Raw genomic sequence first — 72,089 nt, 5'->3', positions numbered from 1 at the left:
CAGAGAGAAGAAAGACGTACAACATTGAGGTGAGTTAAAATGGTTCCAAGTCGGTTAGCGTAACGTTTGAGATCCAATGTGTATTAGGGTCTCATAAGAATAAAGTGGCAGGCACAGTCAGCAGCTGCAGACTGCTAGAGAGCCTCTTTGTCACACAGGGTAAGATGCAGTAGCTTGTGCCGACTAGGATTATTAAAAGAGCGCTAGCCCCCCCGACATGTTTCGCTGCTTCAGACCATTAGCCCCGAATTTATCCCCTGAGGACGCTGAAGCAGCGAAACATGTCGGGGGGGCTAGCGCTCTTTTAATAATCCTAGTCGGCACAAGCTACTGCATCTTACCCTGTATGACAAAGAGGCTCTCTATCAGTCTGCAGCTGCTGACTGCGCCTGCCACTTTATTCTTATGAGACCCTAATACACATTGGATCTCAAACGTTACGCTAACCGACTTGGAACCATTTTAACTCACCTCAATGTTGTACGTCTTTCTTCTTTCTGCTGCGCTTCATTTCTAAATTAAAATAATAAAAGTTACGTTTTAATAAATTCAACAACTCAATAGCAGCTGGGAAATTGGGATCATTAGTGCTCTTGCACACCAATGAGAATTGAAAAATGGGCTCTGAGCCCTAAGGCCCAAACTAGGCTGCGTCCTTAAGGGGTTAAGCAACTATCAAATATATCAATGTTTTACATCTCCTGTCACTCTTTGTCCTACAGTATATAATCCAGTACATATGGCGGCACGTTCCATACACTCTGTATTGTGTACATATGATACAATGTCCTGTCACCTACCACTGGATTAAACGCGATGTCACACAAATAGCGCTGTGAAGGGTCGGTTAGGTGAATTGTATACACTGTGGTAAGTTGCAGCCGCGCACATAACAATTACCAGTCACACTTATGGATTGATGTTAATGATTTATTTAAGGTTTTTGTGGATCAAAATATATAATGGTAAAGATGATGGTAATACAAGATTCAGCAAAAACTGTGGAATATGTCACAGTATATACTGTAGTATCAGTAAGGGGTGGAAAATCTGGATTCCACAGACACAAGAAGAGATGACATATTGTCCTGTTCTGAACCTGGTCTTCTGGGTGATATTGATGCCCTGGTGACCACATTGATGTCTCTTCTGTGACAGATGTTGTAGAAATGTTAAGTCTCGCCATTGGAATTCTTGTAAGATGGCGGATTCTGCCCTTGGTTGTTATTGGTGTTGATGTTCTGTTGATATCTGCTGACTTGTTCTAGGGGGGAGAAGCACACAACCCTATTAAATATTGATCATTCAGGCTGCTTGATAAATATAGAGAGGGGACACATCCAGAGGAACTTACCTTTCTATCAGCATTGATGGTGGCTCCTCCGGTGACAGGGAGCGCTATTCTCGCCAGATGTACTGCGGAATTGATGTTTATGCTGCAAGACAAATATTTGCTATTAATGTTCTATAATGTGTGTTTCTTAGCAGACACAAAATCTAGAAGACTTTTTAAGGTGATTTGAGGTAAATAAATTTCTTAATTGATCCTTGGCGTCACACTACAAACCTTGAAGATGGTTGATGCAAGCAGTGGGTCTGACCTAGAGCTGCGCTCTTCAGCATGTTACGGGAACTTTCTAATGTTCCGATGTTTTATGCCCCGGAGATTGTAACTGTTCCTTAGGAGTCCTGCAAGATGCCAAGTAATGTCTTCCATCAATAGCAATGTTCCTTGTATCCATCATTTTTGCTTAGAAGCTAATGCATCATAAAATCCAGGTTTTCCATCCATTCAGATGACAGGTTCCTTTAGGAAACTCATTGTACTATACTACATACATGCTTACAGTTGGGGAAGTTGTTCCCCAAAGCCCACAACCTTCATTCAGAAATGAAAAAGTGTCTGAATACAAGGAGTTGGAATTTTAAGATTGAAAATACTTATTTACACTTTAGTTAAATTAGTTGATAAAATAAATTACAGATACAGAGGAAAACCTAAGAGATGGAAGAACATTTTCACCGCAAACATAACAGACAACTACAAAGCTCTTACCTGTAAGGACATGAACAGATGCAGCTACTTTTTTTGTCCTTTCCTCCTAATGCCCGTTACATAGATTTTACGATCAAAGCGTCCACCAGCCAAGGGGATGCTGGAATGAGAAATATATTTATGTAAGACATATGATAATGTTAGCAGGTAACCACACTTTGCTTAGTTTCACATCCTATAATCCTCCAGTACTGTCACCAAGGTGTACAGCCACCTGCCCCAAAGTGTGAGCTCTGGCTATAAGGACCATGTAGTAATGACGGCTACTGAAAGTATCATACCAACAACATGGAGGAAAACATGACTTACTCATCTGAACCAGGCCTGATCTTTACTTCAAAGATGCCAAAAACAGGTCGGTGGTCTGAGGTCTTCAAAACAGGGCAAGAGTCGTATCTCAGGACTCGCACATCTCCCTCACATTGGCTTTTAAACAACACCCTGTCCTGTAGAGGTCATGAAAATAACAAATATCATTAATGAAATCATATTATAATATATTATTAAACTGCAAAACACAGACCTAAACGTTGGGCCTACTTTATTTATATTGCAGAATATTGAGACTTTATTGCATTTTAGGTTTGACTTGGTCACACAGATTTCATTAAATAAGTATCCTTGACGCATGCTGGGCAACGACATATTACACTGGGAAACTGTGATGACAAACTCACTACATAAAAGTAAAATTAACTGAAAGCTTTGTTCATAAGAAATTACTCTTCCAGCTATAATAATAACAATTCATTACATTGGGGGAGGGGATTCATTATATAATGGGTGCTCTGGCCCATGGATTCTATTGTCTCTCAAGCTCTGTAGACCTGGAAATAAGATATCTTACCGTATATGATGGAATTCTCTGCTTTGCTGATGTATCATAGGTGTCTGTGCCAATGTCAAACTTATATGTAGGAAGAAAATCAATAGTGTGCTCCTTGAACCCTAGAAATATGGACCCTTAAGTTGAAAGAAAAAAAAGTTGTCAGTATTAAAAAAAAAAAAAAGGAGCAATTGATAATTTTAGCACTATATAAGAATTTGGGGACCATATCAACCATCATGTCAGTGATTTGTATTAATCTGTGGAAGTGGTTGTGGTATTAAAGGGGTTTTCCAACTTCTGACAACTGATGACATACTCACAAGATAGGTCATCAGTACATGATCTGTGGTGGTCCGACACCCGGACCCTGCACTAATCAGCTGGTCTGGTGCCTTTGAGCACCGGACGTACATGCCGGATGCAGTTGGCGCCGGCCACGGAATTGCAGCCGAGCTGCAGTACTGCAACTCTGCTCCAATTCAAGTGAATAGGAGGCAGACCTGCAGTTATGCATCATGGCAGCAATGCTATGTAAGGAGCCAACTGCTTCCGGCTCCATACATAGCATTGTGTGCCATAACATCCGGTGCCCGCAGGTCACTGGAGCAGCTTAACGGTGCAGCGTCCAGGTGTCGGACCCGCACCGATGATATACTGATGACCTATCCGGTGGATAGGTCATCAGTTGTCAGAAGGTGGAGAACCACTTTAATGAAGGTTGAGGAGTGATAGACATGTATCTACTAGTAAATATACCATTGTTCTTGGCTTCATTCAGATGGTCGTGTTTGAGGAGACTGGACATATCTTTTCCTTCGATCTTCTGCAGAAGAGATTCCACATTTTTTCTGTCCTCTTTAAGTTGAAAATTGAGGTCTCCAAACCAAAACACCCGATCAAAGCGGCTGGTGACGTCCACTGTAGAATAAAAAAAAATAAAAAAATTATAGCACATGACTGCATTAGACTCAACGGAGACAAATAGAGAGATAAAAGGATCCATAGGTTCAACCACATAAGTAATACTCACAGGCATTGGAGTTGATTCTTTCCGGAATAATTTGAGGCAGACGGAGACCCTCAGTGATGGTTTTATAGTCCTGGATCCTCTTGCTGAGTGCCCCAACTGCCAACAAAAAAATACATATTAGCAGTGGCGGATGATCATATGGGCGGCCCGAATCGCATATTATTTTCAAAAAAACACATTGCAGCGCGCCACCGCCGCTAATGGAGAGGAGGGGTGGGTGTGAGGGATTATACGGCCGCACCGTCCGCCCTGCTGCCTCTCTGAGGGGGAGGCGGCGCAACTGAAACCAGCCGCCGCCACCCCCTCCTGCACTAATTGTACCTGCGTGTATCTGTATTACTGGCCACTCACAACATAGACTGAGATTGATAGATTAGAAAAAGTTTGATCAAACAGGAACAAACCTTTTATTTTTACCAAAACATTATTAGTACAGATCTCTTCATATCATCCCATATATTTCAGTTAATTATCAAATAGCAGCAATTTTATACAAAGTAAAACTGTACATGGTCATATATTAATATTGTAAATACTTACATCTCAGATGTGAATTAATAAAAAGGAAAGATGTTCCAAAGACGGTGAAGGCAACACCTAAGGCTCCTTTCGTTTTCACATGGTGGAATAGCCTGGTTGTTACATGGGTGTGCTCTACCTCTGTATAAGAAATTAAACACAAAAAGACGGGTCAGTGGTTAAGAGTACTACATGCAACAATGGAATAGAAATTATTTCCAATTAAACTATGGAAATATTACTAGAACATAATTTCATACTTTGTAACTGTGGTGTGAACTTTTAGATCTCCAATACTCAGAAGTCAAGAATCTGAGAGCCAAGCTCTTAGGCATCTAATTCTAATAACTAAATAAGATGTTCCAGCTAATGACTACATTCAAGACTTCTTATGTAGACGTAGGAATGTGAATCTTACCTGAGCAGAACCAGATTAGTTCCCGTCGAACAAAGATGGTGAGATACAGGACTCCGAGCCCGGAGGAGTGGTATAATACATAGTGTGGTCCAAGGGTCTCCTGTAATTTTATCTCCCATTCCCGTCTACAAGAAGACACAATTTCAGATTTACATATTAATAAATGACACAAGATTAAGATACTCAACTCATCTGTATCAACACTCCATATAATAACCTCTGGTGTTGAATTTTGAAAATTAAGGAGTGATAATACAATAAGTAGAGCATTGAGAGAGAATTTGTATCAGCCGCCCTGCTGTCCATCTGCAGTCATAGGCTGGTGTAAGACAACCTGAGAAGACTTACCTGTTTGGACATCCTTCCTGAACGCCAATAACATAAATGTCTTTCGTATCATCTGATGGTAACAGCAGATCCTCCACATTTTGCGGGTAATCCTGTTCAAAATATACAAACATTAATATTGTATACAAAGAGCGCCAACTCAACTGACATAGGGTAGAATATAACCTGTCTATGTGATATTCAACTACAAACTAAAGAGACATGGTTACTGGCCCATTTCATCCAACTTGAGCTCGGGCATACTGATGGGTCACAATAAATATTGTACATTACTTCTCACCTTTCCCTCCATATTCCAGGTGGCAACATATAGTCTCAACCGTCTATCTGGGAAATAGCGATCCAGTTCTCTAGCGCCGATCACAGCGCTGCTGCCAAAGTTTCTGTGAAGATATGGGGAGAATTAAAGATCTAGTGACTGTTATACCACAGCTCTGGATATCTGAGCAATGTATGAGAATTATTAGTTACATACCTTTTACGGATATTTTTGGAGCGCAGGTGGGTCAGCAGGCTGAATGCGCTCTTCTTGGTGTTCTTTGACGTAATGTCACAATATTTGCTGTGACTAAGATCGCTGGATTTTTCATCTGCCATATCTTTGATGACAGAAAACTTCTGGAGCGAGATGTTAGGCTCCTCCATAGTTGGTATGTCTCCCATCTTATTTCCTTTATCAGGAATTTGGGAGACATGATATTTCTTAGATTTTTTCCAAAAGGGCATGGTTGTTTAATGCCCGGGTGCAAAACTGCACCAATGTCCTTGGTAGAAAACCAGGAGACAGTCAAGATAGAATTTGACTAATCGCCTCTAGTTCTCCGAAAATAGGACAAATCGCTAACCGTATAAGCAACACAGTAAGTAACACAGTGTCAATCCAACAGCAAGACCTAGAAAGACCAGAAAACTATAAGGGAGTCGTTACTTGTGATGAAACTAGCTGGAAAAATTAGTTATTAAATAGGGTATTCCTATAACAGAATATTGTCAATCATAAGTGTCAGAGGATCACATGACCTGGGAGCCCCTGTTGATAACATTGTATTAGGTTTGGAAGCTGAAACAATGTATTGGTTGTTAAATTGACCATATGGCATTTTAAAGGGTTGAATTTTTTTTTATATTAATTGATAACCAGAATTTAGAACCTAAGTAATTGGAGTTAGTAATAAATACTTTTTATTGTTATCTTTTTTATTGTTATTATTATTATTATTATTATTATGATTATATACATAATTATTAATTTCAATTGTTAATAAGGACACGTTTCCAGGGGATTAGCACTATCCTTCTACAATTTAGTCTGACAAATGCTATTAGGCTGTTTATTCCTGGACTTACTAATATTTTATTACTAAAAAAAATAAAAAAAAGCAATACTCCTTATAATCATTTATGTACATGATTCAAACATCAAATAGTTTAAATCTTGTAATAAAACCAATACTACCATAGACGCAGTAAGAAACACGGCTATCTAGACTCATCTCAAGACATCACAATAGCAGCACCTTATGTAGGTTGGTTGCATAGCCATACCAGCTAATATTCAGGATTGACCTGATATATAAATAGTATAGTCTAGAGACAGAAAACCTAAAATTCATAAATATGAATTCCCTTATAAACATTTATTATTAGAATTACTGGTGTTATAAACTGGAGGGTGTGATAATAAGTTCCCAGAGATTCACATTCTTTGCTTTGTGGTTGCTTTATGAATCAACCAGCAGAATACAGACACCAATTTCTGTCTGCAATCTGCATTCTGTCTATGGAGCAGATGTGACAGGCCACAATATTGCTATTTAAGCAATTTCCTAGTGTATAAGTATGCCAAATAAAAAACAAAAATAACACGACAAACACTAGAATTACATGTAAGAATCCAATATTCATAAAGAGACTGATAGATGAGACTGTTCTAGAGACGTAGCAATGATAAAGTACTTACCGTACCGATCACATCCACCTGATAAATGACAGCCCTCTGGCCAGCACTATACTTTATACCTAAGCTCGGTGACATCACAATAGATATACACTCGGTACACTACAGTATATGGCCAAAAGTATGTGGACACCAATGGTTGAGACACTGATGTTGGGCAAAAAGGTCTGGCTCGCAATTGCCTTTCCAATTCACTCCAAAGGTTTTGTTGGGATTGAGGTCCGGGTTCTGTGCAGATACACAAGTTCCTCCACATCAAACTTGTCAAACCATGTCTTTAGGGACCCTCTTTGTGCACAGGGGCACAGTCATACTAGGACAGGAAAGGGTCTTACCCAAACTATTACCACAAAGTTGGAAGCATACAATTGTTTAAAAAGTCTTATTAACCGCTACTGGAAAAATGGGGATTTTTTTTTATCAAATCTGTTTTTATTAGTATAAAAGTACAAATTACAATACAAAACTGACATTACAGTTACCTGTGTCATACAAAAAACATTGAATTATTGTCATTCAGTTGGACTTATTTAACATGTGCTAGCTGAAAGGAAAAGGTAAATAAAAAGAGGAAAGAAAAAGTACATTTCCAATGTGAGCAGTGACATCCACTTGTATCTAACACATGGCTAAACATGAATTTCTAAGAAACATCAACGATGTGTTTCGATTTACTCAATGTATTAACACCTTTCACCAATCTTTAATGATAAATCCTTACGACTGCAGTAATTTCGATTAAGACCACATAACATGTGATTTTTGGGTAACATGAGGTAAGACAAAATGGAACGGTGGGGAAGGGTAATACAAGGGGATAGTTATGGGTAAGGATGTGAATAGGATTACAGCAATACCTCACAATAAAAAATCAGAAACTTAGGAAATTGTTCTCATTAGATCATCTCTATGTTGCAACCAAGGAGACCATATTTTCACGAACTTCTCGTAAGTATCTTCCACTCTGTTAGAAAGTTCTTCCATGCGACATATCTGACTAACCTTGTCTATCCATTGACTTACGGAAGGAGTAGTAGGTTGTAGCCAGTACAAAGGAATTAACATTTTTGCTGCCGCTAACAGATGCGTATGTAAGTACTTTTTGGACATAGTCATAGAATTTGAAGGGAGTCCCAACGCTATGTTCTCTAACGACAGAACTACATCTGTATTACATATCAAGTTAATGTTCCTTTCTATTTGTGACCAAAAGGGTCTAACCTGAAGGCAAGTCCACCAGATATGTGACAAAGAACCCTCCTGTGACTTACATCTCCAGCATAGAGCATTTGGGGCAAAACCCATACGATAAAGATTTTGCGGAGTTTTGTACCATCTGGTGAGCAATTTATAATGGTTCTCCTGTAGTTTTACACACCTAGAGAATCCATGTGAGTTGCACATTACCATATTCCTCTCCTGATCCGACAGCCGCAGTCCGAGCTCCGCTTCCCACGACGCTATGAAGGATGGCAAATCCCTCCCTTCCATTGCTGCAAGTTGGTGATAGATCTTAGACATTTTATGTTTATTCCCTCTATGAGTTGCTAGAAGCTTCTCAAACCATGTGAGCTCTCTAGTTGTCTTGTAATCTTTTAAAAATTTAGTACATGCTATTTGTATGTGATGGATCTGAAGAAAATTAAGCTTCAAAGCCTCACCATGCATCATAGACTGGATCTCCTCTGCTGTAGGTACTCTATTGTCTAACATAAAGTCTCTAATCTGAATTCCTGCAAAACATTTCCATAGGTCTGAGCTATATCCGCTCCCCAATTTAATAAGTTTAGGTAATGCCGCTACTGGAAGTATTGGTGACGGTTGAGGTAACACCTTCTCTGTCAAGCCCACCCTAGCCCAGACCGCTAAAGTGCCTTTCATCAAAGGATTTCTCATAGCTCCTATGTCTTGTTGGCTCGGCACCCAAAGAACTCCTAATGGATTATCTAATCCGCCTACTGCGTCCCTAGATAGCCCTCCCTGCTCCTCCGACTCTGCTGCCAAATCTAACCATCTTTGTAGATGTATAGCTTTGTAGTAACCCTCTATATCTGGAAGTCCCATTCCTCCTTGACGTTTGCTCCTTGTGAGATTGCGGTATGATATCCTCGGCCTTCTTTGTTTCCACAAATATTTTGAGAACATTTGTTGTACTGTCCTGAAGAAAGTTCTTGGTAAGAGAATTGGAACCATATTCATAATGTAAAGCACCACAGGTAGGATATAGGTCTGTAGCAGATTCCTTCTGCCCATCCACGATATGTATGGAATATTATAGGCAGAAAGAAGTTCTTTTATCTTCCGAAGGAGCGGTTGATAATTTAATTTGTATAGTGCATTTAGGTCTGCGGGTAGTTGAATACCTAAGTATTTCACAGATTCCGAGGGCCATTGGAATTCAGAAGCTGAAGCCAATCCCTTCACCTGTCTCTGCGGTAGGGTTACATTAAGAATTTCCGACTTAGTATAGTTTACCTTGAAATTAGACACCATTCCATAACTGTGAAAGGTTTCTAAAATAACTGGGATAGCGCTCTCTGGATTTGTGATGGTAAGTAGCATATCATCAGCAAATGCGTGAACCAAGTGTATTTTTGAGTTTATATTTAAGCCTTCAATTCGTGTATCCTGCCTCAAGGCCTGCAAGAGAGTCTCCAGAGTCAGAATGAATAAAGACGGTGAGAGGGGGCATCCCTGTCTTGTGCCATTCCCAATTGAGAAGGAGGGAGACAAAACCCCATTCACCCGTATCTTCGCCGATGGCTTGCTATATAGCGTAAGGATCGCTTTGATAAATGGTTCTGGGAATCCAAATTTAGCTAACGTAGCTGTCATAAAGTCCCATGCCACTCTATCAAATGCCTTCTCTGCATCTGTACCTATGAGCACCAGGGATGTTTTTGAATCATGCGCTTTCTGTATGCAATTCATCAGGCGAATGGAGTTATGTCTACCCTCCCTCCCTGGCACAAAACCTTTCTGATCCAAATGCACTAAAGTATTTAGGAACTTTCTTACTCGCGTGGAGAGTAATTTAGCCCATATTTTAAGGTCCAGGTTTAAAAGAGATATAGGCCTATAACTCGAACATAAGAGGGGATCTTTTCCTTCCTTAGGCAGTATCGTGATATACGCTTCAAGTGACTGTGCCGTTAATTTATTTCCTCTTAGCAACTCATTATAAGCTTTGACCAAAGGAGGTAATAATATATCTTTAAATTTTTTATAATATTTGATAGTTAGCCCGTCTGGCCCTGGGCTCTTCCCTGAGGGAAATGAATATAACACTTTTGACACCTCCGCCAAAGTAACCGGAGTCATAAGTTCCTCCGCATCTGCAGCCGAGATTGTAGGTAATGTTAATGGCCTCAAAAAATCTTCAATCTGCATAGATCTGGAGATATCTGAGTTCAAGGAAGGGACCGGGATATTGTATAAACTCGAGTAGTATTCACTAAAAACTCCTGCAATGTCCTCAGTATTCGTGTATGTATTTCCTTCTGATGTTTTAATCCTATGAATAAAGGCCTTTTCTTTTTTCTTTTTGATCAGTGCCGTCATTAACTTTCCCCCCTTATCCCCGTGCGCGTATAACTTCTGGTGATAGTGCACCATATTAGCTGCCAGCTTTTTGTTCAAGGAATCTTTTAAATTATTCCGAAGAATTTGCAATTCCGATTGTAGCTTTTTGGTTGGGGTATTTTTGTGTATCTTTTCCGTCTCTGCAATTTGCGATAGTAACAATAATATTCCTTTCTCCCTCTCTCTCTTTACTTTAGTTCCTAGTGATATTAATATGCCCCTGATATATGTCTTATGCGCTTCCCATACTATAGTGCCCGACACGTCGTCTGTGGTATTGATTTCAAAGTATGTTTGTAATGACTCGGTCAATGTCTTGGACAAATCCGGTAAATCCAATAGGGCTTCATTTAGCCTCCATGTCCACTCTCTAGGAGACAGCTCAGCTACCTTCAACGTAATAAATGTTGGTGCATGATCTGAGACCGTAATTTGTCCAATACTGGCCGACTCCAGTGATGATATAAAATGTGCATGTATAAGCAGGTAATCCAGTCTCTGATGGGAACGGTGAGGGTGAGAAAAAAAAGTATAATCTTTTTGTGTAGTATGCAGAATTCTCCATGAGTCATGTAAGTTAAATTCTTGTAACTTATTTAAAAGCTTCCGTCTACCAATCTGTGGAATGGTTGACTTTTGTGTTGAAGAGTCTAGCTCTGGATTAATAGTTAAATTTAGATCTCCCCCAATAATAATAGGGCCTTCTGCAAAAGCTCTCAATTCTTCCAAAGTGTGAAGTAACCATGGAACCTGAGATTTGTTGGGAACATACACATTCGCTAAGGTGCATGTGAGTGCCCCCAATTTACCTTTGATAAATAAAGCTCTGCCATCCTTCGCATCATGCCTCGCCAGGAGTACAAACGGTAGGTCTCTATGTAGCGCTATGGAGACTCCTCGAACTGCAGAGCCCGAACTGCAGCTATGGAACCACGAAGAAAAATAGTTAGTAGGTAATTTAGGTATTTTTTCAGCCTTAAAATGTGTTTCCTGTATAAAGGCTACAGATACTTGCTCCCTTTTTAACAGCGTTATTATCTGGTTCCTTTTCTGAGGCGAGTTCAGCCCATTTGTGTTGTAAGTCGCTAGCTTTATTGTCGCCATTTTTGTAGAGTATGTATTAAGCTATTCATTTTTCTAAGGTATTGTTTGGCATGTATTTGTGTAGATAAAAACAATCGACAGGGTAGGAGCAGGACAAGAGGAAAGAGGGGGAGGAAAACATACAACAAAACAGACATACAGACAAGCAATAAGTGTCCAGGCACTATGTAACTTCCGCTCATATATGGCCAACTGGGCTGCATATACAAAACACCACCTAACAGGTGTAGTAGAAATCCCACTACCCACCTAATTCTATCACCATAGCATCGTTGCATACGGAGATAGGGGAGGGAAAAATTCCTGAGCCGAGGCCAGGCTCAGATCCATAGTTTATTCTCACTTTAGGAGAGATCAAGTAGTAAAAAAATAACATATTATCTATAACAATAGCATTGGAAGGAAATAACCTTCCCTTACAGGCACTTATCATAGAATGTCTGTCTTATGTGAATAACTGCCGGTCACTACCCACATTACTTCTGAGATGATATATTAACCATTAACATACTTGGCCCTTTTGTCCAAGTAGTATTATCTCAGAACATACGTACTAAACCACATACCTAACTATATTCCATTAGCTGGAGTTGCATATCGTACGTATCAGGTGGCCTAGCTGCTTCAAGTTGTTATTCTGGGTAGCTCCTTATCATAGTACATATATAGAGGTCTACATATCCTCTTCACCCATCTAGTACCGTAAAACATGTAGGCCTCTATCCACATAGCCAAAAACCTCAAATTATCATATTATCTATTAGTCACAATAATGTACCCTATAAAACATTCCAAACAGTAGAATTTTAAGATTAGCAGTTAGAGACATCAATAATTGAAACAAAAACAGCATAGCTCACGAACAAGACTGGACAGTTCAAGGTACATCCTCCTCCATGACTTCTGCCCTTTGCTTCTTTCCGCATGGCGTTCTGTGTTTGGAGTACACAGACCAAGGTTCCATCTTTGGCAGATCTGGTAGCGTGATGTCGGTCTGAGCTGGTAACCAGTTCTGTATCGGAATCGGGCGTATACCCAATCTTTCCCATGCTTCTTCCAGATCGTTCGGAGTATGGATCAAGATCCTCTTCCCCTCCTTAATGATCGCCAACCCGAAGGGAAAAAGCCATGTGTAAGGTAAATTAATTTCCCGGAGTTTCGCCAGCAATGGTCTCATGATGCGCCTCTTTGCGAGTGTAGATGCCGCTATATCTTGATATAGCTGTAGTGTAGAGCCTTCAAATGTAACCCTTTGCTGTTCTCTGTTAGCCGTTAATATAGCTGCCGTATCTACGTAGCTTAGCAGACCACAGATGACATCTCTTGGTGTTTCTGTCGGCTTAGGCTTAGGTCTAAGGGCCCTATGGATCCGTTCGATCACCACCTTTTCCGCCCTCTCTTCTCCCAGCAAGACTGCAAATATTTGCCGCGCAATTGCAGGTAATGCCTCAGCTGCGTACGATTCAGCCAGGCCTTTCAGCCTGATATTTTTCCTACGGCTTCTATTCTCCATGTCCTCAATCATAGTCAGTGCCCTGTTCATTTGCGACTCCTGAACTTGCAGCTTGTGCCCCACTGAGTCCGCATGGTTTACTGTGTCTGATAATGCCGATTCAAGCACTTCTAATCTGTGCCCCATACGCTTAAAATCTGACCTGAATTCTGTGATCTCCTTCATAACCGGCATTATGGCTTGTTGTAGGGTTTTCTTCAGGAACGATTTAGTTATTCCTCCTGTGTCTGAGATCGCTGCAGCAGCACCGCACATGCTGTCAGCATCTGAGTCCTCAGATGCAGGGTACGGCGCCATTTTGGAAACTCCAGCCGCCGTTTGCAGATCCCGTTTCTGCAGGAATTTATCCAGGTCAGCCTGCTGTTTTTGCGCTCCCGGGGTGCTCAATGTGTCCCTGAGTTTGTCCTTTCCCGTCTTCACCATTTTTAGTATAAATGTGCCTCTTATTCGTTCTGGATCTGAGCCGGCTTGTGAGGAGCACTGTCTTATGCTTCCATCACGTTCAGCGGTCAGGCTCCGCCCCGAAAAATGGGGATTTAATCCAACCCCTTACAAACAATCCAGACCATTATACAAACTTCACTCCATTTTATAATAGGCACTATACAGTCCAGTAGGTAGCATTCTCCGGGCAGGCACAAAACGCAAATTCGTCCATTAGATGGCCAGATAGTGAACCGTGATTTATTACTCAACAGAACATGTTTCCCATGCTCCAAAATTCAACGGCGACGTGTTTTACACCCATCCAGCTGATTCTTGGCTCAATAATTAGGAGAGGTGTCCAAATACTATTGGCCATATAGTGTAGGTGGATTACCTAACTACACTCGTTATAACTTACAGATCTTAATATGGCATTTTCAATGGCTTTTACATGTTTTTTTTATATTACTTGATCAAAATTCTGAATGTTATTACATTGTGTTAATGTGTTAATTTATGGAATTATTTTTAGGGAATTTACACTAATATAAGGACTTACTACATAACAGTCCCCTAATATGACCATCCTGTAATTTCTCCTTTACAATCGAGAGACAAAATAAGTTCTCAGGGCTGCAGGGAACCAAAATGATGTGCTGTTACCCTGCAAATCTATTATCGGCTGAATGTAGGCTGCCATTTCTTACAGCCTGTGTTCTTTCTATGATATTTAAGCAATTCAATTGTATAATGAAACAAAAAAAGATATTACAACCTCTAATAAACCATATCTTGAAGACATGGATTCAATGTTCCTAATATAATGGATCGATCAGAGTCAGGTACAGATAGAGAAATGATAGAGAACTTACCGGTCACATCCAACTGAGTGGCAGCTCTGTGACCAGCATCATTGCATATACCCAAGCTCTATGACATCACAATAGATGCTTTTATGACCTCACCCATAATTTGCATATTTCAAGTATAGATTTACCATCATTAATAGTAGTGACATCACAATAGATATACCCGGCGTGAGCTGCTTTTATGACCACACACATAATTTGCATATTTCAGTATGGCTTTAACAATATTTTTAATGTTTGATTGTTATTTATATTTTGAATGTAGTTTCTATATTCATAATGTTTCCGTGGACAGACTCTTACCCAGTACTGCCAAGAAAGGAGATCAGGGATAGAATTAAAACCCATAATAAATTGTAAAAGTCAGAGATATGGTTCAGTCTTGGTGCATGGAACTTGTAATGTTCATCTCTCACAGTTGGTTAATTGTGTGTCTAGTTATTACAATCTGGACGGATCTGCAGCTGCTGAACATCTGATAGATAATAATTTCTGTCTGTGTGACATTGAGGAAACAATTAATATTATATTAAAATACATAATCTTTGTAATAAATATGACTAAAAACCTGAAGACCCTCATAAGGTGCTGGGGCTCTGCACCAGTAAGAACATCCTACATGCTGCATCTCCTGTGCTCAGCTCTCGAGGGAATAAAGAGGTGGTAAGAATTGATCTATTCATCCTGAGAGGAGACGGTCAGACCTGATGTGAACGTATTCAGCATAAATAGCTCACAGATAACTGCACATAATCTCTGCCAGTTGCTCTCCTGTTCTAAAAAGTAGATCTGTGGCACCAGAAGGCGGATAACTTCGGGAACCAACTAAGTTGGAATAGTATATAGATCATAGGCCTCCCAGAGGGGGTAGAAGACCAACACCCAGATGTATTCATGAAAAATGGCTGCATGATAATTTTAAGGATACCACATTCTCTGCAGCATTTGAAGTCAAGAGGACCAAAGAATTCCTGCCTGGTTCCTTAATCCGGGTCACTCCTAAAACCATTGCTGGCCCATTAGGTAAACTGTAAAGACAGGGAGCGACATCAAAAAATGCTTAAGTGATTTACAAATGTCTCATGTCCTCATCATCCAATGGTTGCCAGTGAACCTCATATAACTACAGTATGTATGAAACCCATTAATACCTGAGAAATCCACAGCATGTAGAAGGTTCAATGTGTTTCTTTTATTAGTCATTAATTAAGTGAATAATTTGTGATAATAATGTTTATCGGGCATAAATGTTTCTATATTTCTCAAGTTAGCGGTGTTATATGTGATCCCAGAAATGCACCAATTATCTTTTTAAGCTTCGTTTTTCTGAGAGAGAGTTTATTCCCTGCTTCCCTTTACACAGCTTTATTGAAATAATAACATTCTGGGTGCCTGCAGGTACAACTAGGGCAGCTTTCTGTATATGGATTTACTGCATGTTGCATTGCACTAAGTGGAAGTTATATAAATTTATATACAGCAAACAGTACACAGAGACAGCTGCAGAAAGCAGGAATTTTATTATTCAAAGGGGTTATCTGGGTTTTTAAAACTGATGGCCTGTACTTAGGATAGGCTGTCAATATTAGAGCGGGGTGGGTTCGACTCTTGTCACCCTCGCCGATCAGCTATTTGAAGGGTCTGCAACCCTTGTATGAGAGCTGCAGCCTCTTCATTGTTTTCATGGTTTACCTTCTCGTTCGTATTAGCACGTGCTGTTACATTTTTAGTGGCTGTGCACGGTATTGCACCCCTGTCCCATTAAAATTAAGGGGTCTTGTTAGGAATTGGATTATAAAAGCGGTAAGGTTTGGAATCTTAATTTATATAGGAGTCCTGTTTAAATTCTGAATTTATATAGGGGTCTGGTCTGGGGTATGAATTAATTTTGGTGTTTGGTCTGGGGTCTGAGTTTATTCTTGTTACTTAAAATGCTGGGAATTGCTGCAGAAGCAATCGGCAAAAATAGTCTGGGCAGCAGACTGTATTTATTATGGCAAGTCGTCATAACAATCTTGGCTGGAAAGGAAAGAAAAGGAAAGAGAACGTCTACAATCAGCGAAGACGTCACCTATGAGTCACTGGATTTATTGAGGACATGTCAATCCTCCAAACATGTCTATTTTAGCAAATGTTTGTATGCTTTTACCTATCCAAGCGATTGTAAGATTCTTCTCTCGTGACACATTGGACTTTGCTACTGGTAAAACTTGGTAGATACATTCAGTATTTATTTGTGAAAAACACTAAAATTTTGCGAAAAATTAGCATTTTTACAAATTTCTATGTATCTGTTTGTAATACATATGGTTATACCACACAAAATAGTTACTAATTAAAATTTCCCATATCTCTATTTTAGATTGGCATAATTTTTTGAACATCCTTTTATTTTTCTAGGACGTTACAAGGCTTAGAACTTAGCAGACATTCTCACACAAATTTCAAAAGGCTGTTTTTACAGGGACCAGTTCAGTTCTGAAGTGGCTTTGAGGGGCCCATACAATACAACCCCCCATAAAGCACTCCATTTTAAAAACAGTACCCCTCAAGGTATTCAAAACAGCATTTAGAGATTTTCTTAACTCTACAGACCTTTCACAAGAATTAGAGCAACGTAGGGGTGAAATTTACAAATTTCAGGTTTTTTTGCAGAAATAAATTTTTAATCTTTTTTTCTCTGTAACACGGAAGGTGTTACGAGATAAACACAACTTAATATTTATTGCCCAGATTCTGCAGTTTTTAGTGTGCTAATTTACTGAAGCACAGGCCTGAGAAGCAATGTAGTGCCTAGAGGATCTTGGGGCCTTCTTATTATTAGATTATATTTTAGGCACCATGTCAGGTTTGAAGAGGTGCGATGCCAAAACAAAGGAAACACCCCAAAAAAGTCCCCATTTTGGAACCTAAACCTAACAAGGAATTCATCTTGGCATATAGTGAGCATTTTGACTAGAGATGAGCGAACCGGGACAACCGAACCCGGTTTCGGTCCGAACTTCCGGAAAAGTTTGGTTCGCAGCGAATCCGAACTTCACCGGGTTCGGCCGAACCCGTTTTGACCGAACCCGGTCAAAAATATTATACAAATCGGCAGCCACTTGTCTCTATCAATCACTGATAGAGAAAAGAGGCTGCTGATTAAAAATAAAATAAAAAGCATTTCATACGTACCTGGTCGTTGTCTTGGGGACGAGTCCCTCTTCTTCCTCCAGTCCGACCTTCTTTTCTGACGCGGCAGCCTGTGATTGGCTGCAGCGCTCACATGGGCTGCATCGTCATCAAGGAATGTTGTGCCGGATGTCGAGAGGGACGCGTCACCAAGGCAACGGCCAGGAGACCGGACTGGAGGAAGCAGGGAGTTCCCGGTAAGTATGAACGTCTTTTTTTTTACAGGTTACTCTATATTGTGATCGGTAGTCACTGTCCAGGGTGCTGAAACAGTTACTGCCGATCAGTTAACTCTTTCAGCACCTTGGACAGTGACTATTTAGTGACGTCACCTAGCAACGCTGCCGTAATGACGGGTGCACACATGTAGCCACCCGTCATTACGGGGCCTCATGCACATGACCGTAAAAGCACCCGTTATTACGGGTCGTAATTACGACCCGAAATAGCGGGCCCATAGACTTCTGTTAACCACGGGTACCTTCCCGTTTTCTCACGGGAAGGTGCCCGTGCCGTTAAAAAGATAGAACATGTTCAATTTTTTCATTTTACAGGCCGTGCTCATAATTACGACTCGTAATTACGAGCACGGCCGGGCACGGCCGGCCACGGGCAGCAGGCCGCTTTTGCGAACCCTGCTGTCATTATAATTATAGCAGCACGGCCCGTAAAATAGAAAAATAGAACATGTTCTATTTTTTTTAACGGAACGGGCACCTTCCTGTGAGAAAACGGGAAGGTACCCGTGGGTAACAGAAGTCTATGAGCCCGTTATTGCAGGTCGTAATTACGACCTGCAATAACGGGTGTTTTTACGGTCGTGTGCATAATGGGAGCACGGCTCGGAAAAACGAATGGCTGCCCGTGGCCGGCCGTGCTCATCTCCTGAAATACTCTGTGCTGCCTTAAACTTTGTGGACAGGTCAGGATCCTGTTTCTTTTAAATGCTGCTAGGGAACCCGCTCGATCCACTATATAAGGCTGCGCTACAGTGCAGCATTTAAAAGAAACAGGATCCTGACCTGTCCACAGAGTTTAAGGCAGCACAGAGTATTTCAGGAGATGAGCGTGCAGATTCAGTGCTGCTGTGAACTCTGCTCTTACCATTACATAGCTCTCAGTCTGTTACCTCTCCTCCACTACTGTCCTCAATAACACCTTCATGATTGGCAAGTCACCACGTAACGGTAAGAGCAGAGTTCACAGCAGCACAGAGTATTTCAGGAGATGAGTGTGCGGATCTTGTGCGGGGTGGTGACTTGCCAATCATGTGAAGGTGTTCTTGAGGACAGGAGTGGATGAGAGGTAACAGACTGAGCTACGTAATGGTAAGAGCAGAGTTCACAGCAGCACAGAGTATTTCAGTAGAGGAGCGTGCAGATTCTGTGCTGCTGTGAACTCTGCTCTTCTCAACAATTGACTCCCCCAGTGTAGCTCCCCCTAGGACATATGATGCTTGCAGGTTTTTCGTACCCAGATGCATAACTTTACATTTATCTACATTAAACTTCATTTGCCAAGTGGACGCCCAAACACTTAGTTTGTTTAAATCTGCCTGCAATTCACAAACATCTTCCATAGTCTGAACTATATTGCATAGCTTGGTGTCATCTGCAAAAATAGAAATAGTGCTATTAATCCCATCCTCTATATCATTAATAAATAAGTTGAATAATAGTGGTCCCAGCACTGAACCCTGGGGTACACCACTTATAACTGGGGACGATTGAGTAGGAATCATTGACCACAACTCTCTGGATACGGTCCTTGAGCCAATTCTCAATCCAATTACAAACTATACTTTCTAAACCTATAGTCCTTAATTTACCCATTAGATGTCTATGAGGGACAGTGTCAAATGCCTTTGCAAAGTCCAAAAACACTATATCCACAGCGGCCCCTCTGTCTAGGCTTCTGCTTACCTCTTCATAAAAACAAATCAGGTTGGTTTGACAACTTCTGTCCTTTGTAAAACCATGCTGGCTGTCACTTATAATACTATTTATTGTCACATAATTCTGTATATTGTCCCTCAATAGCCCCTCAAACATTTTCCCCACAATTGATGTTAAGCTTACTGGTCTATAATTACCCGGCGAAGACCTAGAGCCCTTTTTGAAAATAGGCACCACATTTGCCCTGCGCCAGTCCCTTGGCACTATACCACTCATGAGAGACTCTCTAAATATTATGAAGAGGGGGACAGAAATAACTGAACTAAGCTCTTTAAGAACTCTAGGGTGTAACCCATCTGGTCCCGGGGCCTTGTGTACATTTATTTTATTTAATTTAGCTTGGACCATATCTACATTCATCCAATTCAGTATATCAACTGATATATTAACAGCACTGGCACCGGCTACATCAGCTGCTCCTTCTTCTGTTGTATATACAGAGCGGAAGAACCCATTTAGTAACTCTGCCTTCTCTTGATCCCCTGTGATCAACTCCCCATTACCACTATCTAAGGGTCCTACATGTTCAGACCTGGGCTTTTTTGCATTTATATGCTTGAAGAATTTTTTAGGATTTGTTTTACTATCCTTGGCCACCTGCCTTTCATTTTGTATTTTTGCTGATTTTATTACATTTTTACAGATTTTATTAAGCTCTTTATATTTTACAAAGGCTACAGCTGTACCCTCAGATTTGTATTTTTTAAATGCCCTTTTTTTGTCATGTATTGCCCCTTTCACAGAAGGTGTAAGCCATGTGGGGTTTAATTTTAGTCGTTTATACTTGTTACCTGTAGGAATACATTTTGCACTATAATAACTCAAAGTAGATGTGAAAATCTCCCATTTATCATTTGTCCCATTATTTGACATTAGTTCTTCCCAGTCTATATCCTGAATTGCCGCCCTCATCCTGGGGAAATTGGCTTTCTTAAAATTAAATGTTTTTGCCCTCCCAGCCTGTGTTTGTTTTTTACAGTATAGGTAAAATATAACTATATTATGATCACTGTTACCAAGGTTTTCACGAACATTGACATTCCCAACAAGCTCTGCATTATCAGAAATGACCAGATCCAACAGAGCTTCACCTCTAGTCGGGTCTTCCACAAACTGGCCCATAAAATGTTCCTGCAACAGGTTGAGGAAATGTCTCCCCTTTGCAGTTGAAGCCGAACCATGACACCAATTAATATCCCGATAATTAAAATCTCCCATTATCACAACAGTACCCGCCTGTGCAGCCCGCTTCATTTGTTTATATATTTGACCTTCTATCTCTTCAGTTATATTGGGGGGTCTATAGATTACAACAAAAGTAATTTTTTCAGTGTTTACTTCCCTTTGTAATTCCACCCACAAGGTTTCAACCTCCTCACAGTCTTCACCCTCTAATGTCTCATTTACACTCACCTTCATATCGCTTCTCACATACAGACATACACCACCACCTTTCCTATTTGCCCTGTCTTTCCGAAACAGTGTAAAACCCTGTAGATTTACAGCCCAGTCATGTGAAGAGTCCAGCCATGTTTCAGCAACACCAACTATATCTATATCTTCTTCCAGTATTAAGGCCTCCAGCTCCCCCATTTTGCTTGCTAGACTTCTGGCATTTGTGAACATACACTTTAACTTGCCTTTAAATGTTTCACTTTCACTATCAGAAATGTGATTGACATTTGGGCCTTTTTATTTTCACTGCTGTTTTGTAACAAAAGGATCTCCTTATCTTGTTGTCTAGTCCTCTCCCCACCGTCTGTTTCTCCCCCCACCAATATAGTCTGACCCCTCTCTAACCTAACTACCCCTTTATTTCCTACATTGGCCTCCCTCCTCAGCCCTAGTTTAAACACTCCGCCACCCCAGCTAGAATTCTCTCCCCCAGCACAGCGGACCCCCTTCCATTTAGGTGCAAATCATCTGCAGAATACAGTTTGTACCCCAATGAAAAGTCAGCCCAGTGCTCTAGGAACCCAAATCCTTCTCCTCTACACAAGATTTAAGCCATGCATTTAACTCCCTGAGCTCCCGCTGTCTTTCCTGTGATGCGCATGGCACAGGCAGTATTCCTGAGAATACAACCTTGGAGGTCCTTCCCTTCAGCTTGTAGCCTAGTTCTTTAAAATTATTCTTAAGGCTCCTCCACCTACCATTTATTCTGTCGTTGGTACCGACATGGACCACAACAGCTGGATCATCACCAGCCCCTCCCAGCAATTTGTCCACCCGTTCCACCACATGCCGAACCCTGGCACCAGGGAGACAGCAAACCATTCGGTTGAGGCGGTCATGGCGACAAATTATTCTATCCGTCTTCCTGATTATAGAATCCCCTACAACTATCAATTGTCTTGGCTTACCTGCATTACCATCCCGCTGACTACTAGCTGGGCTGTTCTCCCGGCTGTTAGGGAGATCAGTATCCACTAGGGCTGCCTTTTTTGAGACTGACACCCTCGCATCATCACCCAACCTGGCAATTTTGCTTGGAATGCCAGAAACCGGATCGGCCTTCCTTGTCTTTGACCCCTTTCTACTGCCCCTAACTACATTAACGCAGCTACTTACCTGATCCTGCTCACCCATGTCTTCACCCTCCAGTTCTAACCCACTAACTGCATGCTCCGTGAGCAGCAAGCTCAGCTCAAGATTGTCTATCCTCCTCAGTGTTGCATTCTGCTCCTCCAGATCTCTAATACGAGCTTCCAGGTGACCAACATGCTCACATCTGCCACAGAGGTATTCACCCTGGAACTCCGGCTCCAGTCGTGTATACATATGGCAAACTGTGCACTGAAGAAAACCTCCAATCTTGCTATCCATTATCCAAGTTACAACAAAACAGCGAACAATTGTTAAAGTAAAAGAAGAGAAGAGTACTCACTGGGGCTTCAACTCCTCTTTTCAACTCCGGTTTTAGAACTCCACTTAGTTCACAAGCCACTTAAACCACCAAGCTCAGAAAGAGTAGATGTGTGTAGATGTTTGTGTGTGTGTGTTTTTGTATATATGTGTGTTTGTGTATATGTGTGTATATGGGTGTGTGTTTATGTGTGTGTGTTTGTGTATATATGGGTGTGTTTGTGTATATGTGTTTGTGTATGTGTGTGTATTTGTGTATATGTGTGTGTTTGTGTATATGTGTGTGTTTGGGTATGTGTGTTTTTGTTTGTATATGTGTTTGTGTATATGTGTTAGTTCGTGTATATGTGTGTGTATATGTGTGTGTGTGTTTGTGTATATCTTGTTGTGTTTTTGTATAACTGTGTATATGTGTTTGTGTATATGTGTGTGTGTGTTTGTGTATATGAGTGTGTTTGTGTATATGTGTGTGTTTGGATATGTGTGTTTTTGTTTGTATATGTGTGAGTTCGTGTATATGTGTGTGTGTGTTTGTCTGTTTATGTGTGTGTGTGTGTGTGTGTATATCTTGTTGTGTTTGTGTATGGTTGTTTGTTTGTGTGTGCGTGTATATATGTGTGTAGGTGAGTAGAAGTATTGGTATTGTTCACATTGATAACTGTTTTTTTATGTTGTTGCAGATTTTGATGTACCGATTGGACTACATCTTCGATTCGTTGGACTACTGCGTAGATCTACGTTTTTTCAAATTTTAATAAAATGGTTAACGAGGGTTTTGTTGGGGATTTCTTATTTCAATAAAAAAGAATTGTCTTTGTGTTTTTTTTAAACTTTATTAGTGCCTAGATAATGGCAGTTGGCTGATTAACAGCGTCCATTATTAAGGCGGTACTTAGTGTTAGCCGGTGCAGAGGCTAGCACTAACCACCTATTATTACCCCGGTACCCACCACCACCAGGGGTGTCGGGAAGAGCTTGGTACGATCCAGTACCCGACCATCTGTTGTGATGGTCGGGTACTGGGGCGGCCGTAGGCTGGTATTATGAGGCTGGGAAGGGCCAAAAACAGTGGACCTTCCCACCCTTGTAATGCTAGGCTGCTGCTGCTGTGTTGTATCGGGCTGGTTATAAAAATGGGGGGGACCCCCACGTCGTTTTTTTTTTTTTATTTAGCAAATTTAACAATAGACGGGTCCCCCACATTTTTAATAACCAGCCATATACAAGGCCGCAGCAGTCTGGCATTACATGGGTGGGAAGGGCCACTGGTTTTGTCCATTCCCAGGCTAATAACACTGTGTTGTATGTGGCTGGTTATGATAAATTGGGTGGAAACCCATGTCTTTAAAAAAAATAAAAAATAAGAAAAAAATAATTTAAAAAAATAGATACAACACAGCAGCAGCAGCCTAGCATTACAAGGGTGGGAAGGTCCACTGTTTTTGGCCCTTCCCGGCCTCATAATACCAGCCTGCGGCCGCCCCAGAGCCCGACCATCACAACAGATGGTCGGGTACTGGATCGTACCTGGCTCTTCCCGGCACCCCTGGTGGTGGTGAGTACCGGGGTAATAATGGTGGTTAGTGTTAGCCTCTGCACCGGCTAACACTAAGCCTCGCCTTAGTAATTGATTTTGTCACTCAGATAGCGGCCATTACTAAAGTGGTAGTAATAAAATTTGAAAAGAAAAAGACAAAGATATAGATAAAATATTTTATTTAAATAAAGCACCCCCAACACAACCCTCATTAACCATTTTATTGTAGAAAAAAAAAACGTCATCTAAGTAGTCTTCGAAAACGACGTAGTCCAAACACCAAACCTGTAAGGCTTAGATTCAGTTTAAGGGTATGTTCACACGAGGGCGTCCGTTACGGCTGAAATTACGGGGATGTTTCAGCCTGAAAATATCCCCGTAATTTCAGCCGTAACGGCATGGGCAGGCGCTTGAACGCCGCGTTCATTACGGGCGTAATTAGCGCTGATATTCACTGGAGTCAATGAATAACGGCTCCAATTACGGCCAAAGAAGTGACAGGTCACTTCTTTGGCGCGGGCGTCTATCTACGCGCCGTCTTTTGACAGCGGCGCGTAAACTACGCCTCGTGTGAACAGACAAACGTCTGCCCATTGCTTTCAATGGGCAGATGTTTGTCAGCGCTATTGAGGCGCTATTTTCGGACGTAATTCGGGGCAAAGACGCCCGAATTACGTCCGTAAATAGGACGTGTGAACATACCCTTATGTGTTATACTGATGGTTATACCATGTATAGAAGCCTGCCGCGAAGTTGACTTAGATACAGGGCGCCAGCAGACAGTATCATACATGGCCATACAGACATATATACAAACAAACATACATGCAAACATACATACATACATACATTCATTCATATATACAAACATACATACATACATACATACAAGCATGCACATATATACATGCAAATATACATACATGCAAACATACACACATATATACATACATACATGCAAACTATCATACATACATACATACATACATACATGCATACACACACACATGAAAACATACATACATACAAACAAACAAACATACAAAGATACATACATGCATACATACAAGCATGCACAAATATACATGCAAACATAAATACATGCAAACATAATTACATGCATGCACATATATATATATATATAAACATACATTCAAACATACATGCAAAAATAAAAATATGCAAACATACATGCATGCACATATATACATACATACATACATACATGACAACATACATACATACATACATGAAAACATACATACATGCAAACATACATGCATGCAAACATACATACAAACATGCAAACATACATACATGCAAACATACACCCATGCAAACATACATACTTACATGCAAATATATACATGCAAATATACATACACACATGCACATATATACATACATGCCAACATACATGCACATATATACATACATACATACATGACAACATACATACATACATACATACATACATACATACATACATGCAAACATACATACATGCAAACATACATACAAACATACATTCATGCAAACATACATACAAACAAACATACATACATACATGCCAATATATACATGCAAATATACATACACACATGCACATATATACATACATGCCAACATACATGCACATATATACATACATGCATACATGACAACATACATACATACATACATACATGACATTATACATACAAACAAACATAAATGCAAACATACATACATAAATGCAAACCTACATACATGCAAACATACACACATGCAAACATACATACATACATATATATATATATATATATATATACATGCAAATATACATACAAACATGCACATATATACATACATGCCAACATACATGCAAATATACATGCACATATATACATACATACATGACAACATACATACATACATACATACATACATGACAACATACATACATACATACATACATGACAACATACATACATACATACATACATACATACATACATGCAAACATACATACATGCAATCATACATTCATGCAAACATACATACATGCAAACATACATACAAACATACATTCATGCAAACATACATACATGCAAACATACATACATACATGCAAATATATACATGCAAATATACATACACACATGCACATATATACATACATGCCAACATATATGCAAACATACATGCACATATATACATACATACATACATGACAACATACATACATACATACATGACAACATACATACATGCAAACATACATGAATACAAACATACATACATGCAAACATACACACATGCAAACATATATACATACATATACTGTATATACATGCAAATATACATACAAACATGCACATATATACATACATGCCAACATACATGCAAACATACATGCACATATATACATACATGCATACATGACAACATACATACATACATACATACTGCATACATACATACATGACAACATACATACATGCCAACATACATACATACATGCCCAAAAAATAAAAATACGTTCATACTTACTTTCCTCCTGTCCGGCCGCCAGCGATAACGTTTCATCCATGTCGCCGCTGCAGCCTGTGATTGGCTGCAGAGGCGGTCACGTGGGATGAAGCGTCATCCTGACATGCGTGACCGCCACTACAGCCTGTGCAGCGGCGAAAGGGATAAAACGTCATCGCTGGAGGCCGGACAGGAGGAAAGTAAGTATGAACATATTATTTTTATTTTTTTATTACATAAAAATTTTATTTTCCGCCCGCCGAGCATGTACTGTCAAGGTTGCTGAAAGAGTTAGTGCAGCCCATTAACTCTATCAGCACCCTGGACAGTAGCATGCTCGGCGCACGGAAGTGACAGGTTTAGTCCGAACTAGTTCGGTCCGAATCAAACTTTTTTGTGAAATTCGGCGAACTAGCCGAACCTAACTTTTGATAATTTCGCTCATCTCTAATTTTGACCCCACAGATTTTATTAGAATTTGTATGTCAAAATAAAAAATGCATATTATTTTCCAATAAGATGTTATTTAGCTAAAAAGAAAATCAATTTCCACAAGGAATAAAGAAGAAAAAGCCACCAACATTTGTAAAGCAACTTCTCCAGAGTATGGAAATACCCCATATGTCGTCATAAACTGCAGTTTGGGCACATGGCAGGGCTCAGAAGGGAAGAAGCGCCATTTGGCTTTTGGAGTGCAGATTTTGCTGGATTGGTTTCTTGGTGCCATGTCGCATTTGCAAAGCCCCTTAAGGTAACAGTACAATGGAAACTTCCCAAAAGTGACTTCATTTGGGAAACTACACGCCTTGAGAAATTCATCTAGCATTTTTACCCCAAAGGTGCTTCATAGATTTTGTTAGAATTTGGACGTGAAAATAAAAATTTCATTTTTTTCCAATAAGACTTAGATTTAGCGCAACATTTTTATTTTCTTAACGAAAAATGGAGAAAAAACACCTCAACATTTGTAAAGCAAGTTCTCCCGAATATGGCAATACCTAATATGTGGTAATAAACTACTGTTTGGGCAGATAATATGCATTTTTATTTTTCCAAAGCCCCTGTGGGACCAAAACTTTGGAAACTATACCCCTTGACGAATTTATCTAGGGGTGTAGTGAGCATTTTGACCCCAGGGGACTTTTATAGATTTTATTAGAATTGGGCAGTGAAAATAAAAATTTCATTTTTTTCCAATAAGGCTGGGTTCACACGTGGCGGAATTTCACTTGAATTCCGCTGCGGACACTCCGCAGCGTTAATCCGCAGCGGAGCCGTTTCTCCATTGACTTCCACTTCTATTTAGAAGTGTTCGTTTAGACGATGCTTAAAATTCCGCTGCGGAGCATAGGCTGCGGTGCGGAATTTGGTGTCCGCAGCATGCAAGGGATGTTGCGGAGTTGTGGCGGACTGGTTGCGGACTCATGGCGGAATTTCTCCATTGACTTCAATGGAGATTCTAAGTTCCGCAATGAAGTCCGCAGCTGTCATGCACATGTTATGTGTGCTGCGGATGCGTCTTGCTTTTTTGACATGACATTTCTTCATTCTGGCTGGACCTATGTATTTCTAGGTCTACAGCCAGACTGAGGAAGTCAATGGGGCTCCCGTAATTACGGGAGCGTTGCTAGGAGACGTCAGTAAATAGTCACTGTCCAGGGTGCTGAAAGAGTTAAGCGAACGGCAGTAACCGTTTCTGCACCCTGGACAGTGACTACCGATCACAATATACAGCAACCTGTCAAAAAAATAGAAGTTCATACTTACCGAGAACTCCCTGCTTCTGTCTCCAGTCCGGCTTCCCAGGATGACGTTTCAGTCTAAGTGACGGCTGCAGCGGTCACATGGAATGCCGCATCATCCAGGGAGGTCGGGCTGGATGCCGAAAGAGTCGGGCTGGATGCCGGTAAGTATGAAATTCGTTTACTTTCACTAGGGAAAGTGCTGTCCCTTCTCTCTATCCTGCACTGATAGAGAGAAGGGAAGCACTTTTCCCGCAGTCCGCAGCAGCTAGTCCGCATCAATTTACTGCACATTTTGGGCAGATCCGCTGCAGAATCTGCAATGCAGATTCTGTGCGGCATTGATGCGGACAGTTGCGGAGGAAATCCGCCACGTGTGGCCATGCCCTTAGACTTAGATTTAGCGCAACATTTTTATTTTCTTAACGAAAAATTGAGAAAAAACACCTCAACATTTGTAAAGCAAGTTCTCCCGAATATGGCAATACCTAATATGTGGTAATAAACTACTGTTTGGGTACATGGTAGGGGTCAGAAGTGAAGGAGCGCCATTTGGCTTTTGGAGTGCAGATTTTGCTGGATTGGTTTCGGGGCGCAATGTCGCATTTGCAAAGCCTCTATGGTACCAAAACAGTGGAAACCCACCAGAAGTGACCTCATTTTGGAAATGACACCCCTCAAGTTATTCACCTAGTGATGTAGTCAGCATGTTAGCCCTGCAGGTGTTTTCCAGAAATTAGTGTACACTCAATGTTGCAGAGTGAAAATTGCAATTTTTCCATAGCTATGCCAATATGTGGTACCCAGCTTGTGCCACCATGAAAAGACAGCTCTCTAACTATTATGCTGTGATTCCCAGATTTAGAAATATCCTACATCTGGCCCTAATCTTTTGCTTGGACATTCGACAGAGCTCAGGACGGAAAGAGTACAATGCAAAATTGAGGCCTAATTTGGCGATTTACAAAGTAGTAAAGTAGTGAGCATTTTTACCCACAGGTCTTTTCTATAAATGAATGCGCTACAAATGGTGCAAAGTAAAATTGCAATTTTTCCCTAGATATGCCATTTCAGTGGCAAATATGTTGTGCCCAGCTTGTGCCACTGGAGACACACAACCCAAAAATTGTTAAAAGGGTTTATTTGTGTAAGTAAACTGCTTTTTGGGCACACTGTAGGGCTCAGAAGGGAGGGAGCGCCCATTTGGAGTTTTCTTGGTAGTAGTTTTGTTTGGAGTATTACTCGTGTTTCAGTTTATAACGTGGGGGTACATGAAAGCTGTGCGGAGTACATCAGGGCATAATAATTGGGTAAAAAAGAAAAAAACAATAATCCATAGATGTGTGTTACGCTGTCAAGTAATCTTTTATGCACAGGCCAGTGTCGCACTGATAAATGGTGTCATTTCTTATCCCCATTTTGGTACACACTCTGCACCTCTGCAGTTTGGGGAATTTTGCTGGGAAGTGTTCTGGTATAATGCAGGTGTCCTCGCTTCCAGAAGATATGTTTGGGCCCTCCCATTCCTGGTTCCCTAATTTTATTTTATTTTTATTATAGACGTAGTGGATGAGGGCTGTTTTGTTGCGGGACCAGCTGTCATTTTTACTGCTACCATTTTGAGGTACATGAGACTTTTTGATCACTTTTTATCCTATTTTTGGGAGGCAAGGTGACCAAAAAACAGCAATTCTGGCAGAGTTTTCTCCTTTTTTTTATGCAGCGTTCACCATGCATTATAAATTACATGTTACGTTTATTGTGCGGGTCAGTACGATTCCGGCGATACCAAATTTGTAGCACTTTTTTTCTGTTTTACAACTTTTTGCAAAATAAGTTAGTTTAGTAAAAATATTTTTAATATTCTGAGAGCCATAACGTTTTCATTTTTCGTTGATGGAGCTATATGAGGGCTTGTTTTTTGCAAGCTGAGCTATAGTTTTTATAGTTTTTATATCATTTTTGCATACATGCGACTTTTTAAGCACTTTTTATTCCAATTTTTGGTAGGCAAAGTGACCAAAAAAAAGCAATTCTGCCATTGATCTTTATGTTAATTTTTTACAGCATTCACCACATAGAATAAATAACATAATATTTTTATAGTTCAGGCCGTTACGGACGCGGCAATACAAAATATGTATGGTTTATATATTTTTTCAATAATAAAGGACTTAATAAGGGAAAATAGGCTATTGTGTTTTATTTTATTACTTGAAACTTTTATTTTTTACAACTTTTTTTTAACTTTTTTTACATTTATTTTTAGACCCACTATGGGACTTGAAGGTCTAATTTCTGATTTATCTTCCAACACATAGCACTACCTATGTAGCGTAATGTATTAAAACAGTCAGTCGTTCACTGACAGCAAGCCGATTAGGCTAACACCCACGACTGATGACGCAGGCTCAGCTTCTGAGCCAGCTCTTTCTTCCCATCAGTACCGGAAGCCATTTAGGACCCGCCTCCAGTTGGGGCCTAGGAGGCTTCCGTACTAGGCAGATCGGGAGGCCAGTGTTAGGCCTCCGGTTGGCATTGCAGCCATCTGCCCCCTGGCAATTTCGCCACCTGGGGAGGCAATTGGCTACAAACACCTTAAATGCAGCGGTCACTTTTGACTGCTGCATTTAAGGGGTTAACGGCGGACATCAGAGCTCATTTCGGTCCCCGCCATTATATCATGGTGTCAGCTGTAACATACAGCTGACAACCAGGGATGATAGCACTGACTCAACTTCTAAATCCGTGCCATCCATTTGTCATAGGGATATGGCAATTTGCGGGAAGCACTGGCTTTCCATAACGTATCCATACGACAAATGTCGGGAAGGGGTTAAAGCTGTGATGATTTGGCAATATGGTAGGCATGTGAGAGATGTTGGTAGACTCTTGTCTTGATGTGGACACCTGAGATAATGCTGCACAGACTTTGTAAGTAGGCAGAGCTAATTCTATAAAAGGAGGTGATTTAGTGTGTGCCATGCTTCACTGTTGTTGTTGGCTGCAGAGAGCACGTCAGTGGAGAGTGATGGTTCTTGATTGAGAGAGTACAGTGGAGCATTCTGTCAACTGTGAGGACGAAATACTGCATGGGACTGGCGGCGGAACCGAAACAGCAGAAAGGATTTTGGAGAGGAGTTAGTTGTGCAAGCTTTTATTGCTGATAAGATCCTGCTGGGCGGTATGCACCAGTAACCTTGACCAAAACCGGCTGATCCGAGTGACTTTTGATTGGGAGATCTTGTGTCTGCTGCATGTGGTTACGGACCTCCTCCTAAGGGAAAGAGCTCCTGAACTAAGGCAGGCGGAGGCTGTGGATACTTGTCGAATAGAGAGTGGCCAGAAGCTCAGTCAAGGAGAGTGTCTCACGTGTCGTGAGTCTGTGTAACGAAAATGAAATGAGTTGCCTGTGCCACTTTGAAACTGTAACCGCCAAGGTCCGTTCCAGCTAAAAGACTGCAACCGATAAACCTGGTCCCATTTGTGTATTTAACTATAGTAACCCCATTTGGGAAACTACACCCACAAGAAATCTATCCAGGGATATAGTGAGCACCCCACATGTCTTTTGCAGAATTTATTGGAATTAGGTCGTGAAAATGTAACTCTACACTTTTTCCACTTAATTGTAGAATTTCTTCATTTTTACAAGGCATGAAGGAGAAAAACCTCCCACACATTTGTAAAGAAATCTCTCCCTAGTACGGAAATACCCCATATGTGGTTTTAAACTGCTGTTTGGACACACGGTAGGGTTCAGAAGGGCAGGAGCACTATTTTGCCTGCAGATTTTGCAGGATTGTTTTTTAGGCGACATGTCATATTTGCAGAACCATTGAGGTACAAGTACAGTAGAAAACACCGAGAAGTCACTCAATTTTTGAAACTACACTCCTCAGGGCATTCATCTAGGGGTGTAGTTAGCATTTTGAACCCACAGGTTTTTCCTAGGTTGATTAGAATTAGGCAGTGAAAATTTAAATTTTTATTTTTTCCAAAAATATCTAGATTTAGCTCTTAATTTTTCCTTTTCACAAGGGGTAATAGGAGAAAAACACCCCGAGGTATGTTACGCAATATCTCCCGAGTATGGCAGTAGGGCACATGGCAGGGCTCAGAAAGGAAGGAGTGCTATTTGGCATTTGGAGCTCACATTTTACTGGATAGCTTTCGAGCGCCATACAATATTTTCAAAGCCCCTGAGGTACCAGAGTACAGTGATAAAAGCCCCGAGAAGTGAGCCAATTTTGGAAACCACTCCGCTGAAGGCATTTATCATTTGCCTAGAAGTATGACAGGGCTCAGAATTGAAAGAGCACCATGCATATTGGAGTTCTTTATTGGTTATTTTCACAGCAATGTTCCACAATTTCAGGGATCCGAGGTCAAATAGTAAAACAAACCCCCAAGAAGTGACCCAGTTTTGGAAACTACTCCCCTCTTGGCATTTATCAAGTAGGCATTAATGCGTAGCAGATAGTGCAAAGTGAAAATGGCCACTGATTCCATTTAAGTGCACAATATGTTGTGCCCAGTTTGAGCCACTGAAGTCAAATACTTCATAAACTATTAATCGGGTTCTCCCGGGTATGGCGATTTAATATATGTGGACGTAAACTGATGTTTGGGCACACTGGTGGGTTCAGAAGGGAGGGAGCACCATTTGGCATTTGGAGTGCAGATTTTGCTTGGTAGTTGTTCTGTTTGGAGTTTTTCTTTTTTGAAAAATCTCTTTTTATTAAACAGTTAATAATACATAACAAACAATTATTATTGTGCATGACCAGAAGCAGATAAACAAAGATTGCAAACTTTACATTGTTTAGCATATGGGTAAAGACAAAAGAATAATAAATCACCAGTCGGTGACGCGAAGGCAATAGAATCCTGACAAACAAGACTACCCTCATGAAATCTACTAAATCTTGCACTTTACGAATATTAATAATCTAATAAATGTGAGAGACAGCACATACAATTCATTAAACAATGAATAACAAATGAATAACAATTAAATAACAATTCCAGTACTACAGCACCTTTAATCAATTCTGTATAAAGGAAAACTCACTTCATGCTTCATGCTACCCCAAGATTCAGCATATCGGCCCGGAAAATGACTTACGGAAGGGATGGACATTAGATGTAAAGAAATGTGAAGAGTTGTCTAAACATTACGTAGAACCCGTCTTGCCTATGCACTGGGACAGCCATGGGCTCCACACTTTTAGAAAACGGTCCCTGGTTTTAGTTACCCAAGCTGCCAACTCCTCCATGCGGAAGATATGTTGCATTTTATCCGACCATAGTTCTTCTGTAGGTGGGTTAGTCTGTCTCCAAAATGTGGGAATGAGCAATTTAGCTGCCGAGATCATCTGTGTCGGCAAGTTGTATATGGAGGGTGTAAAGCCAGGCTGAGGCAGCCATAAGAACACTAACTCTGCCGTTAACTTAATCTGCGTAGAGCAGATAGTGTTGATAGCACTCTCAATCCCCTTCCAGAAACTAATTATTCTAGGACAGCTCCACCATATATGTAGGTAAGAACCTGGCCCCTCATGACATCTCCAACAGGTATTGACATTCACTAGACCTATAGAGGCAAGGGATTCAGGCGTCCGATACCATCTCGTGACACGTTTGTAAGAATTCTCCTGTATACGCACACATCTGGAGAAACCGTGAGCATGTTTCAATACATATTCCAATTCAAGTTTGGAAAAGGATTTCCCCAATTCCCTCTCCCAAGCCCCCAAATAATGGGGTTTCTGTTCAGACTTACCCATTAGAAGACCTCTATATAATTTGGACAGAATCTTTGCAGGGGTAGTTGGTAATAGGATGTAATTTTCTAACCATGTCGGATCAGCCTGAGACGTCCTGGAGACAGCCTTGAACATATCTTTTGTAGCTACATAATCCGCAACTTGTAATGCATTCGGACGCCTCAACCCCTGTTCCTCAAATAGCTGTGCAAGGCTTGGAGGACCAAATGGGTCCAAGAGAACCGATATCTTGACGTTGTTCAGCCTCCTCCAAAAGTCTGCCGTTCTATCAGACTTTCTACCCAGGAAGGACGGTAGAACACTCAGTGGCGCCAGTGAGGAGAGGAGTTTCCCCGTCATGTTCAGAGCTCCTGCAGTATGACATACACGAACCATCCCCTTACTGATAGGACTCAAATCCCCCCTTTTAGATATCAGATCATCTCGCACCCAGAGCAATTGAAACGTGTCTGACCCCATAAGTGTTCTTTCCATAACTACAGACAACATGTTATTACTCCCATCCGCTAACTGCGTCCATCGTGAGAGATGATTAGCATAGAAATACAGTTCCAAGTCAGGAAGCGAAATACCTCCCTGTTCTCTTTTCTGTGAGAGAAGGCTATAGGCTAGTCTGGGGCGTTTAGGATGCCATAAGAAGGATGTAAACAAGCATTTAAAGTTCCGAAATTAGCTTCTCGGGACCCCAATGGGCAAGGCAGTCAGCAGGTACATGATCTGTGGAAGTATATACGTAGTCAATAAGTTTTTCCTACCAAACCACGAGAGGAATGGCAACTTAAGGAACCCTATTTGTGAACCAATTTTGATAAAGAGGGGTTTGTAATTAATGGAGAACAATTCCCCAAGGTCAGCTGGGATCATAATCCCCAAAAATTTTATGGCTTTGGGAGGCCACTTGAATGGAGTGCAACTTTGCAGTTGTGAGATAGTCTGCGACGAGACATTAATGTTAAGCGCTTCTGATTTACTAAGGTTAATTTTAAAATTTGATATAAAACCAAATTTGCCAAATAGAGCAACTATATGGGGCATTGCTGATAGTGGGTTAGAAATTAGCAAAAGGAGGTCATCAGCAAAAGCCACAATTTTATGTTCTACATCTCCTACTTTTTATCCTCTGACTTCATCATTTTGTCTGATAGTCAACAATAGAGGTTCCATCGTCAGTATGAAAAGAGCTGGGGAGAGCGGGCAGCCCTGACGAGTGCCGTTTTTTATAGAGAAGGGGTCAGACAACAATCCATTTACTCTGATTCTGGCTGACGGTTGGGCATATAACGAGAAGATGGCCTGAATAAATGGTTGTGGAAAGTTAAATTTTCCCAGGACCTCCCTGATATAATCCCAGCTGACCCTGTCAAATGCCTTTTCGGCATCAGTTCCCAAAAGGACAAGAGGAATGCCCCTTCTCTTAGCATATTGTATCGCGTTTATCACTCTAGCAATGTTATATTTGCCCTCCCTCCTCGGAACAAACCCCACTTGTTCCTCCGCTATCAAGTTTGGCAAAAACGTAGCTATTCTGCTGGCCAGTAGCTTCACCCACCACTTCACATCGGTATTCAGCAGCGAAATAGGTCTATAACTTGCACATTCTTCCGGGCTCTTCCCTTCTTTGGGTATCAAAGTGATATAAGCTTCTAATGCCTGCTTCGGAAGGGAAGAACCCGTTAGAAGCAAATTACAGACTTCCAGGAAATGAGGGAGGAGGATTGTACTAAACTTTTTATAATATGTTATGGGTAGGCCGTCCGGCCCAGGACACTTCCCAGAAGGAATAGAAGCCAGACTAGATTTTAATTCGTCCAAAGTGAAGGGAGCCAAAAGGGATGCATTCTCATCATCTGACAATTTGGGGAAAACAAGACTATTCAGGAAATTTTGTACTGCCCCAATCTTATTACCCAACGCTGCAGGAGGGGATCCCGCAACTCAGAGGAATCTAAGTTGTAGAGATTAGCGTAAAATTGCCTAAAGGCCTCTGCCACCTGGGGAGTGGTAGTAACCTTCTGACCTGAAGCCGTTCTTACTGAAGACACAAAGGATTTCTCCGTTTGCGATTTAAGCATTTTAGACATCATCTTTGAACCTCTATCCCCATGCATATACATTTTTCATTTAAGTCGTTGGAAGGATTTAACTGGCTGAATATTTAGTAGATCTTTCAGTTGTTGCCTAAGAGAGTCTAGCTCTGTGCGGACCGAGGCCGTGACAGCCCGTTTATGGATTCGTTCCAGTGTCGAGATCTGGGCCAATAGAGAATTCATTTTCTTAGTCCTATCTCTCTTTAAATGTGAACATAGTGCAATAAATTCCCCCTGAATATATGCCTTGTGAGCTTCCCATACCATGGGCATCGATATATCAGGTGTTATATTTAAACAGAAATACTCCTCCACTTTCTTATTTAGAGTTAACATATTAGCCTCGTCTGAAAGGACAGTGTCATTAAACCGCCACGACCATGATTTACAGGGCAGTTCCTGTACATGAACCACTGCAGTAACTGGGGCGTGATCTGACACAGTTATATGCCCAATGGAGGTCGACTGTAAATTCAGAAGGCACGAAGAGGACATGAAAATGTAGTCCAATCTACGGTACACTTTATGCCGGTGTGAATAAAAAGTGTAGTCCCTATCTTGGGGATGGGTCACCCGCCAAGCATCCATCAACTGACAACTATGTAGCATGAAACGGAGTTTATGCATAGCTTGAGGAGAGTGTCTTCGTGTGGCCAAGGTAGAGTCGAAATCCGAATCTAACACTAAGTTCAGATCCCCTCCAACCACCAACAACCCTTCTCCAAACCTCTTAAATAAACGTAGAACCTTTAGCAGCCAGGCTATTTGTTTGTCGTTAGGAGCATACAAACTGGCAATGGTCATTTTTGTATTGCATAGGGACCCTTTCAGGAAGACATATCTGCCCTGTAGATCAATTTTCGAGGACTCTACCTGAAAAGGTAGGTCTTTATGAATACCTATGGAGACCCCCCTCGAGGCAGATGTGTGAGTGCTGTGGAACCATTGACTGTATGTGGACCTAGGCAAAGTGGGTACATGGTTGTGTCTAAAGTGTGTCTCCTGAAGCATTAATACCCCTGGTGTATCCTGTCTCAGCATAGAGCAGACCTGGGACCTTTTTTGGGGTGTGCTAAACCCATTTACATTAAGCGTCAAGTAAGTAAGTGGTGACATATTACCCGTCTGACCTTGTCAGCTACTGATCGTGGTGAAGAGAGTAGTACCGGACACAAATAAAACATACAATCAACTATATACATAGAGAACTTGAGAGAAGAAAGTGAGGCTGCACCATATCCTGTAAAATGTGGTATAAATAATGTGCCTCTTATCCCATAGAGGCCGCTGTTCAAGCCATTACATGACAGCCCACGAGTGACATAGTGGGGGGGGGGGGAGAAGGTACCCAGCCTTTTGAGATAGGTATGGAGAACACTGACTTCTATGTATAAGTGAATACAGAAATTAAATGAAAACATAACAATATAGCAATATAGCGGTAAAGCAATATATGGAGGCATGAGAGCAGAGAAAAGGGACCCAGAAGGCACCTACCACAATACTATATTGCAACAGATAACGTCCCCGGTGATGAGCACATAACAACAAACCCGTCCGAGTCTTGAAGCTTCTCCCATTACCATGTGGGAGGAATCCCACCACAGGAATTTAAACTGCATTTTCAGTGCATCAATCGTACATCACCAACGCTGAAAATAATATCAATGAGGTAGTCCCATTTCAAGGAGCTCCGGGTATGCAATTCAATCCCCAGACTGAGGGTCCGTTCTCTTCCTGCTGCGCGGGGCTTTGAATTTCTGGGGTTTTTGCCACCCATGTGGGTCGGGTACCTTTAGCGAGAGAGTGTCCCTTTGTATCGGCATCCAATCTGGTACAACAATTTTCTCCATATCCAATTTGGACCAGGCCTTATCAAGATCCTCCGGAGTGCGGATAGTAATTTGCCTTCCCTCTTTTAAAATTGCAAATCCAAATAGGAACAGCCAAATGAATGGGAATCTTCTGCAATCTCAGGGCTTCGGACAGGGGTTTCAACATTCGTCGCTTGGCCAAGGTACTAGCCGCCAAATCCTGAAAGACCATGATCTTGTGGTCCGCAAATTTCAGGTCCGAAGACCCTCTCGCAGCCGTTAAAATGGCCGCCGTATCCAGAAAATTAAGCAGCCCACATATAACATCTCTAGGTGGTTCTTCCTTTGCCGGTTTAGGTCTCAGTGCTCTGAGAGCACGCTCAATTATAACTTGCGCTGCCTTGTCTTGTCCCAATAACAACGTAAATATGTTTCTCACTGTGGGTAAAATATCCTCCGCAGTGATAGACTCCGGAATGCCGCGCAGCCTGGTATTCTTCCGCCTGCTGCGGTTTTCCTGATCCTCTAACTGCAAGTATGCCTGGTTCATGTGCGTGAACTGCGAGGCCACTACGGTCTGTAAGGCATCTGCCTGCTGTATAATGGCCGAGTGAGTGTCCTCCAATATCGCTACCCTCTGCCCCACGTGTTGAATGTCCATCTTAATAGAGGATAATTCTTTCAGGACCGGAGACATTGCACTGGCCAGGGCTTTTTTCAAAAAGGTTCTAGTGATAGGGAGAGGGTCTACCCCGCATGCGGCATCAGATTGCGTACCTGAGCTGTCTTCATCAGAGTCCTCTCCCCTGCTCTCTTCTGGCGGGTTCGGCGGTGCCGGCGCCATCTTGCTTTTACCCGCCGGGGAAGCATGTTTCTTTTGGAGAAATCTCTCCATCTCCGATTGAGATTTTCCGACTTTCGGTATCCCCCGGGGTTCACACGACTTGTCTCTATTCGTACGGACCATTTTGTGCAGTTTAATCGCCCTCCAGCTGTAGAAGTCAGTGTCTCTGTGAGGAGCTCCGGGATCAAGCGACCATCACAAAGCACAGCTAGCTCCGCCCCCCTGTTTGGGTTTTTTCTGACATTTCATTTTATAATGTGGGGGCATATGTGAGCTGTGCGGTGTACATCAGTATTTAATAAGAGGGTATAATAATGCGGTAAATAAATAATTCATAGATGTTTGGCCAGTGTCGCACTGATAAATGGTGCACGATCTTATCCGCTTTTGGAATATACTTTGCACTTTTTGTGTCTTCATATTCTGAGAGCCAGAACTTGTTTATTTTTTCTCCACCGGGCTGTGTGAGGGCTAATTTATTGTGGGTCAATTTGTGGATTTCACTTGTACCATTTTGGGGTACATGCGATTTTTCTGATCAGTTTTTATTAAATTTTTTGCTAGCAAGGTAACCAAAAAAATGGAAATTCTGGCAATGTTTTTTATTTGTTTTTATGGCGTTCAACATGCGCTATAAATGACATATTAACTTTATTCTGCGGGTTGATAGGATTACGGCGCTACCATGTATATCGGTTTTAATGTTTTACAGCGTTACCACATAAATCGTATCTTTTTTAGGCTGCCATATTCTAAGAGCCATAACTTTTTTATTTTTTCATCGACAAAGCTGTGCAAGGGCTTGTTACTTGCGGGACAAGCTGTCGTTTTTATTGGGCTACATGTAACTTTTTGATCACTTTTTATAAAAAAAATTTGGGTTGCGACGTGAGGCTTTAACTGCGTTAGAGAAGAAGCAAAATATAATTTTAAAAGCATCCGATAAGGGTGGGAATATCGTGATTATGATTAGGGAGGATTACAAAAAAGATGTGTGAGGACATACTACTCAACTCAAAAAGTAATGCACTGATAAATCCCAGTGAACTTATTTCCAACTATGGCATGTTTCTATAGTCTATCAAAAATCCACAAGGGTTATCCCCCGTTACGTGGTAGGCCTATTGTGTTAGGCATTAATAATCTAACCCAGGATATCAGCACATTATTGATGTTGTCCTGCGTCCTTTTGTTCTTAGTCTGACATCTTATGTACGTGATATGATGGACATACTTAAACAAATTGATGGTATTACTTTGGAAAGAGGAACTATGCTGGCAAGCTTGGATGTAGAGGCATTATATTCCTCGATACCACATGGGCTGGGCTGCCAAGCAGTGGGCTATTTTCTTATGTAAAGAGGCACTCAATATGTGGCTCACAATGACTTTGTCCTTCAACTACTGCACTTGGTGTTGGAAAGGAACATGTTTGTCTTCGAAGATCGCATTTTCCATCAGCTGCGGGGTACGGCGATGGGGAGTCCAGCAGCACCTACTTATGCTAATCTGTACCTCGGCTGGTGGGAGGACACTCTGGTGATGGAACATGGTTGGACCGGAAGGTTCTGGGCACATATAGATGTGGGGGTTGCACAGCCTGTAACTTTATTCAGACTTGTAAGAAATTCCAAAGTGTTGCCACCTTAATTGAATACGACATTCGGGACTTTGTTAATTGTAGAACAGCGGGGGTTGTGTATTTGATCACGTGTCCATGCCCACTGAATTATGTAGGTAAGACCATTCGGCAATTTCATTGGCGTATTAGAGAACATGTAGGGCACGTGAAAAATACAAGTGATACCCCCGTATCCAAACATGTACATGAGAAAAATCAAGGAAACGCTGAATGTCTTCATTTTCAGGCAATAGAATTGGTGTGTCCACCTAAACGAGGTGGGGATTGGGACAACTTGATCCTGCGAAAAGAAGCCCAGTGGATCTATAGGTTAGCATGTATACAACCAGATGGGCTAAACGAGCAGATAAATTATACATGCTTTATCTAAACTCATATCTATATGAGTCCAGTCATTTATATATTTGCCTATCCTTCTGTATTGGTTTTGGGGCTTTATCTATGTCTATCTTCTAGGTTCCCCAATACTAGTGGTTAATCAACTTGTGATTAATCTACTGGTGGTCAATTTAATACCTTTCTTAATTCACTTCCTATAGTGCCGGATTACTTATGCATGGATTATAGTGGTGTGCCAGGACGCTGTCTGGAGCTGGGCAGCGTCCTTTGTTCCCATAGGAATAGGTTACTCCTCCTTCTAGATAGGAAAGGCTTGAGGCTGCAGCCAGATACGCCCTGCTCCCCTACTCTGTGCATGCGTGTATGGTGGATGTGTATGGTGGGCATGTCACATGACGCGCCCGGCATTAAATATCCGCAAGTCACTGCTTGCGCATGTGACGATGATTGGTCGATATGGGGGCTTGGCCTCAGCATAGGGGGCGGAGTATAAGTTATATATACTCCGAGTCCAGAGAGAAGAGTGGCGCTAATATCAATGTGAGTACGCTTTGTGTTTGTGCATATGGAATGAAATGTTTGCACAATTTAATGTTGCTGGCGTAGTAGCTAGCTCTATAATGAACAAAACCCCTGATGAAATGTTGAGATAGAAACATGTAGGTTCAATATGAGAAGGGGAATTTAGCGTAGGTGGCAGTGTTATCGATATCTTTACCCTGACACTGTGGTTCTCAGGAATCCTTTTCCTGGTTACTCCAGTACATGTCTGGGAGTGATTCACTGTTACACCAATGTTTAAACGTTCTAACACCATATATCATACGAAAATATTCATTTTGCAGGGTTTACAATAGAATCAGTGAATAAAATATAAAATCATTTTCAAAAAAATTTTTGAGCACATTGGGCTTTTGTCACGGTGGTGATTCTACCCCTGATTTTAGCGAGATATTAATAAAGTATATACATTTTACTCTTTAGTCACAATCAGTGAATTGGGTGGCGAGGTGATCTGTGATTCTGGCATAGTTTTCTATAAAAAAAACTTACGGCGTTCACCATGCAGGAAAATTTATGTTACAGTTTTATAGTTGGGGACGTTAAGGAAGCGGCGATACCAAATACGTGTACTTTTTTAATGTTTTCAATTTTTTCCTATAATAAAACTTTTATTATGGGAAAAAAAGGCGTTTTTTTAGTTTATGTAACTTTAAACTATTTTTTTTCAAATATTTTTTTCTACTAGGGGACTTGAAAGCCTGAAGACCTGATCGCTATTCGAATACACTGCACTACATACATAGTGCAGTGTATTAGACCTGTCAGTCATAAACTGACAGCAAGCTTATTAGGTCCCGCATCTAAGCAGGTCCTAATAGGCTTCTGTACTTGGCAAGCAGTAGGCTATTGTTAGGCCTACAGTTGCCATAGCAAACATCGCCACACCCGCAATTGCGTCACAGGGATCCAGATAGCGTACAAACCAACCAAATGCTGCAGTTGCAATTGACCGCACCATTTAGGGAGTTAATCGCCGGAGATCAGACCTCAGTCTGGTCCCTGACGCTACAGGAGAGTTTCAGCCCATTGGTTATGGTGCAGGCTCAGCTCCATGTGTGCTGTACGTAGAATATATGGTCCAAATCCTTCATCTGCCACGATGAGAAATGGGGCAGGAGGTCCAGTAGATCCAGGCAGTTGCCTCGGTTCTGGAACGGAGAGCTGTTTGGACTGAAGCCGTTCACCCATTCTGGAAGCCCTGAAGATGCCAGCATCTGAAGAGCTCCCATAGGCCCCTATATCTACAATTACAAACTGGTAGTTGCTGTCAGCCAAGGCGAACAGCATCACCAATAAATACTGCTTGTAATTGAAATCTAGGTACCATGAGTGAGGTGGCTTCTTCACACTAATGTGTTTACCATCCAGTGCGCCAACACAGTTGGCAAACTGTGATTGTTGGTAAAAGCCCTCGGCAATCCGAAACCAGTCTTGTGCCTTGGGCTGTGGCATCATCGTCGCTCTCAGTCGCTGCCAGATGACTTTGCAGGTCAGACAGATGATCTGTGAAATGGTGGAACACCCCAGTGGAAATTCAAAATGCAGTGATGCAAATGAGCTCCCTGTTGCCAGGAATCTGTGAAAAAAATATTTATAATAATTAGTGCTAGCAGTACCAGGGTGACATGGTGGCAATGGGCAAAGGCTACAACCAGGGTTATATAGTACTAGTAGCAGAGTGACATGGCGGCAATGGGCACAGGGGCAACTACGGTTATATACTACTTGTAGCATTATTACATGGCGGCAATGTGCACAGGGGACAACTACAATTATATACTACTTGTAGCAGGGAGACATGGCGGCAATGGGCACAGGGGACAACTACGGTTATACTACCTGTAGCAAGGTGACATGGCAGCAATGGACAAAAGGGACATTTGGTGTTCTTACCTGAGAGAAACGATGAGCCGTTCCTCCGAAATGCACTGTCGGTCAAAGCTGGAAATCGACATGTAGCAGAAGTTGTGAAACTTGTCCGGGTGCTGCCGCAGGTCTGCATACGGGGTATGGAAATGCACCTTTCTGGGCTGTTGGGAGACAATGGGGTGAACCCAGTACCTCCTCCTCCTCTTCGGTTCTTCTTCCAGCATAGCTTACTGTCCGAATCGCCGAGAGACGAGTCAGTCCAGAAGAGCATGAGAGCATGAACCACACGTGGGTAGTGCATCCTTGCAACGAAAGAAATGCCAGAAACCAAAGTTATATCAGCCGAGGATTCCAACAGAGCTCTCACAAAGCACAAATGCCAGAGAAAATGGTGCCAGAGCGATCATGTGACCTTTTCAAGGGGTTGCGACATAGTGGTGACATCATTTGTAGACTCCCATTTCTTTTTTTTGCGGATCCGTAAATGCGGATGTACTAAGGATGCATGACGGTACGTATTTGCGGACAGCGTGCCTATATGCGAATGAGTCACAGATGACTTTGGATGAATAGGGATGCGTATTTGAGTAGAATAAAAGCCATTACAGTCGTGTGCATGAGGCCTTAGAGTCCATGCTGTTTAGTTTACAGATGATTGCTTAGGCTGGATACAATTGTAGCATATTACTATCCATGAGAAGTATTTGGCTTCTTTGGGTTTTCACTCCGTGTTTTCATCCCATTACAGCAAAAGTTAAAACAGAAGTTTTAGCACAAAGGATATTATAAAGTTGTATAACATTTTTTATTTTACAGTGATCAAGGTTTATTTGCAGAGAACCCCTTTAATACTTACACCCATATTGTCCAAGATTCATATCCCTACATCAAGAGAATTAGAAATTCTACAAGTTTCAGTGTACCAACTATTCCTGTCCAATAGTGGAATGAGATGAACTGGACTTTACTAAATATATCACGCCATGAATTATTACTTATGTTACCTATAACCTCATATTTAACCCCTGACTTTTACAGTTATTTTTGGTTTTTCATTTTCGCTCTTTCCTCCCCAATTTCCAGAAGCCATAAGTTTTTATTTTTTGGTCCAAAAAAAACGTATGAGGGATTGTTTTTTGAAGGACAAGTTGTACTTTTTCACGGCACCATTTATTGTACCATATTATATACTGGGAAACGTAAAGAGAATATTTGCTTAATCGTATTGTCTCCGCTTGTAAAGGGAGTCTAATATTACATTTTAGGAAACTGATGCTTAACCCCTTCGCGCTCAGCGACGTACTATTCCTTCGTGCTAAGTGCATCGTTCGCGCTCAGCGCTGGAATAGTATGTCGCGGGAGGAACGGCCATTTCGGCCGTCTTCCCGACACATACAGGAGCTGTAACAGATGCTTTCTCGTACAGCAGTTGCCGCAGCTCCTTCTGCGGAGACTGATCGCTGTGTCCCCGCTGATTAACCCCTTGAAAGCCGCTTTCAATAGCGATAGCGGCTTCCTAATGGTTAAGCTGCCATCATCGGCCCGCTACACGATAGCGGCCGGCGATGGTGGCTATAGCAACCGGACGCCTAACAATGGCATCCAGCTATGCCATTTATGGAAGCCTTGCTGTCAGTGAGTAGCTGACAGCTGTAATACACTGAACTACGCATATAGTGCAGTGCATTAGAATAGGGATCAGGGCCTCCTGCCCTCAAGTACACTAGTGGGACAATGTAATAAAGTTAAAAAAAGTTAAAAAAAAGTTGTGTAAAAATAAGAAAATAAAAGTTTTAAAAGTAACAAAAGTAAAAATCCCCCTTTTTCCCTTATCAGTCTTTTATTATTAATAAAAATAAATAAATAAACAAATAAACTATACATAATTGATATCGCCGCATCCGTAACGGCCTGAACTACAAAAGTATTTAGTTATTTATCCAGCGCAGTGAACGCCGTAAAAGAAAATAATAATAAACCATACCAGAATCACAGTTTTTTGGTCACTTCACTTCTCAAAAAATGGAATAAAAAGAGATCAAAAAGTCGCATGTACCTAAAAATGGTACTGATCTAAACTACCGTTCGTTACGCAAAAACAAGTCCTCACACGGCTTTCCTGATGGAAAAAAAGACAAAAACTGTATGGCTCCTAGAATAAGGCAACACAAAAAGTAAATGATTTTTAATAAAAATTATTTTATTGTGCAAACACCATAAGACATTAAAAAAAACTATAAACATTTGGTATCGCCGTAATCGTATCGCCATGCTGAATAAAGTGAATATGTCGTTTATAGCGCACGGTGAACGCTGTAAAAAAAATAGAATAAAAAACAATAGAAGAATTGCTGCTTTTTAGTCACCACGCCTCTTAAAAATAGAACAAAAACTGTATTCTAGTAGTGCTGTATATCCCTCCGCCTTATTCTAGCACTGTACTGAAACGAGTTACGGAGAAACTCTCCAGGTGGCCTGAGGTACCGCTAATCGTGATGGGGGATTTTAATGCAGTGATGTCTGAAGGGTTGGATAGGTTTCATAGGGGAGGAGGGGGGCAAAGAGGAGAACTGACTGCCTTTGGAAGATTAATGGAGGAATTGGGTCTGCGGGATATTTGGAGAGATAAACTTCCAGGGGTGAGGCAGTACTCGTGTGCATCATCCACATTTCAGTCACTTTCGCGAATAGACTTGGTAGCATGCTCAGCTTCAGCAGTGCAGTACATAGCGCAAATTGAATACCTACAGAGGGCGTTGTCAGACCACTCTCCGATGGCGGTGACGATGGAAGTGGGTGTAAGGCATACCAGGAACCCCGGGAATTGGAAGCTGAATGCGTTTTGGCTAAGATTGATGGATGGCGGGGAAATACGGAACCTGGCTAAAGAATATTTAAATTTTAATACTGAGTCAGTGCTGCGAGGGGTGTTATGGGATGCCATGAAAGCATGGTTGAGGGGAGTATTCATTCAACATATTAAACGAATTAAAACTAAATCTAGGCAATTGGGAGAAAGTTTAGAGGTTCGGGTGACAGAAACAGAAGGGAGACATGTAGAAGAGGGGTCCGAGGAGACACTTAGACATTGGGTGGAGGCACAGACGTTGTTAAAAAATCACCAACTAACAATGGTGGATAATAAACGATTATTCCTTAAACAGAAATATTATGAAGAAGGGGAAACGGCGGGGAGAATACTCGCTAGGATGGCAAAGCCGCATGGGAGTAATAATTTCATTCATGGCCTTAGGGGGGAGGGGGGGAGGGTGGAGACACACACGGGGCAAATCTTGCAAATATTTCAGCGGTTTTATACTGACCTATATACATCCAAAGTGCATTACGACACACAGCAATTGGACGAGTACCTGGGAAACATTAATTTGCCTACCTTGGGCCGGGAGGACTGTGAAAGCTTGGAAGCACCTATTTCACTGGAGGAGTTGGAACAGGCGATAAGGGATATGGCAAATGAGAATGCTCCGGGTCCAGATGGGTTACCGGGGGAAATCTATAAGGAATATGGGACGGAACTAGCGCCAGAATACTTGAGTACTTTGCAGGATAGTTTTGACAGAGGTAAAATACCAGACTCCCTATATGAGGCTACGATAGTGGTTCTCCCAAAAGAGGGGAAAGACAGTCAATTACCGGAGTCCTACAGACCAATATCCTTGTTGACATCGGATGTCAAGATTTTGGCAAGATATTGGTGCTGCGGCTGAACAGGGTGGTACAGCATGTTGTGCATGAAGACCAATCGGGGTTCATGCCCTCCAAATCGACGGCTGTCAACCTCAGGCGGCTGTTTTTAAAACTTCAGGCGACACCGGATGATCAAGGAGGAAGGGCAGTGCTAACGTTAGACGCCGCAAAAGCGTTTGACTGCGTAGAATGGGGGTACCTATGGCGAGTAATAGAAAAGATGGGATTCGGCCCTAACTTCGTGAAGTGGGTACAGTTGTTGTATGTGGCCCCTACAGCCCGCATACGGGTGAATGGTGCAATGTCCGAGAAATTTTCACTGGCCCGGGGTACGCGCCAGGGGTGCCCACTGTCACCATTGCTATTTGCCTTGGCGGTAGAGCCACTGGCGTGCCTCATAAGACAGGAGGAGCGTATAAGAGGCTTGCAATATGGGGAAATGGAGGAAAAAATTTCACTATATGCAGACAATATTTTAATATATATGACGGACACTGAGAATACACTGAAGGTAGTAATGGATACGATCACAAGGTTTGGGGAGTTCTCGGGATTAAATATTAACTGGACCAAGTCTGCTCTGATGCCACTTGACATGGTGAATATGGTAGATACTGGAGTGGGACCCCGGATTCCGATAGTCTCTGAATTTACGTACCTAGGGGTTAAGGTGACGGCTAGGGTCCAAGACTATATGTCTTTGAATGTTTCACCACTGCTGCTCAAGGTGAAACATAAGGTGGATGCCTGGAACAGGCTTCCACTCTCTGCTCTGGGGAGGACTAATCTAATCAAGATGATCCTTATGCCTCAAGTTTTATATATTCTTCATAACTCCCCAGTATGGATACCTAAGCACTGGTTCAGACGATTGCACAATCTCTTTCGGGACCTGGTCTGGAAAAAATGGGTTCCAAGGATTAAATTGGAGAAATTGCAATTGCCTAAAGACGAAGGGGGGGGTAGCGCTGCCAAATGCCTGGATATATTACCTGGCTGCCCAGAGCCAACAATTTAAGGGGTGGGAGGACACAGAGACCTGGGGCTCCAGTGCGCGTTTATTGTCATATTTGGGGGGAGGACTCAACCCAATAGAGGGTCTGGAAGTGCATACCTTTAAGAGATTGGCGAGTGCTAAACCAACGTTGCTCCTGATACATAAAATATGGTGGCAGTGCAAAAAGATCCTGTGAGTGGGAATGTGTACCAAATATACTCCCCTATGGCATAATCCGGTCTTGTGGGAATTATACCAATTAGAGGGCATGCAAAAATGGGAATCGGCAGGGGTTAGGCGATTACAACACCTGTATGATGATAACGGGCTGAGATCATTTCAGCAGTTGAAAGACCTATTTCCACTGGAGCACAATATGTTTTACCAATATTTGCAGATCCATCATGCCCTACAGGCGCAGGCGCATGTGGTGGACCTGACGGTCTGTGCTCTTGGGGTCCTAGAGTATGTGGGATGGGCTTACACGACCAAAGGCCTGATCTCAATGGCGTACAATGGCTCTGCTGTTCCTGCTGTTACCATTGACCTCTGCTTCATATTGACCCTGGCTTGACTGACTATTCTCCTGCTCTGCATTTGTTACCACGTACACTCCTGGTTTGACTCGGCTCATCCACTACTCTGTTGCTCACGGTTTTGCCGTGGTTAACTGCCCCACTTCCCTTTGCTTTTGTGTACCCTTGTCTTGTTTGTCTGTCGTGCACATATTGAGCATATGGACCGTCGCCCATTTGTACGCCGTCGCCTAGGACGGGCTGTGAAAGTAGGCAGGGTCTGAGTGGCGGATAGATAAGGGCTCACCTGTCTGTCTCCCTATCCTGACATTACACCTCCCTAAGACACTGCTTGGGCAAACAAGAAGGGGTGGAAGCAGGGCACATTCTAGCAGCAACATATTGTGTGTTAAGTACAAGGACAAGAGAGATGTTGTTGTATTGACAACAATACATGGCCATACCAGTGCCCATGTACCTGTACGAGGTACCAGTACAGAGAACCCCAAACCAGACTGCATCCTGGACTACAATAGGTACATGGGAGGGGTGGACTTGTCAGATCAAGTCCTGAAGCCCTACAGCGCCATGCAGTGTGGTATAAGAAGCTGGCCGTGCACGTCATTCAGATTGCATTGTACAATGCGTACGTACTACATCGATGTAAAGGCCAGACGGGAACTTTCCTGGAATTTCAAGAGGTGGTTATCAAGAACCTAATCTTTAGGGACCATGAAGGGGGGGCACCAAGTACTTCTGGAAGCAAGGCAACACGCATCGTACCAGGGCAATACTTTCCAGGAGGAGTTCCCCAAACTGGCAAGAAGGGAAAAAGTCAAAAGAAGTGCAAAGTCTGCTATAAGAGGGGGATAAGGTAAGACACAATATATCAATATGACACGTGTCCCGAAGAACCAGGGCTCTGTATGAAAGTGTTTTAAAATGTATCATACATCCCTTGATTTTCAATCTACCCCAGTTTTACTTACCATGATGCACTCCGCACAGCTTATCCCCCTCATCTTTACACTCTGGGCCCTGCTGTGTGCCCAGGCAGCTGTTAACATCCACATGTAGGGTATTGCTGTACCCGTGAGAACCCACATTACAGTTTATGGGATGTATGTCTCCGGTGGCGCATGCTGGGCACAATATATCGGACACTGAAATGGCATATATGTATCGAAAATTGCAAATCTCACTCTGCACTATCTGCTGCGCATTATCTTTTAAACAATACCTGTGGGGTCAAAATGCTCACTACACCTCTAGATGAATGCCTTAAGGGGTGTAGTTTTTAAAACGGGGTCACTTCTCGGGGGTTTCAACTCTACTGGTACCTCAGGGGCTTCTGCATACATGACTTAGTACCAGAAAATCCCCAGTAGGCCAAATGGTGGTCCTTTCCTTCTTAGCCCTCCCATGGGCCCAGTTTATCACACATTTTTTTTAATTCACAGCCCATTTCAAATAAATTCTGAGAATAAACTGTGGGGTCCAAATGGTCACAACACCCATAAATGAATTCCTTGAAGGGTTTAGTTTCCAAAATGGGGTCACTTCTGGTGGGTAATTCACAGCCCATTTCAAATAAATTCTGAGAATAAACTGTGGGGTCCAAATGGTCACAACACCCATAAATGAATTCCTTGAAGGGTTTAGTTTCCAAAATGGGGTCACTTCTGGTGGGTTTCCATTGCTTTGATACCTCTGGGGCTCTGCAAATTCGACATGGCACCCGAAAACCAATCCAGCAAAATCTGGACTCCAAAGAACACATAGCGCTTCTTTCCTTCTGAGACCTCCCATGGGCCCAAACGGCAGTTTATCACCACAAATGGGATATTACCGCACTCAGGACAAATTGGGCAACAAAATGGGGCATTTTGCTCCATGCGAAAATAAGAAATTTTGATCAAAAATGACATCTTATTGGAAAACATTTCATCTTTTTAATTACACAGCCCAATTCAAAGACGCTCTGTAAAAAAACTGTGGGGTCAAAATGGTAACAACAACCATAAAAGAATTCCTTGAGGGGTGCAGTTTCCAAAATGGGGTCACTTTTGAGGGATTCCTACTTTTTTGGCACCTCAACACCTCTTCAAACCTGGCATGCTGCCTAAAATATATTCTAATAAAAATGAGGCCCCAAAATGCACTAGGTGCTTCTTTGCTTCTGGGGCTTGTGTTTTAGTCCAAGAGCACACTAGAGCCACATGTGGGACATTTCTAAAAATGGCAGAATCTGTAAAATACATATTTAGTAGTGTTTCTCTGGTAAAACCTTCTGTGTTACAGAAAAAAATAGAATAGAATTAAATTCAGCAAGAAAAATGAAATTTGCAAATTTCACCTCCACTTTGCTTTAATTCCTGTGAAATGCCTAAAGGGTTAAAAAAAACTTTCTAAATGCTGTTTTGAATACTTTGAGGGGTCTAGTTTTTAAAACAGGAAGTTTTGTGGGTGTTTCTAATACATAGGTGCCTCAAAGCCACTTCAGAACTGAACAGGTACCTTAAAAAAAGGCTTTTGAAATTTTCTTAAAAATATGAGAAATTGCTGTTTATGTTAAAAAAATGATGGCAATCTAAAGTAGAATTATGGGAAATGTGAACTAGTAAATATTTTGGTTGGTATAACCATCTGTTTTACAAGCAGATGCATTTTTTACTTTAGAAAAATTCAATTTTTTCTAAATTTTCTCTAAATTTTGCAATTTTTCACTAATAAACACTGAACATATCAACAAAATTTTACAGCTAACATAAAGCCCAATGTCTCACGAGAAAACAATCTCCGAATCGCTTGGATAGGTTTAAGCATTTCAACATTATTACCACATAAAGTTAAATATGTCAGATTTGAAAAATGGGCTCTGAGCCCTAAGTCCCGAACTAGGCTGCGTCCTTAAGTGGTTAAGCAACTATCAAATATATCAATGTTTTACATCTCCTAGCACTCTTTGTCCTACAGTTTATAATCCAGTACATATGGCGGCATGTTCCATACACTCTGTATTGTGTACATATGATACAATGTCCTGTCACCTACCACTGGATTAAACGCGATGTCACACAAATAGCGCTGTGAAGGGTCGGTTAGGTGAATTGTATACACTGTAGTATGTTGCAGCCACGCACATAACAATTACCAGTCACACTTATGGATTGATGTTAATGATTTATTTAAGGTTTTTGTGGATCAAAATATATAATGGTAAAGATGATGGTAATACTAGATCCAGCAAAAACGACGGCATATGTCACAGTATATACTGTAGTATCAGTAAGGGGTGGAAAATCTGGATTCCACAGACACAAGTAGAGATGACATATTGTCCTGTTCTGAACCTGGTCTTCTGGGTGATATTGATGCCCTGGTGACCACATTGATGTCTCTTCTGTGACAGATGTTGTAGAAATGTTAAGTCTCGCCATTGGAATTCTTGTAAGATGGCGGATTCTGCCCTTGGTTGTTATTGGTGTTGATGTTCTGTTGATATCTGCTGACTTGTTCTGGGGGGAGAAGCACACAACCCTATTAAATATTGATCATTCAGGCTGCTTGATAAATATAGAGAGGGGACACATCCAGAGGAACTTACCTTTCTATCAGCATTGATGGTGGCTCCTCCGGTGACAGGGAGCGCTATTCTCGCCAGATGTACTGCGGAATTGATGTTTATGCTGCAAGACAAATATTTGCTATTAATGCTCTATAATGTGTGTTTCTTAGCAGACACAAAATCTAGAAGACTTTTTAAGGTGATTTGAGGTAAATACATTTCTTAATTGATCCTGGGGTCACACTACAAACCTTGAAGATGGTTGATGCAAGCAGTGGGTCTGACCTAGAGCTGCGCTCTTCAGTATGTTACGGGAACTTTCTAATGTTCCGATGTTTTATGCCCCGGAGATTGTAACTGTTCCTTAGGAGTCCTGCAAGATGCCAAGTAATGTCTTCCATCAATAGCAAAGTTCCTTGTATCCATCATTTTTGCTTAGAAGCTAATGCATCATAAAATCCAGTTGTTCCATCCATTCAGATGACCGGTTCCTTTAGGAAACTCATTGTACTATACTACATACATGCTTACAGTTGTGGAAGTTGTTCCCCAAAGCCCACAACCTTCATTCAGAAATGAAAACGTGTCTGAATACAAGGAGTTGGAATTTTAAGATTGAAAATACTTATTTACACTTTAGTTAAATTAGTTGATAAAATAAATTACAGATACAGAGGAAAACCTAAGAGATGGAAGAACATTTTCACCGCAAACATAATAGACAACTACAAAGCTCTTACCTGTAAGGACATGAACAGATGCAGCTACTTTTTTTGTCCTTTCCTCCTAATGCCCGTTACATAGATTTTACGATCAAAGCGTCCACCAGCCAAGGGGATGCTGGAATGAGAAATATATTTATGTAAGACATATGATAATGTTAGCAGGTAACCACACTTTGCTTAGTTTCACATCCTATAATCCTCCAGTACTGTCACCAAGGTGTACAGCCACCTGCCCCAAAGTGTGAGCTCTGGCTATAAGGACCATGTAGCAATGACGGCTACTGAAAGTATCATACCAACAACATGGAGGAAAACATGACTTACTCGTCTGAACCAGGCCTGATCTTTACTTCAAAGATGCCAAAAACAGGTCGGTGGTCTGAGGTCTTCAAAACAGGGCAAGAGTCGTATCTCAGGACTCGCACATCTCCCTCACATTGGCTTTTAAACAACACCCTGTCCTGTAGAGGTCATGAAAATAACAAATATCATTAGTGAAATCATATTATAATATATTATTAAACTGCAAAACAACACAGACCTAAATGTTGGGCCTACTTTATTTATATTGCAGAATATTGAGACTTTATTGCATTTTAGGTTTGACTTGGTCACACAGATTTCATTAAATAAGTATCCTTGCCCATGCTGGGCAACGACATATTACACTGGGAAACTGTGATGACAAACTCACTACATAAAAGTAAAATTAACTGAAAGCTTTGTTCATAAGAAATTACTCTTCCAGCTATAATAATAACAATTCATTACATTGGGGGAGGGGATTCATTATATAATGGGTGCTCTGGCCCATGGATTCTATTGTCTCTCAAGCTCTGTAGACCTGGAAATAAGATATCTTACCGTATATGATGGAATTCTCTGCTTTGCTGATGTATCATAGGTGTCTGTGCCAATGTCAAACTTATATGTAGGAAGGAAATCAATGGTGTGCTCCTTGAACCCTAGAAATATGGACCCTTAAGTTGAAAGAAAAAAAAGTTGTCAGTATTAAAAAAAAAAAGGAGCAATTGATAATTTTAGCACTATATAAGAATTTGGGGAACATATCAACCATCATGTCAGTGATTTGTATTTATCTGTGGAAGTGGTTGTGGTATTAAAGGGGTTTTCCAACTTCTGACAACTGATGACATACTCACCAGATAGGTCATCAGTACATGATCTGTGGTGGTCTGACACCCGGACCCTGCACTAATCAGCTGGTCCGGTGCCTTTGAGCACCGGACGTACATGCCGGATGCAGTTGGCGCCGGCCACGGAATTGCAGCCGAGCTGCAGTACTGCAACTCTGCTCCTATTCAAGTGAATAGGAGGCAGACCTGCAGTTATGCATCATGGCAGCTATGCTATATAAGGAGCCAACTGCTTCCGGCTCCGTACATAGCATTGTGTGGCATAACATCCGGTGCCCGCAGGCCACTGGAGCAGCTTAACGGTGCAGCGTCCAGGTGTCAGACCCGCACCGATGATATACTGATGACCTATCCGGTGGATAGGTCATCAGTTGTCAGAAGGTGGAGAACCCCTTTCATGAAGGTTGAGGAGTGATAGAGATCTGTCTACTAGTAAATATACCATTGTTCTTGGCTTCATTCAGATGGTCGTGTTTGAGGAGACTGGACATATCTTTTCCTTCGATCTTCTGCAGAAGAGATTCCACATTTTTTCTGTCCTCTTTAAGTTGAAAATTGAGGTCTCCAAACCAAAACACCCGATCAAAGCGGCTGGTGACGTCCACTGTAGAATAAAAAAAAATAAAAAAATTATAGCACATGACTGCATTAGACTCAACGGAGACAAATAGAGAGATAAAAGGATCCATAGGTTCAACCACATAAGTAATACTCACAGGCATTGGAGTTGATTCTTTCCGGAATAATTTGAGGCAGACGGAGACCCTCAGTGATGGTTTTATAGTCCTGGATCCTCTTGCTGACTGCCCCAACTGCCAACAAAAAATACATATTAGCAGTGGCGGATGATCATATGGGCGGCCCGAATCGCATATTATTTTCAAAAAAACATATTGCAGCGCGCCACCGCCGCTAATGGAGAGGAGGGGTGGGTGTGAGGGATTATACGGCCGCACCGTCCGCCCTGCTGCCTCTCTGAGGGGGAGGCGGCGCAACTGAAACCAGCCGCCGCCACCCCCTCCTGCACTAATTGTACCTACGTGTATCTGTATTACTGGCCACTCACAACATAGAATGAGATTGATAGATTAGAAAAAGTTTGATCAAACTGGAACAAACCTTTTATTTTTACCAAAACATTATAAGTACAGATCTCATCATATCATCCCATATATTTCAGTTAATTATCAAATAGCAGCAATTTTATACAAAGTAAAACTGTACATGGTCATATATTAATATTGTAAATACTTACATCTCAGGTGTGAATTAATAAAAAGGAAAGATGTTCCAAAGACGGTGAAGGCAACACCCAAGGCTCCTTTAGTTTTCACATGGTGGAATAGCCTGGTTGTTACATGGGTGTGCTCTACCTCTGTATAAGAAATGAAACACAAAAAGACGGGTCAGTGGTTAAGAGTACTACATGCAACAATGGAATAGAAATTATTTCCAATTAAACTATGGAAATATTACTAGAACATAATTTCATGCTTTGTAACTGTGGTGTGAACTTTTAGATCTCCAATACTCAGAAGGCAAGAATCTGAGAGCCAAGCTCTTAGGCATCTAATTCTAATAACTAAATAAGATGTTCCAGCTAATGACTACATTCAAGACTTCTTATGTAGATGTAGGAATGTGAATCTTACCTGAGCAGAACCAGATTAGTTCCCGTCGAACAAAGATGGTGAGATACAGGACTCCGAGCCCGGAGGAGTGGTATAATACATAGTGTGGTCCAAGGGTCTCCTGTAATTTTATCTCCCATTCCCGTCTACAAGAAGACACAATTTCAGATTTACATATTAATAAATGACACAAGATTAAGATACTCAACTCATCTGTATCAACACTCCATATAATAACTTCTGGGGATAAATTTTGAAAATTATGGAGTGATAATACAATAAGTAGAGCATTGAGAGAGAATTTGTATCAGCCGCCCTGCTGTCCATCTGCAGTCATAGGCTGGTCTAAGACAACCTGAGAAGACTTACCTGTTTGGACATCCTTCCTGAACGCCAATAACATAAATGTCTTTCGTATCATCTGATGGTAACAGCAGATCCTCCACATTTTGCGGGTAATCCTGTTCAAAATATACAAACATTAATATTGTATACAAAGAGCGCCAACTCAACTGACATAGGGTAGAATATAACCTGTCTATGTAATATTCAACTACAAACTAAAGAGACATGGTTACTGGCCCATTTCATCCAACTTGAGCTCGGGCACACTGATGGGTCACAATAAATATTGTACATTACTTCTCACCTTTCCCTCCATATTCCAGGTGGCAACATATAGTCTCAACCGTCTATCTGGGAAATAGCGATCCAGTTCTCTAGCGCCGATCACAGCGCTGCTGCCAAAGTTTCTGTGAAGATATGGGGAGAATTAAAGATCTAGTGACTGTTATACCACAGCTCTGGATATCTGAGCAATGTATGAGAATTATTAGTTACATACCTTTTACGGATATTTTTGGAGCGCAGGCGGGTCAGCAGGCTGAATGCGCTCTTCTTGGTGTTCTTTGACGTAATGTCACAATATTTGCTGTGACTAAGATCGCTGGATTTTTCATCTGACATATCTTTGATGACAGAAAACTTCTGGAGCGAGATGTTAGGCTCCTCCATAGTTGGTATGTCTCCCATCAGATTTCCTTTATCAGGAATTTGGGAGACATGATATTTCTTAGATTTTTTCCAAAAGGGCATGGTTGTTTAATGCCCGGGTGCAAAACTGCACCAATGTCCTTGGTAGAAAACCAGGAGACAGTCAAGATAGAATTTGACTAATCACCTCTAGTTCTCCGAAAATAGGACAAATCGCTAACCGTATAAGCAACACAGTAAGTAACACAGTGTCAATCCAACAGCAAGACCTAGAAAGACCAGAAAACTATAAGGGAGTCGTTACTTGGGATGAAACTAGCTGGAAAAATTAGTTATTAAATAGGGTATTCCTATAACAGAATATTGTCAATCATAAGTGTCAGAAGATCACATGACCTGGGAGCCCCTGTTGATAACATTGTATTAGGTTTGGAAGCTGAAACAATGTATTGGTTGTTAAATTGACCATATGGCATTTTAAAGGGTTGAATTTTTTTTTATATTAATTGATAACCAGAATTTAGAACCTAAGTAATTGGAGTTAGTAATAAATACTTTTTATTGTTATCTTTTTTATTGTTATTATTATTATTATTATGATTATATACATAATTATTAATTTCAATTGTTAATAAGGACACGTTTCCAGGGGATTAGCACTATCCTTCTACAATTTAGTCTGACAAATGCTATTAGGCTGTTTATTCCTGGACTTACTAATATTTTATTACTAAAAAAAATAAAAAAAAGCAATACTCCTTATAATCATTTATTTATGTACATGATTCAAACATCAAATAGTTTAAATCTTGTAATAAAACCAATACTACCATAGACGCAGTAAGAAACACGGCTATCTAGACTCATCTCAAGACATCACAATAGCAGCACCTGATGTAGGTTGGTTGCATAGCCATACCAGCTAATATTCAGGATTGACCTGATATATAAATAGTATAGTCTACAGACAGAAAACCTAAACTTCATAAATATGAATTCCCTTATAAACATTTATTATGAGAATTACTGGTGTTATAAACTGGAGGGTGTGATAATAAGTTCCCAGAGATTCACATTCTTTGCTTTGTGGTTGCTTTATGAATCTACCAGCAGAATACAAACACCAATTTCTGTCTGCAATCTGCATTCTGTCTATGGAGCAGATGTGACAGGCCACAATATTGCTATTTAAGCAATTTCCTAGTGTATAAGTATGCCAAATAAAAAACAAAAATAACACGACAAACACTAGAATTACATGTAAGAATCCAATATTCATAAAGAGACTGATAGATGAGACTGTTCTAGAGACGTAGCAATGATAAAGTACTTACCGTCACATCCACCTGATAAATGACAGCCCTCTGGCCAGCACTATACTTTATACCTAAGCTCGGTGACATCACAATTGATATACACTCGGTACACTACAGTATATGGCCAAAAGTATATGGACACCAATGGTTGAGACACTGATGTTGGGCAAAAAGGTCTGGCTCGCAATTGCCTTTCCAATTCACTCCAAAGGTTTTGTTGGGATTGAGGTCCGGGTTCTGTGCAGATACGCAAGTTCCTCCACATCGAACTTGTCAAACCATGTCTTTAGGGAGCCTCTTTGTGCACAGGGGCACAGTCATACTAGGACAGGAAAGGGTCTTACCCAAACTATTACCACAAAGTTGGAAGCATACAATTGTTTAAAAAGTCTTATTAACCCCTACTGGAAAAATAGGGATTTAATCCAACCCCTTACAAACAATCCAGACCATTATACAAACTTCACTCCATTTTATAATAGGCACTATACAGTCCAGTAGGTAGCATTCTCCGGGCAGGCACAAAACGCAAATTCGTCCATTAGATGGCCAGATAGTGAACTGTGATTCATTACTCAACAGAACATGTTTCCCATGCTCCAAAATTCAACGGCGACGTGTTTTACAGCCATCCAGCTGATTCTTGGCTCAATAATTAGGAGAGGTGTCCAAATACTATTGGCCATATAGTGTAGGTGGATTACCTAACTACACTCGTTATAACTTACAGATCTTAATATGGCATTTTCAATGGCTTTTACATGTTTTTTTTATATTACTTGATCAAAATTCTGAATGTTATTACATTGTGTTAATGTGTTAATTTATGGAATTCTTTTTAGGGAATTTACACTAATATAAGGATTTACTACATAACAGTCCCCTAATATGACCATACTGTAATTTCTCCTTTACAATCGAGAGACAAAATAAGTTCTCAGGGCTGCAGGGAACCAAAATGATGTGCTGTTACCCTGCAAATCTATTATCGGCTGAATGTAGGCTGCCATTTCTTACTGCCTGTGTTCTTTCTATGATATTTAAGCAATTCAATTGTATAATGAAACAAAAAAAGATATTACAACCTCTAATAAACCATATCTTGAAGACATGGATTCAATGTTCCTAATATAATGGATCGATCAGAGTCAGGTACAGATAGAGAAATGATAGAGAACTTACCGGTCACATCCAACTGAGTGACAGCTCTGTGACCAGCATCATTGCATATACCCAAGCTCTATGACATCACAATAGATGCTTTTATGACCTCACCCATAATTTGCATATTTCAAGTATAGATTCACCATCATTAATAGTAGTGACATCACAATAGATATACCCGGCGTGAGCTGCTTTTATGACCTCACCCATAATTTGCATATTTCAGTATGGCTTTAACAATATTTTTAATGTTTGATTGTTATTTATATTTTGAATGTAGTTTCTATATTCATAATGTTTCCGTGGACAGACTCTTACCCAGTACTGCCAAGACAGGAGATCAGGGATAGAATTAAAACCCATAATAAATTGTAAAAGTCAGAGATATGGTTCAGTCTTGGTGCATGGAACTTGTAATGTTCATCTCTCACAGTTGATTTAGTGTGTGTCTAGTTATTACAATCTGGACGGATCTGCAGCTGCTGAACATCTGATAGATAATAATTTCTGTCTGTGTGACATTGAGGAAACAATTAATATTATATTAAAATACATAATCTTTGTAATAAATATGACTAAAAACCTGAAGACCCTCATAAGGTGCTGGGGCTCTGCACCAGTAAGAACATCCTACATGCTGCATCTCCTGTGCTCAGCTCTCGAGGGAATAAAGAGGTGGTAAGAATTGATCTATTCATCCTGAGAGGAGACGGTCAGACCTGATGTGAACGTATTCAGCATAAATAGCTCACAGATAACTGCACATAATCTCTGCCAGTTGCTCTCCTGTTCTAAAAAGTAGATCTGTGGCACCAGAAGGCGGATAACTTCGGGAACCAACTAAGTTGGAATAGTATATAGATCATAGGCCTCCCAGAGGGGGTAGAAGACCAACACCCAGATGTATTCATGAAAAATGGCTGCATGATATTTTTATGGATACCACTAGAGATGAGCGAACCGGGACAACCGCACCCGGTTTCGGTCCGAACTTCCGGAAAAGTTCGGTTCGCAGCGAATCCGAACTTCACCGGGTTCGGCCGAACCCGTTTTTACCGAACCCGGCTACATTTTGGCGCCTGCCACATGTTACATCTAAAATGGAGGATTTCACAAGATCACCTGACATCAGGCTACCCCATAATGCCTTGCAAACGGCTCTCCCAGCCAATCAGGAGGCAGCATAGAGGCGGGCTCAAGCCTGCAATAAAAGTTTATGCACGGAGCTCAGCGGCCATTTTACAGACAGGAGCTGTAGGGATAGCATCTCTGTGCAGTAAGTGAAAGCTTTAGGAATCTAAAAGGCAGGAATCCAGCAATCGAAGGGGCTCATCCACTACTCACTACTCAGCCAGTGTGTGAATACGCTTTCAGAAGGGGCTCATCCCCGGCCGTTAACATAACAAACAAATAACAATCCAACTTGCAATACAGGCAGCCTTTGTAGTAGTAGTAGTACTACAATTCCCAGCATTCCCTGAGTGCACTGCAGCGTGGCTGATAGAAATTCTCATACATTGCACTTTGCCAAGCCAGTGTCAGTGTGTGAATACGCTTTTAGAAGGGGCTCATCCCTGGCCGTTAACATAACAAACAAATAACAATCCAACTTGCAATACAGGCAGCCTTTGTAGTAGTAGTAGTACTACAATTCCCAGCATTCCCTGAGTGCACTGCAGCGTGGCTGATAGAAATTCTCATACATTGCCATTTGCCAAGCCAGTGTCAGTGTGTGAATACGCCTTTAGAAGGGGCTCATCCCCGGCCGTTAACATAACAAACAAATAACAATCCAACTTGCAATACAGGCAGCCTTTATAGTAGATGTAGTACTATAAGGCCCAGCATTCCCTGAGTGCACTGCAGCGTGGCTGATAGAAATTCTCATTCATTGCCATTTGGCAAGCCAGTGTTAGTGTGTGAATACGCTTTTAGAAGAGGCTCATCCCCGGCCGTTAACATAACAAACAAATAACAATCCAACTTGCAATACAGGCAGCCTTTATAGTAGATGTAGTACTATAAGGCCCAGCATTCCCTGAGTGCACTGCAGCGTGACTGATAGAAATTCTCATTCATTGCAATTTGCCAAGCCAGTGTCAGTGTGTGAATACGCTTTTAGAAGGGGCTCATCCCCGGCCGTTAACATAACAAACAAATAACAGTCCAACTTGCAATACAGGCAGCCTTTGTAGTAGTAGTACTACAAGGCCCAGCATTCCCTGAGTGCATTGCGGCGTGGCTGATAGAAATTCTCATTCATTGCAATTTGCCAAGCCAGTGTCAGTGTGAATACGCTTTTAGAAGGGGCTCTTCCCTGGCCGTTAACATAACAAACAAACAACAATCCAACTTGCAATACAGGCAGCCTTTGTAGTAGTAGTAGTAGTACTACAAGGCCCAGCATTTCCTGAGTGCACTGCAGCGTGGCTAATAGAAATTCTCATTCATTGCCATTTGCCAAGCCAGTGTCAGTGTGTGAATACGCTTTTAGAAGGGGCTCATCCCCGGCCGTTAACATAACAAACAAATAACAATCCAACTTGCAATACAGGCTGCTTTTGTAGTAGACGTAGTACTACAACGCCCAACATTCCCTGAGTGCACTGCAGCGTGGCTGATAGAAATTCTCATACATTGCCATTTGCCAAGCCAGTGTCAGTGTGAATACGCTTTTAGAAGGGGCTCATCCCCGGCCGTTAACATAACAAACAAATAACAATCCAACTTGCAATACAGCCAGCCTTTGTAGTAGTAGTAGTACAACAAGGCCCAGCATTCCTTGAGTGCACCGCGGAGTGGCTGATAGAAATTCTCATTCTTTGACATTTGCCAAGCCAGTGTCAGTGTGAATACGCTTTTAGAAGGGGCTCATCCCCGGCCGTTAACATAACAAACAAATAACAGTCCAACTTGCAATAGAGGCAGCCTTTGTAGTAGTAGTAGTAGTAGTACTACAAGGCCCAGCATTCCCTGAGTGCACCGCGGCGTGGCTGATAGAAATTCTCATTCATTGCCATTTGCCAAGCCAGTGTCAGTGTGAATACGCTTTTAGAAGGGGCTCATCCCCCAGGTTTTGATTCAACTTGCTGCACTCCAGCAGTGAAATGTCTGGTAAAAAAAAAGGTTGTGAAAGGACGGGGTAGAGGAAAAAACACCCATGCCGTCTCCTCTTCCAGTCAAAATGTTGGATCTGTTGGTGCCAGACCCAGTACCAGCATTTGTGGCACAAGACATGTGCCCAGTTCCACTAGTAGCAGCAGCCATGTGCCTGCTGGTAGTAGTAGCAGTATCAGCAAGCCAGACTTGTCCATCTCCTCCGGTGGGCGGGTTACTTTAGACAATACGGCCATTGTGGACTGGTTGGCTGGCTCACGGTCATCTCAGCAGGAAGACTCTGACGATCTGGCTTCAAGCCAGGTTTCGTTGGATTCTAGATCCTCTACAGTTCCTTGGCACAGTGACAGTAGTAATATAGGTATTTCTAGCGTTTCCATTCCATCATCTATGTCTTCGCTCCCCCTTCCTAGCGGGAAGCCATCTTTCCTGAGAGTCCTAAGAGACATCTCTTCGGGTGCGAAGGAAGATACTGAACAACATAGTGATGATGATGATTTGTTTTCCGCGAGTCAGCCAACGGAGTGTGTTGCGGCGGTGGTGGAGGTGGAAGCGGTGTCCGGGACGCATAGCTGCGGTAGTGGGGGTGTTGGTGGTGGTAGCCGTGGTGGTTAGACGCAGTAATGAGGGGGGCATGGAGCCCGCCATGATGTCACATCACATTCACAACACAGTGACAGAAGTGGCGGGGATGATGAGGAAGGCTATGATGATGATGCTGTTTTAGACAGGACGTGGGCACCAGGTGACGAGGTGATGACGGCGTCAGAGGAGGAGGGTAGTAGTGGCGGCACTGGCCATGATAAACAGCCAAGCCGAGGTAGGGGCAGAAGTCAATCTGCAAAACGTTGCAGCGGTAGGGTCAGCTCAGGAGCCGGTGACGGCGACACTGATGCTGGTGTAGGCTCCCGAAAAAAGCCTGCCAGACAAGGGGCAAGCTCGGGTGGTGGTGGTGGTGGTTTTGGTGGACGTGGTACTACCTCTTTACGGTACTCTGCCGTGTGGCAATTTTTCTGTACCTTCCCGGAGGACGAAAACATGGCACAGTGCCGTATCTGCAAGCAGAAAGTAAGGCGTGGGCAGGGCAGCAATGTAGGAACTACCGCTCTACGTAAACACATGGAGCGGCATCACAAGTCCATGTGGGACAATCGACATGCCCCACCATTATCATGTACATCTAATGAAGACACCTCTGCCGCTGCTGCTCCGAGTCCCTGTCATCTAAGTAGTAGCCAGGCCTTATCCACCATGTCGTTGACATCATCATCATCACTGTCATCTAGTGCTCCTCCTACGTCCCGTCAGTTATCTATTATGGAATCGTTGTCCAATAAGCAACAATATATACCCAGTCATCCACTTGTCGTGCGGCTTAATTCACACCTGGCTAAGTTGTTGGTGGTGCAGTCGCTGCCGTACCACCTGGTCGACTCCGCCGGCTTCAAGCAATTGATGGCGTGCGCTCAGCCTAGGTGGCGAATACCTAGCCGACATTACTTCTCCAAAACAGCTGTCCCTGCCTTGCACAAGCATGTGGAGGAAAAGGTGTGCCAGTCCTTACAATTATCCGTGTGCAGCAGGGTACATGCCACCGTCGACACGTGGAGCAGCAACTATGGGCAGGGACAGTACATGTCTTTCACGGCCCACTGGGTCAATATTTTGCAGTCCGATGCACCACCGCAGCAATGCCAGGCATTACCCCCTCCACACTTGTATCTTTCTGGTTCAACTCCGGACACCAGGCGCCTACCATCCTCCTCCTCCTACTCCTCCTCCTTGCCTTCCTCCTTGGAGGTCTTCCCGTCCCCGACAGGACACAGCGTATCTTCCACTCCTCCTCCCTCCTCTTTTCATAGTTGCAAGGTGAAGCGCCACAACGCTGTCTTACACCTGCTGAGCCTGGGCAAGAAAAGCCACACAGGGCAGGAGCTGCTGCTGTGCATCAAGGAGGAAATCGCACGCTGGCTGTCTCCTCTGAAACTCACACTGGGCAATGTTGTCTCTGATAACGGGAAGAACGTTGTGGCTGCACTGCGTCTAGGTCACCTGACACACGCTCCTTGCATGGCACATGTGATCAATCTGGTCATAACATGCTTCTTAAAGTCATATGTTGGTTTGAAGGGTGTGCTGGCCATGTCCAGGAGGGTTTGCGTTTGCTTTAGACGTTCGTATGCATTTAAGCACGCCCTCCTGGACTTGCAGCGTCAAAACAATCTCCCAGAACACAGCCTGATTTGCGACGTTCCAACACGCTGGAATTCCACCCTGCACATGTTGGACCGTCTGTACGAACAGCGGAAAGCCGTGAATGATTTCCTGATGCAGCAGACGGGCAGCGTTTGGAGCCAGTGTAATTTCGAGCTCAGGCACTGGCAGCTGGTTAGAGATGCATGTCGCGTTTTGAGGCCCTTTGAAGAGGCCACACAATTTGTGAGCCGTGACGCTAGCGGAATTAACGATGTTATGCCGCTGATATTCATTATGGAGCAAACGCTCACAGTGATGATTTAGCAAAGGATGGAGGAAGGATCACATCTGGCTATGGATGTTGAGGAGGAGGAGGAGGATGAGGAAACAGGACCTGAAGAGGAGCTGGATTTGGAGATGGAATCACAGGAAGGGATAGGGGACAAGGCAGCCGCACAACATTACAGTGATGGTGGTGATGACGAGTCTGACGACGACCTTGATGATGGACAACCATGGCAGTATGGGGCGGAGATGGAACCAACCGGGCCCTCTAAAACGCTGGCCAGGATGGCGAGCTGTATGCTTCGTTACTTGCGCGCTGACTGTCGTATTGTTAGCATGAAGCAAAGAGATGAGTACTGGATAGCCAAACTTTTAGACCCTCGGTATAAAGCCAGAATGGGGGAGTTTTTTGCGCCTTCCGAGAGGGAGGCAAAATTGGCTTATTATCGAGAGAAGCTATGCAGCCAGCTTGTCACGGCTTTCAAACGGCAAACACCTGCTGCAAGCATGTCTGACCGGGGGCCACTCTCCGCTCCCCACTGTCTCATCGTTCCACCGCCTCTGGCAGAGCTACCTCTGCAATAGGCGGCAGCAGCGGTAGCAGCAGCAGCAGCAGCCAATTCAGTTTGGAAAATATGATGACAACATTTTTACATCCAATACCCCGACCTGACACACATCGTTGTCACCAAAGGGATGTTCACCATCACCAGGTGCAGCACCTAAACAACCAGGTTCACTCGTACCTGGACTGTGCCCTTTCTCCGTCAGAAATGTTGATCCCAGACCTCATGGACTTCTGGGTCAGCAGATTGGATCATTGGCAAGAACTGGCCCAGTTTGCCATGAGTGTACTGTCTTGTCCACCCTCCAGTGTAGCGTCAGAGAGGGTATTCAGCGCAGGAGGGGGCTTCGTCACCCATAAGCGAACAAGATTGTCCGCCAACAGCTTGGAAAATCTCAAGTTTCTGAAAATGAATCAAGCGTGGATCGGTGAGGATTTTAAAACCCCTGTGCCTGATGCCACTGATTAGATCTGACATTGCTGCTGCTGCTGTTGCCGCTGCCGCCTGCTACTGCCGCCTGCTACTGCCGCCTGCTACTATGGGATTCTGTCCTGTCCACTATTTTTTTAATGTGCTGCTGCTACTACCACTACCACTCTTGCTGTCTGTGTTGGCTACCTCTACTACCACCAATACACCTCCACTGCCGCCCGTCTGCTACAAGCAGGCCTGTGGCCTGCCCCACCACAGGGCTTTGTCCTGTGACTGTCGTCCAGTCTCTTTTTTTAATGTGCTGCTACTACTACTACCACCCTTGCTGTCTGTGTTGGCTACCTCTACTACCACCAATACACCTCCACTGCTGTCTGCTACAAGCAGGCCTGAGGCCTGCCCCACCACAGGGCTTTGTCCTGTGACTGTCGTCCAGTCTCTTTTTTTAATGTGCTGCTACTACTACTACCACCCTTGCTGTCTGTGTTGGCTACCTCTACTACCACCAATACACCTCCACTGCCGCCCGTCTGCTACAAGCAGGCCTGTGGCCTGCCCCACCACAGGGCTTTGTCCTGTGACTGTCGTCCAGTCTCTTTTTTTAATGTGCTGCTACTACTACTACCACCCTTGCTGTCTGTGTTGGCTACCTCTACTACCACCAATACACCTCCACTGCCGTCTGCTACAAGCAGGCCTGAGGCCTGCCCCACCACATGGCTTTGTCCTGTGACTGTCGTCCAGTCTCTTTTTTTAATGTGCTGCTACTACTACTACCACCCTTGCTGTCTGTGTTGGCTACCTCTACTACCACCAATACACCTCCACTGCTGCCCGTCTGCTACAAGCAGGCCTGTGGCCTGCCCCACCACAGGGCTTTGTCCTGTGACTGTCATCCAGTCTCTTTTTTTAATGTGCTGCTACTACTACTACCACCCTTGCTGTCTGTGTTGGCTACCTCTACTACCACCAATACACCTCCACTGCCGTCTGCTACAAGCAGGCCTGAGGCCTGCCCCACCACAGGGCTTTGTCCTGTGACTGTCGTCCAGTCTCTTTTTTTAATGTGCTGCTACTACTACTACCACTCTTGCTGTCTGTGTTGGCTACCTCTACTACCACCAATACACCTCCACTGCCGCCCGTCTGCTACAAGCAGGCCTGTGGCCTGCCCCACCACAGGGCTTTGTCCTGTGACTGTCGTCCAGTCTCTTTTTTTAATGTGCTGCTACTACTACTACCACCCTTGCTGTCTGTGTTGGCTACCTCTACTACCACCAATACACCTCCACTGCCGCCCGTCTGCTACAAGCAGGCCTGAGGCCTGCCCCACCACAGGGCTTTGTCCTGTGACTGTTGTCCAGTTTTTTTTTTTTTATGTGCTGCTACTACTACTACCACCCTTGCTGTCTGTGTTGGCTACCTCTACTACCACCAATATACCTCCACTGCCGCCCGTCTGCTACAAGCAGGCCTGAGGCCTGCCCCACCACAGGGCTTTGTCCTGTGACTGTCGTCCAGTCTCTTTTTTTAATGTGCTGCTACTACTACTACCAGTCTACTACCCTTGCTGTCTTTGTTGGCTACCTCTCCTACCACCAATACACCCCAACTGCCGCCCGTCTGGTACAAGCAGGCCTGAGGCCTTCCCCACCACAGGGTTTGTCCTGTGACTGTCGTCCAGTCTCTTTTTTTAATGTGCTGCAACTACTACTACCACCCTTGCTGTCCGTTGGCTACCTCTACTAACACCAATACACCTCCACTGCCATCTGCTACAAGCAGGCCAGGAGGGCTTGTGAAAAGCCATTGCTTGTTACTTTTACCTCCATGTATGGATGAACCCCGGCAGGCATCTGCCAATAAACAGGGTCAATTTTTGGAGGGCTTGTTAAAAGCCATTGCTTGTTGCTTTCAAATCCAAGTATGGATGAACCCCGGCAGGCATCTGCAAATAAAAAGGGTAAATTTTTTGAGGGCTTGTCAAAAGCCATTGCTTGTTCCTTTTACATCCATGTATGGATGAACCCCGGCAGGCATCTGCCAATAAAAAGGGTACATTTTTTGAGGGCTTGTTAAAAGCCATTGCTTGTTGCTTTTACATTACATCCATGTATGGATGAACCCCGGCAGGCATCTGCCAATAAAAAGGGTCAATTTTTGGAGGGCTTGTCAAAAGCCATTGCTTGTTGCTTTTACATCCATGTATGGATGAACCCCGGCAGGCATCTGCCAATAAAAAGGGTAAATTTTTGGAGGGCTTGTCAAAAGCCATTGCTTGTTGCTTTTACATCAATCTATGGATGAACCCCGGCAGGCATCTGCCAATAAAAAGGGTCAATTTTTGGAGGGCTTGTCAAAAGCCATTGCTTGTTGCTTTTACATCCATGTATGGATGAACCCCGGCAGGCATCTGACAATAAAAAGGGTCCATTTTTAGAGGGATTGTCAAAATCCATTGCTTGTTGCTTTTACATCCATGTATGGATGAACCCCGGCAGGCATCTGCAAATAAAAAGGGTCAATTTTTGGAGGGCTTGTCAAAAGCCATTGCTTGTTGCTTTTACATCCATGTATGGATGAACCCCGGCTGGCATCTGACAATAAAAAGGGTACATTTTTGGAGGGCTTGTCAAAAGCCATTGCTGTTGCTTTTACATCCATGTATGGATGAACCCCGGCAAGCATCTGCCAATAAAAAGGGTCAATTTTTGGAGGGCTTGTCAAAAGCCATTGCTTGTTGCTTTTACATCCATGTATGGATAAACCCCGGCAGGCATCTACCAATAAAAAGGGTACATTTTTGGAGGGCTTGTCAAAAGCCATTGCTTGTTGCTTTCAAATCCAAGTATGGATGAACCCCGGCAGGCATCTGCAAATAAAAAGGGTAAATTTTTTGAGGGCTTGTCAAAAGCCATTGCTTGTTCCTTTTACATCCATGTATGGATGAACCCCGGCAGGCATCTGCCAATAAAAAGGGTACATTTTTTGAGGGCTTGTTAAAAGCCATTGCTTGTTGCTTTTACATTACATCCATGTATGGATGAACCCCGGCAGGCATCTGCAAATAAAAAGGGTCAATTTTTGGAGGGCTTGTCAAAAGCCATTGCTTGTTGCTTTTACATCCATGAATGGATGAACCCCGGCAGGCATCTGCCAATAAAAAGGGTCAATTTTTGGAGGGCTTGTCAAAAGCCATTGCTTGTTGCTTTTACATCCATGTATGGATGAACCCCGGCAGGCATCTGCCAATAAAAAGGGTCAATTTTTGGAGGGCTTGTCAAAAGCCATTGCTTGTTGCTTTTACATCCATGTATGGATGAACCCCGGCAGGCATCTGCCAATAAAAAGGGTCAATTTTTGGAGGGCTTGTCTAAAGCCATTGCTTGTTGCTTTTACATCAATCTATGGATGAACCCCGGCAGGCATCTGCCAATAAAAAGGGTCAATTTTTGGAGGGCTTGTCAAAAGCCATTGCTTGTTGCTTTTACATCCATGTATGGATGAACCCCGGCAGGCATCTGACAATAAAAAGGGTCAATTTTTAGAGGGCTTGTCAAAATCCATTGCTTGTTGCTTTTACATCCATGTATGGATGAACCCCGGCAGGCATCTGCAAATAAAAAGGGTCAATTTTTGGAGGGCTTGTCAAAAGCCATTGCTTGTTGCTTTTACATCCATGTATGGATGAACCCCGGCTGGCATCTGACAATAAAAAGGGTACATTTTTGGAGGGCTTGTCAAAAGCCATTGCTTGTTGCTTTTACATCCATGTATGGATGAACCCCGGCAGGCATCTGCCAATAAAAAGGGTACATTTTTGGAGGGCTTGTCAAAAGCCATTGCTTGTTGCTTTTACATCCATGTATGGATGAACCCCGGCAGGCATCTGCCAATAAAAAGGGTAAATTTTTGGAGGGCTTGTCAAAAGCCATTGCTTGTTGGTTTTACATCCATGTATGGATGAACCCCGGCAGGCATCTGCCAATAAAAAGGGTCAATTTTTGGAGGGCTTGTCAAAAGCCATTGCTTGTTGCTTTTACATCCATGTATGGATGAACCCCGGCAGGCATCTGCCAATAAAAAGGGTCAATTTTTGGAGGGCTTGTCAAAAGCCATTGCTTTTTGCTTTTACATCCATGTATGGATGAACCCCGGCAGGCATCTGCCAATAAAAAGGGTACATTTTTGGAGGGCTTGTCAAAAGCCATTGCTTGTTGCTTTTACATCCATGTATGGATGAACCCTGGCAGGCATCTGCCAATAAAAAGGGTCAATTTTTGGAGGGCTTGTCAAAAGCCATTGCTTGTTGCTTTTACATCCATGTATGGATGAACCCCGGCAGGCATCTGCCAATAAAAAGGGTCAATTTTTGGAGGGCTTGTCAAAAGCCATTGCTTGTTGCTTTTACATCCATGTATGGATGAACCCCGGCAGGCATCTGCCAATAAAAAGGGTCAATTTTTGGAGGGCTTGTCAAAAGCCATTGCTTTTTGCTTTTACATCCATGTATGGATGAACCCCGTCAGGCATCTGCCAATAAAAGGGTCAATTTTTGGAGGGCTTGTCTAAAGCCATTGCTTGTTGCTTTTACATCAATCTATGGATGAACCCCGGCAGGCATCTGCCAATAAAAAGGGTAAATTTTTGGAGGGCTTGTCAAAAGCCATTGCTTGTTGCTTTTACATCCATGTATGGATGAACCCCGGCAGGCATCTGACAATAAAAAGGGTCAATTTTTAGAGGGCTTGTCAAAATCCATTGCTTGTTGCTTTTACATCCATGTATGGATGAACCCCGGCAGGCATCTGCAAATAAAAAGGGTCAATTTTTGGAGGGCTTGTCAAAAGCCATTGCTTGTTGCTTTTACATCCATGTATGGATGAACCCCGGCTGGCATCTGACAATAAAAAGGGTACATTTTTGGAGGGCTTGTCAAAAGCCATTGCTGTTGCTTTTACATCCATGTATGGATGAACCCCGGCAAGCATCTGCCAATAAAAAGGGTCAATTTTTGGAGGGCTTGTCAAAAGCCATTGCTTGTTGCTTTTACATCCATGTATGGATAAACCCCGGCAGGCATCTGCCAATAAAAAGGGTACATTTTTGGAGGGCTTGTCAAAAGCCATTGCTTGTTGCTTTTACATCCATGTATGGATGAACCCCGGCAGGCATCTGCCAATAAAAAGGGTCAATTTTTAGAGGGCTTGTCAAAAGCCATTGCTTGTTGCTTTTACATCCATGTATGGATGAACCCCGGCAGGCATCTGCCAATAAAAAGGGTACATTTTTGGAGGGCTTGTCAAAAGCCATTGCTTGTTGCTTTTACATCCATGTATGGATGAACCCTGGCAGGCATCTGCCAATAAAAAGGGTCAATTTTTGGAGGGCTTGTCAAAAGCCATTGCTTGTTGCTTTTACATCCATGTATGGATGAACCCCGGCAGGCATCTGCCAATAAAAAGGGTCAATTTTTGGAGGGCTTGTCAAAAGCCATTGCTTGTTGCTTTTACATCCATGTATGGATGAACCCCGGCAGGCATCTGCCAATAAAAAGGGTCAATTTTTGGAGGGCTTGTCAAAAGCCATTGCTTTTTGCTTTTACATCCATGTATGGATGAACCCCGGCAGGCATCTGCCAATAAAAATGGTAAATTTTTGGAGGGCTTGTCAAAAGCCATTGCTTGTTGCTTTTACATCCATGTATGGATGAACCCCGGCAGGCATCTGCCAATAAAAAGGGTACATTTTTGGAGGGCTTGTCAAAAGCCATTGCTTGTTGCTTTTACATCCATGTATGGATGAACCCCGGCAGGCATCTGCCAATAAAAAGGGTACATTTTTGGAGGGCTTGTCAAAAGCCATTGCTTGTTGCTTTTACATCCATGTATGGATGAACCCCGGCAGGCATCTGCCAATAAAAAGGGTACATTTTTGGAGGGCTTGTCAAAAGCCATTGCTTGTTGCTTTTACATCCATGTATGGATGAACCCCGGCAGGCATCTGCCAATAAAAAGGGTACATTTTTGGAGGGCTTGTCAAAAGCCATTGCTTGTTGCTTTTACATCCATGTATGGATGAACCCTGGCAGGCATCTGCCAATAAAAAGGGTCAATTTTTGGAGGGCTTGTCAAAAGCCATTGCTGTTGCTTTTGCATCCATGTATGGATGAACCCCGGCAAGCATCTGCCAATAAAAAGGGTCAATTTTTGGAGGGCTTGTCAAAAGCCATTGTTTGTTGCTTTTACATCCATGTATGGATAAACCCCGGCAGGCATCTGCCAATAAAAAGGGTACATTTTTGGAGGGCTTGTCAAAAGCCATTGCTTGTTGCTT

General features: G+C 42.4%; 1 protein-coding gene and 2 long non-coding RNA genes across 3 annotated transcripts; all 3 read right to left on the bottom strand.

The window, feature by feature from the left end:
- Nucleotides 1-3,921: 3,921 nt before the first annotated feature.
- Nucleotides 3,922-4,970, bottom strand: LOC142741288 (uncharacterized). Its single transcript, XR_012881060.1, has 3 exons — nt 4,853-4,970; nt 4,456-4,575; nt 3,922-4,011 (listed from the first exon to the last, which is right to left on the bottom strand). It is a non-coding gene; the product is annotated as an uncharacterized LOC142741288 (long non-coding RNA).
- A 46,869-nt stretch (nt 4,971-51,839) lies between these two features.
- Nucleotides 51,840-52,970, bottom strand: LOC142741287 (uncharacterized). The gene is made up of 3 exons (XR_012881059.1): nt 52,912-52,970; nt 52,211-52,292; nt 51,840-52,121 (listed from the first exon to the last, which is right to left on the bottom strand). It is a non-coding gene; the product is annotated as an uncharacterized LOC142741287 (long non-coding RNA).
- A 246-nt stretch (nt 52,971-53,216) lies between these two features.
- On the bottom strand, nt 53,217-54,651 carry LOC142741850 (phosphatidylinositol polyphosphate 5-phosphatase type IV-like). Its single transcript, XM_075851176.1, has 3 exons — nt 54,496-54,651; nt 53,761-53,876; nt 53,217-53,357 (listed from the first exon to the last, which is right to left on the bottom strand). Exons 1-3 carry the CDS (start codon nt 54,542-54,544, stop codon nt 53,217-53,219), a joined length of 306 nt encoding a protein of 101 aa, XP_075707291.1. The 5' UTR covers nt 54,545-54,651.
- Between the last annotated feature and the right edge of the window lie 17,438 nt (nt 54,652-72,089).

The sequence above is a fragment of the Rhinoderma darwinii genome, chromosome 2, assembly GCF_050947455.1.
Source record: "Rhinoderma darwinii isolate aRhiDar2 chromosome 2, aRhiDar2.hap1, whole genome shotgun sequence".
Classification (NCBI taxonomy): Eukaryota; Metazoa; Chordata; class Amphibia; order Anura; family Rhinodermatidae; genus Rhinoderma; species Rhinoderma darwinii.
This window is presented reverse-complemented; position numbering and strand designations above follow the sequence as displayed.

Excerpts from the sequence above, each read along its gene's own strand:
- LOC142741850 (XM_075851176.1), bottom strand. The coding sequence starts at position 54,544 with ATGTCCAGTCTCCTCAAACACGACCATCTGAATGAAGCCAAGAACAAT. Across the intron at positions 53,877-54,495 it reads GAATGAAGCCAAGAACAATG|GGTCCATATTTCTAGGGTTC; the intron begins GTATATTTACTA and ends TTTCAACTTAAG. Across the intron at positions 53,358-53,760 it reads AGAGAATTCCATCATATACG|GACAGGGTGTTGTTTAAAAG; the intron begins GTAAGATATCTT and ends TGACCTCTACAG.